The sequence below is a fragment of the Sapajus apella genome, unplaced genomic scaffold (genome assembly GCF_009761245.1).
Source record: "Sapajus apella isolate SASKATOON/1434 unplaced genomic scaffold, GSC_monkey_1.0 scaffold6, whole genome shotgun sequence".
Classification (NCBI taxonomy): Eukaryota; Metazoa; Chordata; class Mammalia; order Primates; family Cebidae; genus Sapajus; species Sapajus apella.
Window position 1 is genome coordinate 52,344,404 of NW_022436946.1, and position 60,948 is coordinate 52,405,351.

The window sequence follows — 60,948 nt, forward strand, 5'->3', positions numbered from 1 at the left end:
AACTCAAGATGGATTAAAGACAGTAAGACCTGAAACCATAAAAATTCTAGAAGACAGCAATGGAAAAACTCTTCTAGACATTGGCTTAGGCAATGAATTCATAACTAAAATCCCAATTAATTCATTACTAAGACTCCAAATGCAACAAAAACAAAAATAAATAAATGAGATATAATTAAACTAAAAAGCTTCTGCACAGCAAAATAAATAATCAGCAGAGTAAACAGACTCCCAGAGAGTGGGAGAAAATATGCATCTGACAAATGACTAATACCCATAATCTACAAGGAACTCAAATCAGCAAGAAAAAAACAAAAAAATCCCATCAAAAAGTGGACATAAACAGACGATTCTGAAAAAAAGATAAACAGCCAACAAGCATGAAAAAATTCTCAACACTACGAATTATGAGGAAAATGCACATTAAAGCCACAATGAGATACCACCTTACTCCTGCAAGAATGGCTATAATTAAAAATTAAAAAAAAAAAAGATGCTGCTGTGGATGTGGTGAAAAGAGAACACTTTTACATTGCTGGAATATAAACTAGTACAACCACTGTAGAAAACAGTATGGAGATTCCTTAAAGAACTAAAAGTATAATTATCATTCAATCCAGCAGTCCCACTTCTGTGTATCCATACAAAGGAAAATAAGTAATTATATGAAAAAGACAAACATGCACATGCATGTTTATAGCAGCACAATAGGCAACTGCAAAAGTATGGAATGAAACTTAATGCCCATTATCCAATGAGTGAATAAAGAAAATGTGGTGTATACATATGCTATGGAATACTACTAAGCCATAAAAAGAATGAAATAATGGTCTTTGCGGCAACTAAGATGGAGCTGGAGGCCATTATTGTAAGTAAAGTAACTCAGGAATGAAAAACCAAATATTGTACATTCTTACTTATAAGTGGGAGCTAAGCTATGAGGACACAAAGGCATAAGAATGATGTAATGGGCTTTGGGGACTTGGGAGGGAATGATGGAAGGGAGGTGAGGGATAAAAGACTACATATTGGGTACAGTATACATTGCTTGGGTGATGGATCCACCAAAATCTCAGAAATTGGCTGAGCCCCAAGCCCAGGGCCTGATTGGAAGTCCTTCAGAACTGGAATATCAATGAAAAGCCCCTTTCTACTAGATCTCTTATAGCAAATTAAAGGCATTGCTGGAAAGGAGTGGATGAAGATATTTGGGCATACATGTGTGAAGCTGAGAAATTTGATATCCCAAATGTTGAGGATCTCTTTTATCCAAAGATCCCTCTCCTGCTCTCAGGAAGTCAGCTTTCTTGTGAATTGAAGTCTTTCCATGAGTACTGTATACCTTGGACAGCCATCTCACAAGTGGATACTGATTCTTCTCAGGACCTATCTCCTCACTACCTTCTATTGCCCCCAGATTAATTTATGGTTTATATCCTAACAGGATATAAAATGTCAGGACATAGTCTTTACTCTAAAAGAGTTACAAAATGACACCAAATATTGTCAGAAGTGTGAGGAGCATGAATGGGAGAGAATTCTAAAGGTCTAATTCAAAGAGGATGAACTATAAAGCTTGATTGAATTAAATTTATGCCATGGGTGTACTCACATGGAATTTTGAATTTAATGTGTTGGTTCAAGTGCTTGTGATGGCATTGATAGTCTGCTATACTGGCTAATGAAAGCCTGGATTTAACAAAAGCCTACTATTAATGAAGTATAAATGATAGATCTTTCCCATCATACTGTGTAGTACTGGTTCTCAAACGTTGGCATGCAACAGAATCTTGGGAAAACTTTTTAAAATCCACTGGAATCTACCCTAGAGTTTCTGATTCAGTAGGTAAAACAGAAGTTCAATAAGTTGAATTTCTAACAAGTGCCCAGGTGATGCCAACATTGCTGGTCCTAGAACTACACTTTGAAAACTAGAGCTATGGAGGAAAGGCTTCTGAAGGCTAAGGGAGATGGAATTATTGAAATGCTTCTAATATATGTAATATTCTCAGCTATACCCTAAACAGATCCTTCCATGGGGCCTGGAGGATTTTTTTTTTCTGTAAGAAAAACACTTAAGCAGAATGTTTTATTGACTTTAGATCAGCTGGCAATAATTATGTGCATTCATGTCTTATTTTACCTTACTGGAAAAAAGATACATGTTATATTAGAGACTTCTGACTTTCACGTGTTGTTGCTTTGGGCTAAGAGAATGTTCAGCTCTTTCCTGTAATATGTACTTTAGTATAACAATTTATCAACAAAAGGGGTATGTCCCAAATTTCCACTTGCTGCCATTGACTTCTGGGTCTGGAGGATTTTTTTTTTTTTTTTTTTTTTTTTTTGTCACGATGGCATTAAGAAATGCATTGAGCAGGGTGTATCGTCATCCTTCATAAGCTCTCTGGTGGTTGTTCTTAGTAAGCCACAAATGATGGTAGAAGATGCTGTACTGGAACTGGGTTCCCTGATATCATTGACAAAAATGGAATCCCAGAGGGGTGGGAGCTGGATGATGGAATTTAAGCATTAGGGACAAGATGGAAACAAATATCACAATAATCTATAAGAACAGAATAGTGATTACAGTATTTTTACCTACGAAGATCACAGTGATGACTAATGGATCATGGATTTTCTAGAAATAAAATAAATGGACAAACTCTAAGGCACTGCTTGAAAAATATAGGTAAAAAGTTGCAGGCTGGGTGGCAGAGACCCGACTTCAGTTATTGTGTTAGAGATGTATGATCATTCCCAGTATCCAGGTTTAAGATAGTATATAGATCTTTTACCTTTAAAGTTGTTGAAGCTGGGTTCTAAAGATCCTGCACGGTGGCCACAATTATATGTTGATACTGTGAAGCTTCCTCAAAGCTTTCCCTAAGGGAACTTGTGCATTTAAAAGTGTGACTATACAATGAGGAAGTAAATATTCAGAGCTGCTGGGGGTGGTTCTTAATTCCTAGAGACTCCAGTGTCAGAGTGTCCCACCAATAAGAGGAGATGTTTTTAAAGATCATATAGTAGAAAAAAATTTGCATTTAGCGCATCTCATTTCAAGAGTGTACAGGACTGTGGATCCATTCTGTGTTTATTTTCCCAATCGTATTAAGTGTAGTGAGAACAGATATAGTAATTCCCTTTATCTGTAGGAGGTATGTTCCATGAACCCCGGTGGATGCTTGAAACTGTAGATAGTACTGAACCCTATATATACTAGGGTTTTTCCTACACATACCTGTGATAATGTTTAGTTTATAAATTAGGCACAGTAAGAGGTTAACAAAAGTAACTAATAATAATTATAACAATATACCAGCATCACTCCTCTTGACTATTTAGGGCCATTATTATTAATGGCCCCTATGTAAAATGCAATACCACCACAGTCGGTCTAATAACCGATATGGTTTCTAATTGACTAGTGGGCAGATAGTATAGATAGTATGGATCCACTGGACAAAGAAATTATTCACATCCTGGGTGGAATGGAGCAGATGGCACAAGATTTCATCACACTACTCAGAACATCTTGCAATTTAAGACTCATAAATTGTTTATTTCTGGAATTCTACATTTAATATTTTCAAACCACATTTGACCACAGGTAACCGAAACTACAGAAAGCAAAACTGCATAGAAGTGGGGGGCGGATGCTGTACACTCAGAAAATGGTAGCATCTTCACATTCATTCTCTGACTCATCAAATGATGTTTAATATGGCAGGAGAGACCCAAAGCAAGCCTCTAAAAGCACTCTGTGTAAAAAGTCTGGCCATCCTGATGTCACCATGCAGAATATACTATGGAGACAGACTACATAGAGAAAGATGCCTGTGGACCCCAAGTGGATCCGTTCCTTGTCTGTCAGTTATTTCTAATGTTTTTCATTTAACAGTACATTTTTATGTATTTATCACCATTGCATGGTAATTCATTATATGCATTCACTACATTTAACACATCCATTGGCCAAATGATGGTAATCTAGGTGGCCTTCAGCTCCCTGCTACCACAATGATCAGCATCCTCATATATGCCTTCCATGAACCTATGAAAATTTCTATAAAGGATCTATAGATGGAGAAAAACTCAAATTTCCATTTTTTATTTATAAGTAATGATCCTAGAGGGCAATGCTTTTCTGTCAGAAAGTCAATAGTCTCGATGCTTTCATACATGTGTGTGTGTGTGTGTGTGTGTATTTCACACATACACACATGTAAACATACTAGTGAAGTTACAAAATGAGGTCAGTAAAATCAGAGGTGATGAGTTAATTATCACAATGATGCTATGTACAATACAATTTTAGGAGAGTGAACTTAATTTACTACAGCTAAGGCAATACATTTAAACAAGTATATTTTTAGTGATTATGGTTGTAAATCCAACTTCCTGAAAAAATATGCTTCTCATCTCTTTTCTTAGGAACAGACCCTGGACCATGTGCCCAGTTGAACAAACTACATTTCCAGCCTATCTTGTTGATAGAGGTGACCAATGAGGTAAATTTTTATTACAACTGCTTTAAAATCACCCATTTTCTATACCTTCTCCAGTCTTGATATTCTTTATGTTTTCCAGTGTAAGGCAAAAAATAGTTTTAATCTGATTTTTTCAAATATAGTGAGGTAGAATCTCTTTTTGTATGTTGATTGCTTTTTTATATCAACTTCAGTGAAATGCATTATTATATTGTTTATTTTACTTGTATGTATGTACACATATATATATATATATGCATATATATATTTGCCTACTTTTTTCAATTTGTAGGTTTATGTATATTATTTGGGGCAGGTTATATTTTTCAAAAATGGTATGGCAATGTATTTCTGGACCCACATACTCATCCAGACACTTGCCACTCCCCTTGAACATATTTACCCTTCTCTTGCCTTGAAGACTGCCAAGAAGCATACAATGCAGGGGAATGATGCTGCATGATTTCAGGTTAGCTCATAAAGACAATAAGCTCATAGAAGGTAATTCTGGCCATCTAAATCTTGGGACATGTGCCTTTGGAGCTCTAACCTACCACATGGAAAGTCCAGTTCCCTTGAAGTTACAAGACTAGAGAGACTGAGTACAGGAAAAACAGAGAGCAGAGGAGATAAAAGAGATATGGAGAGAAACAGAGAGCTTTGCCTAGTGAGTCCCACATGTTCCAGCTCGCAGCTGGTTGAGGCCTCCTTGTCCATTCACCAGATAGGAGAGTGAGCCAAGCATGTGAGAGGCCCTGCAATGAGAACAACTAGCTGAGCTCAGTCTATGCTCATGGCTGTGAGATAAAGTAAAATTAAAATGTTGTTGTTTTAAGCCAGTACATTTTTGGGTGAGTTGTTACATAGCAAAGATAACTGGAACATTACTAATATCCAGATGTTTTCTTCATTTGTATTCAAATATTTTCTGTCAGATTCAAGTACTTTTTTTTCGTAATTTGACTTTGTGTGATGCTATGGTTTGATGGTGTCCCACAAAATTTCATGTGTTGGAAACTTAATCCTGATAGCAACAGTGTTGGGAGGTGGACACTAATAAGAGGTGATTAGGGCATGAAGTCTCTACTCTTGGGAATAGATTATTGCCATTAGTGTGGAAGTGGTTTAGTTACTTTGAGAATGAACTCCTGATAAGGGGAATGAGTTTGGCCCAATTTCCCCTTTATGTCTCAAATGCTCACTTGTACTTCTGCCTTTTTGCCATATTATGATGAAGCATGAAGGTCCTTGCCAGATACAAGCACTATATTCTTGGATTTCCAGCTTCTAGTGCTGTGAAAAATAACTGTCTTTTCTTTATAAATTTCCCTGTCTGTGGTATTCTGTTATAGCAACAGAAAATGAACTAAGACACTTACCATATAAAGGATATTTTTAATATGCTTTATTTTTAGAACAGTTTTATATTTACAGAAAAATTGAGATTATAAAAAAGTTTCCATATATCCCACACCTATTTCCCCTTTTTTAGCACTTTACATTAGTATAGTACCTTTGCCACACTCAATAACAAATATTGATTTTATATTAAGTTTATACTTTATTCAGATCTCCTTAGTTTTTTATCTAACATCCTTTTTCTATATGAAGGCCCTGTACAAATTACCTCATTACATGTAATCATCATGTCTCCTAGCATCTTCTTGAATGTGAGAGTTTCTCAGACTTTCCTTGCTTTTGATGACCTTGACAGTTTTGAAGAGTATTAGTCAGGTTTTTCCAAATTCTATTGGAATTTGTCTTTGTTTACCACAGAGATAAAGTGCATTCTTATCACATCCTATACACGGCACATATTATCAACATGACTTATCACTGTTGATTTTAACCTAGATCACCTGGCTGAAGTGGTGTTCGTCAGGTGTCTCTGATGTAAAGTCACTCTTTTTCTATCCTGTTACATCCTGTTTGCTTTGGAAGAAAGTGCTATGTGCAGCCCACACATAAGGAGTGGGGAGTGGTGCTCCCCATGGATTTTTATATTAGGTAAACAGCTATCAATCTTTTCTTTTAGAATTTCATATTTTCCTTCTTAAGAAAGCCTCTCCTACCAAAGCTATATGGACATTTTCCTAAAATTTCTTTTAATATGTCTGTAGTGTTTTTAACTTTAAGATTTTTAGTCCATTTGGAATTTATTTTTACATTTTTATTCATTTCATGGTTAGACTTTTTAAGAGCTTACTTTCTGAGTGGAATATCTATATATTCCAAATAGAGAATTCTCTCATTTATGTGTTTTATTAAGTGAAAAGCCTGATATTAAATGATTTTTGTACTGAATGTTCTAAAAGTCAAAAGTCTAGCAGGGGCTGACAAGAGGAAAGAGGCAGACGATTTACCTATGAATGCTTTCCAGGAGTTTTGAAAATTATACCCACTGGCTTCCAGTAATCTGCACAATGGTGCAAGCATCATAATTTCTGTGCATTTTGAGTGCTCAGTGCACATCATAGGAACATATTTTTGTTTTTAAATGTATGAACATATATGTAGGTGAACTTAAATATGATTCTTGATCTTACAAAAATACACATATTCATGAAACAGTTAATTTTTGAATAGATTTTTTTCACTTTAAAATTATGCATTTGCCTGCCTGCATCTATCTCTTTGTCTCTGTCACTGTCTTTCTCTATTATACAAACACACACACAGACACACACACCAGGACACACATACACACACAGAGTATCTAACAAAATTATAACCAGTATTAGTGTAAGCAATACTAAGTCTGCAGTTCTGAAATTGAGACTAATTTTATCAGAATGCAGAGATATAGATATATGATTATTATTAAAGTATAAATCTGAAAATGAAGAGTAATATAATAATGGTAAAGTTTTGTCAAAAATATGATCACATAGTCTGTTTTATTGTAGCAATTTTCTTACTTTGAAACTTTAGTGAATTTCTTTCCTCATCAATTGTTTTCAGCTTTCATTTTATAAACACTAAAATTCTTGAAATTTTTCTATTTGCCTGACAAATTTGAGTATATTCTCAACTGAAGAAGAGATATTAGAATCAAAAGTTAGATGTTCAAGAAAGAATTTGCAAAGGATTATGAGTCTGCTGTATCCTTGAGGAGCAGAAAAACAAAATTACAAAGGTAAATTTATTTTAGGGAAGATGAAAATTAAATAAGGTAGAATTTCTACCATTTAAATTATTTATTCTTTTTTTCTCAACTTCTTTTTATTCCTCATATTTTTAGTTTTGGGGTTGAAACAAACATGAGAATACTCATGTAAGTGATAATGTGTTAATATCTACGACATTTTCTACTGAAGTTTGTACTATTTGATGCTTTTCTTATAAGCTATGTATATATGACACCAACTGAAGAGTGCAGTTCCCTGTGGGAACATGTATTCCCTAGGTAGTCGACAATAGTATAATCTTAGTAAATAAATTACCAATTGTTAGTTAAGGAGCCATGGTCTAGTCCTAGATGCTTTTGAGAATGTTCATAGAGTTAATGGCTGTCTGTTTTAGTTTTGTGTTGCTATAACAGAATACATGAGACTAGGTAGTTTGTAAAGAAAAGAGGTTTATTTAGCTCACAGTTCCTTGGGCTGGGAAGTTCAAGGGGCATAGTGCCAGCATCTGTTAAGCTTCTGGTGAGAGCTTCTGTGCTGCCTCATGACACAGCAGAAGTTAAAAAGGAAGCAGGCACATGTGAAGAGGCAAAGCCTGAGGTGTGCCCTGGCTTTATAACAACCTACTTTCAACATACTCATTTATTCCTGAGAGAACAAATCCAGTCTTAACAGAGAAAGAACTTGCTACCTGGAGATTGGCATCAAGCCATTTATAAAATATCTGCTCCCATGAATCAAACACCTCCCACTAGGTCCCACCTCCCTACATTGGGGGTTCAAACTTCAACATGAGTTTTCATGGGGACAAACCATATCCAAGGCACAAAACTATCTTAACAAGAGATCATTCTTCAGGACTTATTATCTGTTATTTTATGATTTTGTTAAACATTCAGGAACAAATGCTGTGGTAGTATCTTTAGAAATAAAAACTACATATACTCCATAGGCCATTTGGCAACACTGCTTGTTTTATTATAAATTATTAATATTTAAAATGTAGATATCTTGTATATGTAAGTTAACTATTACCCATGTTTTAAGAGAAAGAATGAGGGATGACTGTTGTTTGTGTGAGGTTTTCCCAAGTTCCACTACTTATCCCTCTCACCTCTGGGGTTTCCTTGCTCATAGAGTGGTATATACACTGACTAAACCAAACAGATAATGATGACTAGACTCATTTATTAATAACTGGGGGCATGTATTATGCTTAAGGTTACGACTGCAGTAAAAACAGAATTGGCTAAGTGAGAGAAGAATCTGCTAAGTACTTAACTTAGTATATCCAGGCTGCTGGGCTTCCTAACTTACCCAGTACAGGACAGAGACATGAGCAGAGGAGAATGTCCAGGTTTACACAGAAGGCTGAAAGTGTACCCACTACCCACAGGAACAGGACCCTACAAGAAATAATTGGTTTGACTTCTTCTTTTAAGGTACAAGGATGTTGTGCATTAGATAATTGTGGCTTATTGAGGTTGATCCATTCCACAAGTATTTACTGAGAATATTTTTAACCAGATACAAAAAAAAAGTAAGACATTTGATCACCCTTCTAAGATTTAATAAGCCAGAAGCATCTTTCTGAAACTATGTATTCAAAAAAACAGATGCTTTGTGTATAAGAGATCTGTGGTCAGGAAAAATTGAGAAATGGTGGGATATCAACATGAAACAGGTTGCCTTTGACAGTATTTCTTAGAGAATTTAAAATGTGTGAATGATACTGTAATTCTCCAAGGGCAACAGAATATATCATTTCCCAAACTGAGAATGAGAATAAGATTCCACTGGAACTTACTTTAAGAAACAGTGCTCTCATATACTCCTCTTCCCCTTTCTCCAGCCACATGGGGCTCTCTGCTGTTCTCTAATTATTCCAGCTCGCAGCCCAGAGGCTTTGTCTTTGCTGTTCCTCCTGCTTGGGACACTTTTTCCCAGAAATGCATTTTCCTGACCACTGTGGTGATTTTATTGTTAAATTCTCCTCCAAAATTCTTGATCTTTTTTCCCTACTTTCTTTTTCTTCATAGTAATTATCACCCACATATATTTTACTTATTTATTTTGCATATCATTTGAAGATAAGCTCCTGAAGGTAGGAGTTTTAACTGCTGAATTCCAGTGACGCTTGCCCCTAAATATATGACTGAAGGAAGGATTGGTGCAGAAGACTCTTTAGTGATTAAGACAGATGTGCAATAACTTTGAAATTCTAAACCCAATTATAATATTGTTCTCATCTGTGAGTATTTCACATTGTCCCTTCTCCCTTGTGTTTGGAAATCTACTCCTTTTTTTCTGTTGCTGAAGTTTTATGCATGATTTTTTACAGTGTTAAAACTTTAGCTACAGATTTATAGGATATGAATATAATTTGGCTGTATGCCTGTCACAATCTTGTGAAGAAGGAAAGACATGTTCTCTGTTTTTTATAAGAGGAGAGAAATAGGAACAGAAAGGGTACATGTCAAAGCAGCCACTAAGATTACTTATAAAAGGAGGAATCTAAGATGCTGACTGCCAACACTTTGTCAAAAAGAATAAACTTTTGTTTACTTTTTTTCTTTTTTGCATTTTGAATCACTATTTTTTATTGTACTTTAAGTTATAGGGTACACGTACAGATCTTTAATGTTAATAATTTATGACTTAATTTTAAAAAGAAAAATTACTGTTTAATTCTAAAACTTACCTAACCAAGATTCTTCTTATTGATAATGGAGAGGTTGGTGTTAATGAAAAGAAGTAGACCTGGCTTTAAAGTTACTTTTCAAAGCTATATGGCACTAGTTCAAAAAGAAAAGATACATATAATGTATTAGAGAAAATTCTAAGAAGAACTTTTAGTTTTGGTCTGTTTTAAAAAAAACCTTATTTTAGATTCAGGGGTACATATGCAGGTTTGTTTCATGTTTAATTGTATCATGGGGGTTTGGTGTGCAGATAATTTCATCACACAGATGATAAGCATCGTACCTGACACATAGTTTTTTGATCCTCACTCTCCTCTCAACCTTCACCCTGAAGTAGGCCCCAGTTAATATTGTGCTCTACTTTGTGGGCATGTATACTCAATGGTTAGCTCCTACTTATAAGTGAAAACAATGTGGTATTTGATTTTCTCTTCCTATGTTAGTTCACTGAGGATAATGGCCTCCAGCTCCATCCATGGTTGCTGCAAAGAACATGATCTTATTCTTTTTCATGGCTGAATAGTATTCTATGGTTTATATACACCACCTTTTCTATATCCAGTCTATTGTTGATGGGTATTTAGATTGATTCCATGCCTTTGCTATCATGAATAGTGCTGTGATGAACATACATGTACATGTGTCTTTATGGTAGAATGATATATTTCTTTGGGTACATATTCAATAATGAGATTTCTCTGTTTTAAGTTCTTTGAGAAATATCCAAACTGCTTTCCACAGTGGCTGAACTAATTTACATTCCCACTAGCAGTGTATAAGCATTCCCTTTTCTCTGCAGTCTCACTAGCATCTGCTATTTTCTGACTTTTTAAAAATAGCCATTCTGACTGTATAAAATGGTACCTCCGACTGGTATAAAATGGTACCTCATTGTATTTCTCTACTAATCAGTAATGTTGAGCATTTTTTTTTTTTCTTTTTCTTTCTTCTACTTTTTTTTTTTTTTTTTTTTTTTTTTTTTTTGATACGGGAACTGGCTCTGCCACCCAGGCTACAGTGCAGTGGCATGATTTTGGCTAACTGCAACTTCTACTTCCTGGGCTCAGCTGATCCTTCCACTTCACCCCCCAAGTAGCTAGGACTACAGGTGTGCACACCATGACCAGTTAATTTTTGTATTTTTTTGTGGAGATGGAGTTTCATCATCTTTCCCAGGCTAGTCTTAAACTCCTGAGTTCAAGTGATCAGTCTGCTTTGGCCCCCCAAAGTGCTAGGATTATAGGCATGAGCCACTGCGCCTGGCCACATTTTTTTTCATATGCTTGTTGGCTGCATGCATGTCTTCTTTTGAAATGTTCATGTCTGTTCATGTCCTTTGCTCACAATTTAATGGGGTTGTTTGTGTTTTTGCTTGTTACTTTGTTTAAGTTTCTTATAGATTCTGGATATTAGACCTTTGTGGGATGCATAGTTTGAAAATATTTTCTCCCATTCTATAGATTATCTCTTTATTATGTTGATACTTTCTGTTGCTGTGCAGAAACACTTTAATTAGGTCCCATTTGCCAATTTTTGCTTTTGTTGCAATTGTATTTGACATCTTTGACATGAAATGTTTGCCAGAACCTATGTTTAGAATGGTAATTTTTAGGCTATCTTCCAGGGGTTTTATAGTTTTAGGTTTTACCTGTAAGTCTTGAAGCCATCTTGAGTTTATGTTCGTATATCATGTAAGGAAGGGGTCCAGTGTCAATCTTCGGCATGTGGTTAGCTAGTTATCCCAGCACCATTTATTGAATAAGGTTTTTTGTTTGTTTGTTTGCTTTTTTACCCCATTGCTTGTTTTTGTTAGCTTTGTCAAAGATTAAATGTTTGTAGATGTGTGGCATTATTTCTGGGCTTTCTATTCGGTTCCACTGGCCTATATGTCTGTTTCTTTACCAGTACCATGCTGTTTTGGTTACTGTAGCCTTGTAGCACAAAGTCATGTAATGTGATGCCTCCAGCTTTGTTCTTTTTTGCTTAGGATTGCTTTGGCTATTTAGGCCTTTTTTTCTTTCCATATGAGTTTTAGAATAATTTTTTTTATAATTCTCTACAAAATGTTATTGATAGTTTGATAGAAAGAGCATAAATTGCTTTGGAAAATATTGACTCTTCCTATCCATGAGCGTGGAATGTTTTTCCATTTGTTTGTTGTCTCTGCTTTCTTTCAGCAGTTTTGTAATTCTCATTGTAGGGATCTTTCACCTCCCTGGTTAGCTGTATTCCTAGGTGTTTTATTCTTTTTTGTGGCTTATGTGAATGGGATTGCATTCTTGATTTGGCTATCAGCTTGGGTGTTGTTGGCATATAGAAATGCTACTGAGTTTTGTACAATGATTTGCGTCCTGAACTGCTGAAGTTGTTTGCCAGATCTAGGAGCTTTTGGGCGAGATCATGTGGGGTTTTTTAGATATACAATAATATCCATTTGCAAACAAAGATAGTTTCACTTCTTTTCTTCCTATTTACATATATTTTATTTTTTTCTGTTGCTTGACTGCCCTGGCTAGGACTTCTCATACTTGGTTGAATAGGAGTGGTGAGAGTGGGCATCCATGTCTTGTTCCAGTTCTCAAGGGGAATGCTTCCAGTTTTTGTCCATTCAGCATGACGTTGGGTGTGGGTTTTTCATAGAGGGTAATTATTATTTTGAGGTATGTTCCTTCAGTGCTTAGCTTGTTGAGAGTTTTTAACATGAAGGAATGTTGAATTTTATTGAAATCCTTTTCTGCATCTATTAAGATGATCTTGTAGTTTTTGGTTTTGTTTTTCTTTATATGATAAATCACATTTATTGATTTGCATGTGTTGTTCCATACTTGCATCCCAGGGATAAAGCCTACTTGATTGTGGTGGATTACCATTTTGATGTGGTGCTAGATTTGGTTTGCTAGTATTTTGTTGAGGAATTTTGCATCTATGTTCATCAAGAATATTGGCCTGAAATTTTCTTTTTTGTGTTTCTACCAGGTTTTGGCATCAGAATGATGCTGGCTTCATAGAATGAGTTAGAGAGGAGTACCTCTTCCTCAATTTTTTGTAATAGTTTCAGTAGGAATTGTACCAGCTCTTCTTCATATATCTGGTAGAATTTGGCTGTGAATCTGCCTGGTCCCTAGGCTTTTTCTGGTTGGTAGGGTAGGCTTTTTATCACTACCAACCAGAAATACAAATTCTTGTCAAAACTTGCTTATTGGTCTGTTCAGGGTTTCAGTTTCTTCCTGGTTCAATCTTGGGCAGTTATATCTTTCCAGGAATTTATCAATTTCTTGTAGGTTTTTTAAGCTTTTTGTTGTTGTTGTTGTTCTGCACATAGAGGTGTTTGTAATAGTCTTTGAGAGCTTTCTTTATTTCTTTGGAGTCGGTGGGAATGTTTCCTTTGTCATGTCTCATTGTGTTTGTTTGGATCTTCTTTTTTCTTTACTAGACTAGCTAGCAGTCTATCAATCTTATTTACGCTTTCAAAGAACAAATCTTTACTTTTATTGATCTTTTGAATGGCTTTTCACATCTCTATATTTCATTCAGTTTAGCTCTGTTTTTGGTTATTTCTGGTCTTCTGCTAGTTTTGGGGTTGGTTTACTCTTGTTTTTCTAGTTCCTTTAGGTGGGATGTTTGATTGTTAATTTGAGATTTTTCTGTGTTTTTAATGTGGTCCTTTAGAGCTATAGACTTTTCTTTTAACACTGCTTTAGCTGTGTCCCTGAGATTCTGGTATTTTTTTTTTATTAGTTTCAAAGAATTTATTGATTTATGCTTTAATTTTCTTGTTTACCCCACAGTAATTCAGGAGTAGGTTGTTTAATTTCCATACAATTGTATTAAGTTATTTTCTCAATATTGATTCTATTTTTATGGTACTGTGGTCGAAAAGAATGGTTGGTATGATTTTGGATTTTTTGAATTTGTCAATCATTGTTTTATGGCTAATTGTGTGGTTGATTTTAGTATGTGCCATATGCACATGAGCAGAATATATATTCTGTTGTTTTTGGGGGGGTAGTTCTATAGATGTCTGTTAGGTTTATTTGGTAAAGTTCAAGTCCTAAATATCTTTGTTAATTTTCTACCTTGATGATCTAATGCTGTCAGTGGGTGCTGAAGTCTCCCACTATTATTGTGTAGTTATTTAATTTTTTACATAGGTCTCTAAGAACATGCTTTATAAATCTGCGTGCTCCTGTGTTGGGTGCATATATATTTATGATGACAAGATAGTTACATTTTCTTGTTAAACTGGACTCTGTAGCATTATGTAATTCATTTCTTGGTCTTTTTTGATTGTTGTGGATTAAAGCCTGTTTTGTCCTAAATGAGAAGAGTATCCCCTGCTTTTATTGTTTTCTGTTTGCTTGGTGGATTTTTCTCCATCCCTTTACTTTGAGCCTACGGGTGTCACTGCATGTGAGATAAGTCTCTTGAAGATAGCTTACAGTTAGGTCTTGCTTCTTTATCCAACTTGCCACTCTGTGCCTTTTTATTGGGGTCTTTTTCCCATTTACATCCAAAGTTGATACTGATATGTGTGGATTTGACCCTGTTATTGTGATGTTAGCTGGTTATTATGCAGACTTCACTGCCTAGTTGCTTTACAGTGTCAGTGGTCTATTTACTTAAGTATATTTTTGTGGTGGCTGCTAATGCTCTTTTGTTTCCATATTTACCACTCCCTTAAGGACCTCTTATAGGGCAGGTGTGGTGGTAACAAATTCCTATAGCATTTGCTTCTCTGAAGAGAATCTTATTTTTCCTTTATGTATGAAACTTAGTTTGGCTGAACATAAAATTCTTGGTTGGAGCTTCTTTTCTTTAAGAATGCTGAATATAGGCCTCCAATCTCTTCTGGTTTATAGAGTTTCTGCTGAAAGATCTGTTGTTAGCCTTTTGGGGTTCTCTTTGTAGGTAGTCAGCCTCTTCTCTGCTGCCTATAATATTTTTTCTTTCATGTTAACGTTGGGAAATCTGATGATGATATGTCTTAGGATGGTCATCTTATATAGTACCTGTCAGGGGTTCTCTGCATTTTGTGATTTTGATTCTTGGCCTCTCTTGCAAGGTTGGGGACATTTTTGTGGACAATATCTTCTAGTATGTATTTCCAAGTTTCTTGCTTTCTCTTTCTCAGGAATGACAATGGGTCATAGATTCAGTCTCTTTACATAATATCATATATTTTGGAGGTTTTGTTCATTATTCTTTTTTTGAGATGGAATATTGTTCTGTCATCCAGGCTGGGTTGCAGTGGTGTACTGTTGGCTCACTGCAAGCTCTGCCCCCTGGGTTCAAGCAATTCTCCGCCTCAGCCTCCTGAGGTAGCTGGGATTATATGCACCTGCCACCACGTCCGACTAATTTTTGTATTTTTAGTAGAGACAATATTTCACCATTTTGGCCAGGCTGGTATTGAACTCCTGACCTCATGATCACCCTCTTCTGCCTCCCAAAGTGCTGGGGTTACAGGTGTGAGCCACTGCACCCAACTTATTCTTTCTTCTTTCTTCTTTATTTTTGTCTGACTGAGTTGATTTAAAGAACCAGTCTTCAAGCTCTGAGATTACTAAGGCTTACAAAAAGAATAGAAGCAGCAACAAGTTAGTCCCTATGGATTTAACCATAGACTTTACCATGGACATCCTAAGGTGGGGGCAGCCAGAGCTAGTCATTGGACACCAGCCACCTGAGAAAGATGGAAGCCCAGAGATAACTAGAGAATAAGCAGCTGCAGTTCAGAGAGGTAGCTGTGTGGGATGGAGTGTGCTCTCCCCTACAGAGTCTCTCATTGGTCACCCTTTTGGTCCAATCATATGCCACTGAGGGTTCCCTTAGCAAAGAGACAGGCATTAGAGCCTTGTCCTCAGTGTACAGTGGGTTGAAAGACGCTTTGAATATAACCAGTAAATATTGGCTAAAAATATTACAATAGAAGATATCTGGAACTTAAAGCTTGTTTCTAAAGATACTTGACATGTAACCAGGCCTAGACCCACATATGTTTTTCACTGTTGTATTAGGAAAACCAAGAGAAAGATTTTAATAAAAGGTTAGCTCAACATCAAATAGAAATTTTTGAAAACTTCATTATGGAATTTTCCAAGTATATTCAATAATAATAAGTACAAGGTAATAAACCTCCATCCACCAGCTTCAAAAATTATTAGTCCTTTTTCTCACCTATTCCTCCTTCCATTGTTTTTGAAGGACTATAAAATTCTTCAATATACACCCCAATGACATATTGGTTTTATATGTAACTGTCATGCCATTATCACATCTAACACAATTAACAATAATTCATTTATAGTATCTAATACTTAGTCCATCATCTGATTTTCCTGATTATTTCAAGAGTTATCTTCACAGGTTGTTTGTGCCAAGCAGGACATACAGTCCACATATTGCATTTAATTATGATCCTTAAATCTCTTTTACTCTTTTATAGCCTGACCCCTGTTTTTTCATGTCATTGATTCTGTATAGAAATCAGGTCGTTTTGCTTATTGAATATTTGACATTCTGGATTTGATTGATTGCTTCCTTCAGATGATTTCTAACTTGATCCTCTGTTGCCTGTATTTCCTGTTATTTCTAGAGGCTTGTTTAGACTCAGATTCAGTTGCTTAGACAATAATACCGCTTAGTGGTTCTGGGTACTTCTGATTTTGTCACATAATGCACATGGTATCTGCTTATCACACTTGTAGTTTATAGTGTTTTTCCTCCTTCATCTTCGTTGCTATGTCTCTTTGGGGGAAATTCAAGTTTATGCTACCTTTATTATCTTTTTCCAGCCAAAGTTCAGAAAAGTCTGGATTTACATAGACAAAACAACCAGTGAAAATACCAGTGGTTTGGATTCTAAATTTCTTGGACAAGTTGTATTTCAAAATGTTTACTCCTTCATACACAAAGGGATTGACTAGCGAAAAAAGTGTATATGTTATGAACACTTAAGAGGGATTACTGAATGTAAAATTACAAAAAGCACATCAGTAATTACTATGTTTAGAAACTACACTATTGAAAGTTAGGATGAAAATAGCTGGAATTTAATGAGTCATTTGCTAATTATTCAGCTTATGGATTTCTAATGTCACTTACTTCTAGCCTTTCTTCTTTTCTTTAGGGAGTTTTTGGTGGTATTTTTACTGCCTTTTAACATTTCCAGAAATGACTGTATGCTGATAACTGACCATAAAATGTACATGTGGAGAGACATGTGAGAGATTATGACTCAGGATTCATGCTGTGTTACTGATTGAGATAAACCATGAGCAGTTTGTACCACAGTTGAAGATTTTTCAGGGGCGATGCAGGGTAGAAAGTAGTTAGAATTCTGCTGACTACCTGGTATGCTATCTTAGAAACATAAATTATTATGAAAGTCAGTATACTCACTGAAGGAAGAGACATGCTCCTCAGGTACTGGATGTATTCTGCTATGGGTCCAACCCATGGGTTCTCAGCCATGATTGCACATTGGAATCACTTGGGCAGCTTTAAATCTTGCTGATGTCCAGAGTCAATCCCGAAATTGAATCTGGGTCTCTGGGGATCAGCTCCAAGCATTGATATTTAAAACTCTCAGGTGATTCTACTGTGCAGTCAGGGTTGAAAATATCCAATCTACTCAATAAGAGGTGGCATTTACAAGTCTTACTGTGTGCAGAGGACTGTGCAGAAAATACTTTGTACATAAAGAAATTGATGCTTGGAGAGATGTTATTTGCTCAATGTCTTGCCTCAAAACAGTTTCACACCCAGTCCATTTAGCTTCAGAACTAAAGGCTTTTGAGCTTATTGTGAACATTAACTAAAGTAAGACATTGAATTCATGTCACAACTCAGAACACACATGATGATGAAAAACAAGTTTAACAAATAATTATTAAGTAGGATGCATGCTGATATTTTATTTTGTTTAATTAAAATAATAGTAGTCAAAACCCAGTAAAATGATTTCCTGACTTGCAGTTTGAAACACTCTTCTCAACCCTGACAGTGCAGGTTTCATTTCTGTTCCTGCAAGTGGCAAGATCTTTTCCCCATCTATGCCTTCTCATTTTGTTTGCTTTCTCACTTGGAAAGCCCTTTCCTTTTCTTCTCTGCATTTAAAAAAAGACCATCAAATTGCTTCCTTGCTAAAAAGCATTTCCAAGACTATTTGACTCCTTAGTGCCTCCTTTTCTGATGCCTATTTTTGACACAAAGAGATCATCACACATTTTTTACACTAAATTATATGATATATTGTGATGTTCTATAATTGTTTTATATCTTAGATGGTTATGTCTCTTGAAGGACAGTGACTACATTCTATGCTTTTGCTTCTATATCATTTGAAATGTCTAGCAAAAGCATGTGTGTGTTAGGGACATGGCAAATACTAAAAAACAGTTACGTGATCCTACACAAGTCAACCTCTGAGCTTTCATTTCTTCAGCTCTGAAATGAAGGGGATGTTTTAGGTTATTCTAAAGTCTCTTCCAGTTTATTAGTCTGTATTTCTATGACATATGAGGACTTCTGTAAAATGCACAAATGAAGAAAAATACAAAACTTTTTTTTATTAGCAACTACTATGCAAGAAAAGTTCTTACGTGAGACAAAAAATGTATGAAACTTTTTGTAATTTTCTGGTAAGCAAAATATAAACACCTTTTCAGAGATAAAGACAACATCTTCATCTCTGAAAAGGTAAAGTTACTGGAGTTTAAAAATGAAGTTGGGCTCTGTGGCACTTGGATACTGAAATGTGATTATACATACATACATATATATATTCATTTAACTTGGGGAATATATGTATCAGGGAATTCCTATGAACTCTTATCAAATTGAATTGATTACATAATTTAAAAAGGCCTAACAGTGATAATCAACGTGGGCTTGAGGTATATGGAGGTAGAGTTATAATTTAGGGAGAAAAATAATTGAATACATACAATGATGGTTTATATATTGTTTGCAGATGGTTTGTGAAATGTTACAAACGTCACTCAGGATCTTCTCAGTGGCTTTGGAGGCCAAAGGTTGTGGCTGGTTGGTTTAATTACTAGTACCTCCATGACCATCAGCATTCTCATTCTTCTGATCATGAGACTATTGGTAAGAGAGCGAGAAAGGTGGTGAGTCGCCTTGGTGATGGTGTAGGTGGTGGTGGTGGTGTGCGTACTGGGGAATGCGGATTGCAGTGGGCATTTGTAGTCTGTCTCTATTCAATATTTCCTTGACTTCTTTATTAATAACACTTTAACTTTCCTTTGGGAAACTTCTTTCTTTCTACTTGGTCCCTGTGGTTTGAGTATATATGAAAGTTACATACAGCTATTTCCCTTGATCTTTTTTTTTTTTTTCTTTCTTTTTGAGACAAGGTCTCACACTGTTCCCTGGGCTGGAGTGCAATGGTGCCATCTCAGCTCACTGCAACCTCTGCCTCCCAGGTTCACGCAATTCTCCGACCTCAGCCTCCCAAGTAGTTGGGATTACAGGTGCACACCACCACACCTGGCTAATTTTTTTTTTTTTTTTTTTGTATTTTTAGTAGAGATGAGGTTTCTCTATGTTGGCCAGACTGGTCTCGAACTCCTGACCTTGTGATCCACCTGCCTCAGCCTCCCAAAGTGCTGGGATTACAGGCATGAGCCACCATACCCAACCTCCTTTGATCTTTTTTCAGATACAGGCAAATGACGCCAGCCTGCTGTTGCATCCCATGGTTACAATGGTTTGTTCAGAGATGAGCGCAGGATCCATGTGGGTTTGATGAGACATTCTTTAGCTTGCTCTTTTTCTGATGAGACCAATTGCTAAGGAGGTTAGATGTGAAGACTGGAGATGTAGGTCTTGCCTCTGTTTAGAGAAAATAAAACCAGTGCAATGAACACGCAGTGAAGACAGGCAGAGAATTTGAGTCCTGACGCTGTTTGAGTATCTGGAGGAGAAAAAGGGATTTCTAAGAAGATATTTGTGTGTGTGTGTGTGTGTGTGTGTGTGTGTGTGCGCGCTTGCCAGCTCTACTTGTGGGATTTATAAACATATGAACCAATAAATTCCAATGCCTTTTGCTGTAGGTTTTGCTAACTCAGTCTCAGTTGTGTGCCAGTCACATCCAAATATCCTGACTTCACTCTTGCTCGCTGATAATCTCCTTTCCCATCTTAAAAGTTTGGTCAGACAAGACCATGTCTCCTGCTTTTATACAGTACAGGGCTCATTTCCTTTCCATCTGGTTACAGAAGTTTCTTCAACCTTTTGCATGTTCTCTCCTTGCCTTCTTCTTGTACAAGTTCAACACAAGTGCTTGTTTCACAGCTGTGGGCGGTAAGAGGCAAAGAACGGAGTGTTCTGGTCCAGTCTCCGGGTAGTGATGGCCCATGCAAGTGCCTTTGTGTGAATGAGGAGATGCCACTGTCTCTGAGCTTGGTGTTAGGACTGGAGCTTTGAAACCCAGGCTAGATCTTAAGTCCAGATTGCCTGCCCACCTCCTCAGCCAGAGGACACAGGGCAGAGTGCAAACGGGACAACACTATGCTGAAGCCCCATAGTTCCAAGAAGCAAGGGTTGGAACTATGAGGTACAAAAACAAGTCCGTGGACAGTAGCAACCCTCTGCTGCTCATGCCCACTCCTGCTGTGGTCTGTTCCTAGGGTGATGACAGCTGCTGATGCTGGCAGCCTCCCGGGCATCACCACTGGAGGCTGTGGCCCCAGTAATGATCACATATGTTGTTAGCTAGAAAAACAATATCATTTGTCACTGAAAGCAGCATTTCCCATTGTCTCAAGGTGATACTTTTTCTAGGGGGTCTTCCTGGTTGTTTGGCATCTTTACAGCCCATCTGTTGATGAAAGTCAATCGTTTTAGAAATCCAGTGAGGGGCCAGCTGGCAATTGGCCATTGGAAGAGAACAGAGCATCCGGTAAAGGAGGACACTAGGCAAGTCTCCCATGCCACACATCAGGGACATCTTCAGGGGTCAGTCTAGGGGCCTCTGCTGGTTTTTAGTTATTTCATTCTGTGTGAGACCCTCATCATTGTGTTGGAAAAGAGGAATAACAACCAGGAAAGAAACATGAACAGCCTCGGGGAACGCAATTCCACTGGGCAAATCGCCACTGGAGGTGCACTTTGGGGGACTTGGGAGCGGGAAACCAGGACCCTAAAAGGACTGCCAGCGACTAGGGGCGGGGCGACGCTCTGGGAATGGGGCGCGGGGTGCAGGGCGCGGGCTGCCCCACTGCCGCCGGGTGGGCGCATTTGCCGTACCCTAGGTGCCTTTGCCGTACCCTAGGTGCCTTTGCCCAGGCGGAGGAGCGACAAGACCTGAGTGCAGAGGGGTTCAGGGCGGGGAGCGGCCAGAAAGGGGCTGGTGATCCGCCCTGGGGAAGCTCGGGCGTGGCCTCCGGGGATCTCTCCGTCTCTACTTGCCTCCTCCCTCTTTACTTGCCTCCTCCCTCTCTCTCTCGTCTCCCCTCCCCTCACCTCCAGGTCTAAAAAGGGGGCCGGCGCCTTTAAGAGGGAGCGTTGGTTACCCTGGGGGCGGAAACCCCTCGGCGGCTCGCGAGGCGGCGGCGCTCGGCCGCGATGCTCCTCACTTTCTGCTCCAGCTCCCGCCACCGCCGCTTCTATCGTCGTCGTCGCCGCCGCCGCCGCCGCCACCACCGCCACCTCCTCGTCGTCGCTCTCCTTCCTCCTCCGCCTGGAAGCGTTGTTCTCTGCACCGGAGGAGAGAAGTGCTATGTCAGGAAAGTTCCGGGAGGGACTGCATGGGGCCATGCTCCCTGGGCTCTTCCGCGGGCGCCGGCGCGCCGCCCTTCGCGTGAGGTGAGGCTGGGGTCCCTGGCCCGCGGGACAGGTAGCCGCCCGGGGCGGGGAGCGCTAGCATCCGCGGCGCTGGGTAGGGCGTGCGGTTTGGCGGAGTGCGTGGGGGGAATCAGGCTGGAGAAACCGAAGTTGTGCCGGAGAAGCCTGGGTTTTCGGGAAGCTTTTTGCAGCTGGACTGGAGTGATTTCGGGCGGCGCCACACGGTGGGGGCCTGGCGGGGACTCGGTTTCTCTCGGGCCGCCCGCCCCCTCCCGTGCGCGCCGGAGCGGGTAGGCCTTCTAGGAAAACGGTCGGCTGCGGAGGAGCACCGTGCGCCGGCTCCTTGGTTGCCAGGCTGTTCTCATCGAGAATTCGGTGCTGGGAGTGAGAGGAAAGAGATGGGCTCCACTTGAACTTTTACATCACGGTCTGGCCGCTTGAGGGCTGAAATTTACCTTGTTTGTGGGAGCGAAAGGTCCCTTCGCGCTCCAACAGTTCCGAGAGGTTCCCTCTTCCATGTGGTTCATCTTGCGGCTCTGTGTGTGTTTCATCCTTGGCCGGTTTTCAACGTCTCCCAGATTTCTGTCTTCCCTCCTCTGCCCCTTTTCGCAAACGTTCTTTTTAATAAATAAAATATATCGTAGAGGCTCAGAGTGCTTAAAAGAAAAACCCCAACAATGGGGTTTTTTAAATGAAAATTTTTATGAAAAATTTTCCCAGGTCTTGCCCAAATTTTCAAAGTGGTCGTTTAGTCTTTGATGAAATGTTTAGACTCAGACTCGACACTTAGGGAATACAGGCATCCCTGTAGTAGCATGCAGGTTTTTAGTGAGGTAGGATGAAGTTTAAACCATATTTTTTCAAAATAGGATTTTTCTCTTTCCTTATTGGTGAGCTTGTTTTTCATTGTGTGTTAGATTAAGAAGGCATCAACCAGTTCTAGGAGTAGTATTTCTAAGAATCATGGATAAAACCTGATGTTTCTTGCCAAAGTTGATACTGCTTCAGACATTCTAATCCATGGATGACGTATGTAATATGTATTTCATTTGATGAAACCTAGTATGAAAGTACATTCATTGCAGACGTAAGTTTTTTTTTCCATTGTCCTGTGGGTAAAGGAAGCCCCATTTTCTCATACCCCCAGGTGTCTGCTACACCATGTCTATTCCTGTTTGCTTGATTCATTCACATTGCCAACTACAAATTGAAGGTGCTGATGAAAAGTCCCTATATTTCATAAAGTGTTGCATAGCCAAAATTTTAGTGACATAATTGATTACATCAATAAAAACAGAATGTGAGAGCTTATTTAAATAAAAGAGTGCCTTGAAGTATTTCTGGTATATGCGTTACATACAATTTTGTGTGTGAAAAATATACTACCAAGACAGGGGATAGTGTGGGAAACATCTTGTTTGCAGTGGGAAGTTTTCGAAGAAAATCATCCCAGAATAACCATTAATACTGAAAAATTTTGTTTGGGATATAGATTTTCTTCTCTAAGTGCAATTTTCTCACTTTGCTGTAAAACATACTAGTACCAAAACTGAAAAAAAGAACTCACCATCTCAAGCACTTTCTGAAAATTTTCAGCAACCAACCAACATTCTTGGAGAAAAATTTGTTTAGAAAAATTAACATAACTAAAACCCCAATGTGCTTACTATTTAACCTTAAATTTGCTGGGCTGAAGGCAAGAAAGTGAAAATTTAGTGTTCCAAGGTGGATGTGACTTAGTTCCCAGTTATTTGAGCACTTTGAGATTTTGTATACGTTTTATTTAATTTGGGATGATTGTTTTGTGAATGAGTCCTTTGGAAATGATACGCATACATGTGGACTTATATATGTATATATCCATATCACATATATTTATGTATCCATACTATATATAGTATAGCTATATATACCATATCTATAGATGCTATTGAATATATAAAAAACATGAAAACCATTTAGGGACTTGATAATACATGTGTACCAAGAATAGCAGGTCTAAAAGATGAGCTAAAAATAGTTATTGGTAGGGCTTGTCATCTTTTCAGCATTTTAGTCATTATCAGTTAAGTTAAAAAGCACTGTTTTCCAATGTGTTCTTGAACTCTTAACAAGGCTTGGATCAGGGATCCATATCCTAACCACATTTATCTATTAAGATGGATTGAATTTCTTCCGAATGGATGATTGAACCCGGCATTTCTTAAGCTTCAATAGGCAAATTCTAGGTAAAATTTAGCTTGTCAATATAGTGTTGTCTTCTTTTAACACTTCAAAACTAACCTTTAGGACATTCTTCATGGGTCTGGGATTTAGAGAGTAGACCTCAAAGGCATGAGAGGAAAACCTTGGGGAAGTTGCTGGTACTCCAATTTGTGAAATGATGTCTTAAGCACTTGATTTGAGAGAGGAGCCCATTAATGCTTGGAAAAACAATATGTATAAATACAGTGCTCCAGTTACTACACACAAAACTGTTTCATTCACCTTTGGAATATTTGTTACCATGTTTCGCAGCTGAAGCTGCTAGGTTGCAGCATATGTATGAAAATTAGAAATGAAATAATCTATTAGAGTGTTTTTTTCTTTAATTTGCTAGCTTTTTACCAGAAATGTGTTTATATTTGCTGCAAATGACCTTTACTTTGTTGCAGGTGGCAGTTTTTCCTTTTTTTGCAATTATAACGTGTATTTTTAGGATGAGTTCTTAGTGTTTACTTTGAAACATATTAATGAGTGTCGCAGAGTTTATGTTGTAGTTTTTCAACTTTCAAAGCATAACATTTGAGGTGTTTGACTATGAGCCTGAGATCATAGACCTTCAGAGCTGATGTGATCCTGGTCAATTATAGTTTCATTCCTGGGAATTTTCTGTTTAAGGTTAGATGTGCCCTTAATTTGAACTAGATGATCCACAAAATAGGTACTTTTGCAACCACAAAACATGAGAACATTCCAAATAATTTGCAGTGTGGGCAGCCCAACATGCTTTAGTATTTGGTTGGCTTGAGGCAGTATGCCATGCTTGTAAAAATGGTTTCTGAAGCTGACAGCAATCTGTTTCAGGCTTTGAGTTTGATACATAGGATAAAATGCCTTCTAGCCTATGCACCAGTGTTGGTAAAAGTAATTTGTGTCCATTTCTGTTTGTATGACAGAAGATTCAGAAAACTCAAGCATGAAACTAGCTTAATATACAGGAAAGCTCATTCATGTTCATTATAAACATAATGAAGAGTTAGAGAAGTTGGATTTTAACACGGCTCTCAGGTCTTGGGGCAAAAGATGGTATATTTGCAGGTATGGGGTTAATGTAGTGATCACCTATTGAAATTAATAATACGATTATTATTATCAGCGTTTCCTTTGAGTGATATGCTAAAGAATTACATCCTTCCAGATCCAATTTAGATTAAAAAATCCCCAGCCAGATACTGTACCAATCTCCAGGCATAGATGTTAATTGATTCTTAGGTCATTTTCAGTTTAAACCCTTAGGTGTTATTATATTTATAAGCTTTACATACCTTTTAGGGTTTTTGAGCAAAACTTCTTGGTTAACTTCTTTCTCTCAATTGACTTAGCTCGGTCTATGTTATCAAAGTGTTTGAAAAAGATTTTAGGCAAATTCTTTTTTGTGGAAACTTCTAAGGATCTGCCCTGGGGAGGCTGGTGCATAAGGGACATGATTCTGTATTCTAGCTGTTACCTTTCTCCCTCTTCCTACTTTAAAGAAAATAAAACAAAAACAAATGCATAGGTAACTTTACAGAAATAACATTTGTAGGCATTTAAAGAAGTCTGAAAGATCAGAGTAAGAGTTTCAACTGAAAATTATTTAAGAATCAATTAAATCTATCCCATGTGTTTGGTATGGTATTTGGCCAAGGCTGTTTGCTGCAGGATCTTTTGCTCTAAGTTGATCCTGGGAGGATGTGGATAGGGAGTTGAGATGTAGGCATAACATCCATTGTCTTCTAGAGGCAAAAATGTTCAGATAAGTATGTGCTTTTGTAATAATATCCATTCTTTTCATTTTTAACTTATTCCGTTTCCCTTGTATTTGAAGCACACAGTCTTCCTAACTCCATTTTGATTAACCCTGCATAAACCATGATGCCTTCTAAAGTTTCACACTGTCTAGCACTAGCAGAAAGTCCGTTCTCTCAGCTTGTTCCCACTCTCCTTCTTCAAATGTTTTTCGTTTTGCATTATTCATTTCTTTAATGATATGAGTTTTGAGTATAAGTTAAGTATCAGGTTTCTCCATTTTCTATAAATTGGATAAATGTGCTCCCGTTTACAGGTTTGGTGATGCTGGGAACCTCTCATTTTTGTTTCTAAAGTTCATGTATAGTTATTATTTCAAGGTTTCAAATACTTTTTTTTTTTTTAACTTTTATTTAAGTTCAGGGGTATAAGTGCAGGTTTGTTACATGGGTAAACTTGTGTCATGGGGCTTTGTTATACAGATTATTTCATCTCCCAAGTATTAAGCCTCATACCCATTAGTTATTTTTCCTGATCCTCTCCCTCCTCCTACCCACCACCCTCATGATATAATAGATTTTTTTCTTACTTTAGAAGTTATTCTTGTTCATTATAGGAAATTTAGAGGCCAGACGTGGTTGCACAGGCCTGTAATCCCAGAACTTTGGGAGGCTGAGGCAGGAGGATTCTTTGATCCCAGGAGTTCGAGACCAGCCTGGGAAATGCGGGGAGACCCTGTCTCTACAAAGAGTTTTAAAAAAAAGTTAGCCAGGTATGGTGGCACACAGTTGTGGTCCCAGCTACTCAGAAAACTAAGATGGGAGGATCACTTGAGTTCTGGAGGTTGAGGCTGCAGTGAACTGTGATGACACCATTTCACTGCAGCCAGGACAACAGAGAAAGACCCTGTCCTCAAAAAGAAAAGAAAGTTTAGAAAATTCAGACAAGCAAAAAGAAACGAAAAGAATAATTACACCCAGAGATATTGTTAGTATTTTTGTATCTATTTTTATAAACATATAGAAAAATACTATGATATTTTAATTTCTAAAAATGGCCCTTAGTGTATATAGATATTGCTTTGTAATTTTCACATTAGATAAACCACTTCGCTTGTCATGGAATGATCTGTAACATTTTGAATTCTGAATAGTATTATTTTATGGATGTATCAAAATTTATTGGTGATATATTTTTTTTCTTTAACTGTACAGCAGTGAATATCTTATGGCTCAATTTTTAAAAATTATTTTTATTTTTATTATTTTTTTTTGTGATGGAGTCTTGCTGGAGTGTAGTGGTGCAATTTTGGCTCACTGCAACCTCCACCTCCCAGGATCAAGCAATTTTCGGGCTCCAGCCTCCTGAGTAGCTGGGATTACAGGCACCCACCACCACGCCTGGCTAATTTTTGTATTTTTCGTAGAGACAGGGTTTCACGATGTTGGTCAGGCTGGTCTTGAACTGCTGACTTCAAATGATCCGCCTGCCTCAGCCTCTCAAAGTGCTGGGATCACAGGTGTTAGCCACTGCACCCAACTATCTAGCTCAATTTTTATACACATCTACGGTTTTTCCCTTTGGATAAAGCCCTAGATGTAGAATTTTTGGGGAGGAATAAAAGGGCATTGATGTTTTTCATTGCCCTCAAGGCACTCTATTTTTCCCAATATAAAATCTGTAGAGCTAATCATCATCTTCCTTGTTTGTCTTCTGCAGATTTTTTGGTAAGTGTCATGTGAAAGACTAGAGTCAGATAGGGTTTGAACCTGGACCTGATTGTCTAGTGCTTTTTCCAAATGAAATAACCCTAGTTGTTTATAGAGATTTTTGCCTCAATCCCAAGCCATTCATTAGTGCTCAGTTATAACTATACATGCTATTTCCAACTAAACAGGTATAGTAGTTGAGTGTGTCATGAGAATGTTGTCCCTTGTTCAATTTCAGTTTACTGTATTGCCATCTGCCCTCTTGCCCACACATATTGATAGATAATTGTGGAATGATAGAGTGAATGAATGTCATTTCCTGTATTTTTACATTTCTAAAAGGTAAAAATATTCTGTTTTCTGAATATTTAGCACTTGGACCAAGTGCTAAATAAGTTTTTTGTTTCGATAAGTATCATTTTCCTTTTTACTATCTCAAATAACAGGAACTATATTTTCAGTGTGGAATGTAACAGGCATGTAACAGTGTGGAATGTTTAACAGACAGGTTAAACAGAAAGTTTATAGGAAAATTCAGAATATCCTTTAGAAACTGATTTGTCATGTTATTTTAAAAGAATATTTATTGTGAAGTACATTGTACATTTGAAATTGCATAAAACATACCTATAAGTTTAAAAGAGTGAATGCTCATGGACCTACGAGTAAAGTTAAGAAATACACCTAGAATAATTCTGTCTACTCATTCCTTACATGGAGGCAACTCTTGCTTTATCAGTCCAAAGCAGTATATTCTTTTTTTTTTTTTTTGGCCTATACATAAAGATAATTATACTACTGTAAATATATATACTTTTATGCTTGCTTCATTTGCTCACTGTTATGTTTTTTAGATTCATCAGTGTTGTTTGTAGCTGTAATTTGTTTTTCGTTGTTTAGTTTATTGTATATGATACAAAATATGTAGTAGAGATGATCAGCAAAGCCAAAAGTTGGTTCTTTGAAAATATTTATGTATTTGTTTCTAACATGTTCATTTTTGCTCTTTTTTTCTTTCATGTTTCTAGTTTTATTTCTGCTTTTATTCTAATTTTTTATGTTGAGTGCTTAGCTCTATTGTGAGTCTTGCTTTGTTCAGAATATAAATTTCCCTAGAATCACCACTTTAGCTGCTTCTCAGAATTTTTTATGTTTTCATACAGTTCTAAGTATTTTCTTTGTTTTTAAGACAGGTTCTCATTCTGTTGTCCAGGCTGGAGTGCAGTGGTGTGATCATGGCTCACTGCAACTTTGACCTCTTGGGCTTAAATGATCCTCCCACCTCAGTTCCCTGAATAACCAGGACTACAGGTGCATGCCACCATGCCTGGCTATTTTTTTTATTTTTATTTTTTGTAGAGATGAAGTCTTGCTATGTTGCCCAAGCTGGTCTTGAACTCATGGGCTCAAGCCGTCTTCCCATCTTTGCTTCCCAAAGTGTGGGGATTCTAGGCATGAGCCACTGTGCCTGTCCTAAGTGTTTCCTATGATTTCTTAGATCCTCGTGTTACTGAGAGTGATGTTTTCTAATTTCTAAGCATATTTTGTTGTGGTTGTAGGTGATCTATAAACTATTTGTGACATGGTTAAAGGATGTGGTCTGTATCATACCAATTCTTTGATGCTTGTTAAGGTTAGTTCCATGGACAGTGCCAAGTGTTCTCTCCAAATGAATGTCCCATGTGTAGCTTTAAAACAATGTTTATTCTCTAGTTTCTGGATGCAGTTTCATGTGTTTCCATAAGATGAAAATTTTAATTGTGCTATTTAAATCTTTATCCTTCTTGATGTTTTTATCTACTTGATCATTTTATTACTGAGCGATTATAATGATGGATTTATTATTTTCATCTGGTTAATTCACCTTTTGCTTTATATGCTTTTGAGATTTATTATTAGATGCATACAAGTTTAGATTTTTAAATTTTTTTTTGTGGGAAATTAACTTTTTTGTTATATGTAATGACCTTCTGTATCTCTAATAGTGTTGTTTGAATTAAAGTCTCTTTTTCTTTGATGATAATAAAACAATATAGGGTTTCCTATAGATTATGATGGTCTTGACACACCTTTTCCTGCTTGTTGGCTTTAAAGTTGGTTCTATACCCTTATGATTTTAGATATGTCTTTTGTAAATAGCATATAGCTAGATCTTTGCTTTTAACTGGAGGGTTTAGTCTCTTTATATTTAGAATAAAAACTGACTTGAATTTGTTTATCATATTATTATGTATTTTCTATTATGCTTTTTCTTTGTCTTTTTTCCTTTCTTACCTTCTTTTGGATAGATTAACCCTCTGCCCCAAACTGACTTGAATTTATTTATCATATTATTATGTATTTTCTATTATGCCTTTTCTTTGTCTTTTTTCCTTTCTTGCCTTCTTTTGGAGAGAGTAACCTCTGCCCCCAACTTTTTTTCTTTTTAACTATATTTATTTAGGGGGTTAGGAGATTGGCTATAAGTTCTACATCTGTTATTTTAGTGGTTACCCTGACAATTTTAGTATGTATTCATCTTTAGTCTAAAGTTATTGAATTGTGTCCCCCAAAATTCATACGCTGAAGCCCTAATCCCCAATATGACTGTATTTGGAAATAGGGCCTATAAGGAGGTAATCAAGGTTAAATGAGATTATAAAGGCGGGGCCCTGATCCAATAAGATCTCTGTGGAGATACAGAGAGATCTCACTCCCCCTCTCAGCGTACACAGAGAGGCCATATAAGATCATACATGTCTACAAACCAGGAAGAGAGGCCTCACCAGAAATGCATCCCAATGGTAGCTTGATCTTGGACTTCTAGCCTCCAGAACTGTGAGAAAATAAATTTCCTTTGTTCAAGCCATGCAGTCTGTGGTATTTCATTTCTTTTAAATAATACATTCCTAAGAATTGTTTAACTCTTATGATACCTACCTCCAACTAGTATGTCATTGTTATTGAGTATTTTAGTTCTAGCCTGTTTTTTCTTTCGTAAGAAATTACTTTTATTGTTTTATACAGTGTCTGTTATATTTAGCCATTTAGTCATTAATATCTTTTCCTCCAGTTTCTTCTTGTCTATCAGACCTTCTATCTGGGATCATTTCTCTTTTGCCTGATATATATCCTTTAATTTTCCTGTATTGACTGAGTGTATGTATGTGTGAAAGAGAAAAGAAGAGTGAGAGAAAGAGAGAGAGAGAGATTTTTGTTTGTGACAATTCTTTTAATTTAGTTTGCTGAAAGAAGTATCAAAAATATAATTTTATTTTCTCCTCAATTTTATTATTGTCATTGAGAATTAAGCAGTCGAGCTTATTTTTTTCTTTGTCAGGGAACTCTGTTTCCTTCTAAGTTCTTTTAAAGATATTTTCTCTTCTTAAAGATATTATCTCTCTCTATTCTGAATTTTTGATCTGATGTTTTTGAGTATGAATTTTAACATATGTTTGGCATTAGATAGGCTTCGTTGAGGACTAGCATTTTTCAGGAATTTTGGAAACTTCTATTTACAGTCCTTTCAAATATTTCCTTTTATTAATTTTATGATCTCCTTCTAGAACTCCAGTTGCATGTAGAATTTATTTCTTGTTCACTTTTACCATAGCAAATATTGGCCCCATGAAGTCCCTGGTTGCCATTGAGGTCTTCTGTCAAACATTCTAATTCTGTAATCGCAACTCAAGTGATTTTAATTTGACAATACTAAAGACACTATTTTGTTTCTGGGATCATAAACATGTATAAAATAGAGTATCTTTGCTATTCAGGTGAATAAGCAATCTTACTGTAGAGTGTTTGCTTTTGAAAAGAAAAAGCAGACATTAATGTATTACAGTATAATATCAAAATACTTACCTTTCTCTTTTTAATTTGACATTTTTCTGTTAATAAATTTGAAATTTCTGTATATGATGTTGTTGTCAGCAATTTCTCTTATTCAGTCCCAAACTTCATTTTGTTTACAGTCATTTAGTATTTAGCTTTGTATTTTGTGTTTTAGAAAGTTATTGCTAACTCCTTGTTTTAAATTTGATTTCATCTTCCAGCTGGAAAGACACTGCCAGTCACATTTAGCTTTCTGTTGCTTCATATATCTGGGCTTTGCCTTTAAAATGGTAGTTGGTAAAGTTAAAAAGCCACCCATGGTTCACAGATTCCTAACTTATATTCTCAAAAGCAAGTTAAAGATGGCAAACTGCAAGATTGTTCTGGGTACTTCACTTTTAAAAAGGAACAGTTATTTTATGCTTATTTGAAATGGCTACATCTTGGTAAACATTTTAAAGAAATGTTTGTTTTTATTTTTTAAATTTTTTATAACATCCTCAAATTTTATTTTTAATTCTACATGTTATGGTGATGTGGATGCAGCCTTGGTTGTGATGAACAGTTAGTTACTAGAAAGAGTTGAAGAACTTCAGCATTATATCTCTCCATACTCAGTTACTGTAGGTTAACAATAATAGCAGGTATAGTGGTAAAGGAAGCTGAATAATAAAAAAGACTAAGTAATTAGTTTGATTGTCTTTGGATAATGATTCCATTCATCAGGTGATGATGGAATAAAATTAAGCCTCCATGTCATAAAATTAAGCTTTTACTATTTTCTGTGCTTTTTATATTTTCAGTTTTTTTTTTTTTAAATTTTATATATTTTCAGTTTTAAAGTCTTTTTGTCCTTTTAATTTTCCTCACCTTCTGTAAACAGGCACCAGAACAGAAATAATCTTTGAAGTATACATAATAGAATCTCACTTTGGTAAGATCTTTGCTCATATCTAGATTCCAGGTTGTAGTAAAGTTCTTGAAAACAGTCCCTCTAGTAGCTATTATTTTTTTAGTAGATAGGAGACACTCATATCAAAAGCCACATTTTATAAAGAATGCATTTAGTTCGTGGCCCTTGTAGGAGGGAGAATTTTCTTTTTTATCTAATACAAACTTGAGACTTGATCATTTCACTGAATGTTGTTTCTCCCAGAATCTACGTTCGAGTCTGATTTTTTTTTCCTGCTCAATTTCATTGTAATAAATTTTCTGCATATAAGAATTTTCACATTTGTTTCATCACCTATTATACAAACTCAGCATTTGGGCCACATTGTTGCAGTGGTTTTTGCCCTAATTGAATATATATTGAATATACACATACGTACACATATACACACCACTTTCTGGTGTTAGTCAATCTCTCATAGGCCGTATTTGCTAGAAGAAATAAAATGAGGAGTGAGCATGAGTGACGTATAATACAAATGGAAAAGCTTTACATAAGAATAAGCAGTGATATTTATAAGCCATATTCATACTTTTCTTTCTGTATCTTTGGTTTGAGAGAAAATCTAGGAACTGCATTTCTAACTATTGTGTGCACAGTTAACACTGAGCTAATGAATTTCCTGTGGGCCCTTGATCTTACAAGTCTTAATATAAGTTGCATCAGCTCTTTGTGAACTTGCAAAGCTTTTTCTGATGCTTTAATCTTTGAGCAGAGAACTAGAAGACTACTGGTAGGTGTCTTACTGTGTGGGGACAATCACTTGTGACACTATCAGTGGGAAACCCAGTAACAACCAAACGCCACAGCCTCCCGCTGGACCCTTTCTCCCATGTGACTGTGGTACATGATAAATTGTTCTTTGATTTTAAGAATACAGCCATTTTATCACTTTTTTTTTTTTCATTTTTAGAAGTTCAAAATGAATAGTGCGGATTTACCTTAAAACATTTTTTTTTGATAAGGCATATTTTTGGTGGGGAGTGACTGAGCAGGGTTTATGTTGGTAGGTTACATGCAGTACTTTGAATTTAGAATGACAATTATGTAGCCCTTTTACTTGGAGTAGTCCTTTCCCATTGGTTGTACAGAAAACTTGACTGAATATTAAAATTTAGAAATAGTAGAAATGGGATTATTTTAGAGGAGTTAGTCTGTTTTTTTTGGATGAATTCTGCTTTATAATAGGATTCAGCAGGGTCTTTCAGCTAATGAGGTTTCAAGAAACATTATTCTTGAATTTAAAATGGTTTTTCAACATTTTTATTTTAGAAGACTTTTTTCAGGACCACATGCATATTGTAAAATTTTATCTGTTCTTACAGTGAAAGACATCTGTGTCTGGTCTTTATTTATTTTCTTTCTTCTCTTATTCTGCATGACCTATTCTTTCCTACTCTTTCCCTACCAAACTATAACAAATAACCTATAACTTCAAAACTAAGATACACGATTCTTTAGCCTAGTACATTAGCTCAGTGTTAACTGTGCACACAATAGTTAGAAATGCAATTCCTAGATTTTCTCTCAAACCAAAGATACAGAAAGAAAAGTATGAATATGGCTTATAAATATCACTGCTTATTCTTATGTAAATTAATTAATTAATCTTAGTGAATAATATTGTGCTGTCATAGAGCATGAGATTTAGAGTGTTACAAGAAAACATGGACACATAAATGTTCTAAGAAATGAATCATTAGGCAATTTCTTCATCATGTTAACATCATAGAGTGCACTTACACAAGCCTAGATGGTAGAGCTTGCTCTGCACGTAGGCTATATAGTATAGGCTGTTGCCTCTGGGCTACAAACCCATAAAGCATGTTACTGTTGTATTGAATACTGTAGGCGAGGTACAGTAAAAAAAATGGTGTAAACGAGAAAAAATGGTACCCCATATAGAGCACTTACCATGAATGGCACTTATAGGTTGGAAGGTTACTTAGTGAATGAGTGGTAAGTGAATATAAAAGTCTGGAATCTTAATGTACACTACTGTAGACTTTATAAAAACAATATACTTAAGGCTACACTAAATTTATTTTTGAAATTTCTTCATTAATTTACTGTAAATTTTTTATGGTATACACTTTTAAATTTCCTAAAACTTCACTTTTTTGTAACAACAGCTTAAAACATGAAAGCATTGTACATTTGTATACAAATATTTTCTTTATATACTTATTCTATAAGCCTTTCTCTATTAAAAATTTTTTTTTGTTAACTTTTAACAAAAAAGTTAACTAAGTTAACACACACACACACACACACACACACACACACACACACACAATAACTGAGGCCTATACAGGGCCAGGATCAGTATGACTGTCTTCCACCTCCATAGCTTGTCCCGCTGGAAAGTCTTCAGAGGCAATAACATTTGGAGCTATCATCTCCTATGATAACAATGCCTTCTTCTGGAATACCTCCTGAAGGATGTGTCTAAGGCAGTTTTATGTTAATTTAAAAAAATCTTAAGTAGGTGTATACTCTAAAATAACAATAAAAAGTATAGAATAGTAAATATATAAACCAGTAACATCTTTTATTATGTTTACTCAGTATTATGTGCTGTACATGCTAGACTTTTATACAACTGGCAGCAAAGGAGGTTTGTTTATGCCAGCATCACTACAAACACATGAATATTGTGTTGTACTAGAAAGCCATGCTGGCTACGATGCCACTAGGTGATAGGAATTTTTCAGCTGCATTATAGTCTTATGAAAACACTGTCGTATAGTGGTCTGTCCTTAGCTAAAATATCATTAAATGGTAGATGACTATAAATGAGGAATTATGTTTTCATTGTTTTTCACTCTTGTAGCATCCTGAGTTTGTCTTTACGGCACGTACATCAATGCATAACCCAGTAGTTACCATGTATTTAGTATGAGTCTCCCCGATGGACTCACAAGTTACATAAGATCCGGAGATATACCCAGTTTGTTCCTCATTATAAGCACTGCTTAGTCAGAAGCTGGCTTAGAGCAGGTGCTTAGCAACTGTTTGTTTTAAGAGAAGGATGGAAATGTATTTAAAGAAATGTGTAAGTCAAGTTGAAAAGTATATGTCAAAGATTTTTATAGTATACATGGATAGCATGGTGGAAGACGGAGTATCAGGGGAAGATGTGCAAGTGAAAATAATTTCAGTTGGCACATGATGACGCTGACAACATTTCTTTTTATTGGTGGCCGTTTTGAATACTAAAACTGAAGTTATATTTAATAGATTTTTAAAACTCTAGGTATTTTAAGTATGACCTTTAGAACCTTTTTTCAGAACCTTCCCAAGTTAACCATAATTATTTTGATCATAGCAGTGAATCAAGGTCAAAACATCACCATTATTTTTGAGGATGAGTCAACATTGCTCTTCACCAATCCTGTTTTGAAGTGGTGTACTTTAGAGCAGAATAATCTTTATTTCAGTGATATTTCCCTTGTGTTATTTTCTGGTTTTCCACTCATGAAAAAATTTCATAAAATATTTTTCTTTGTTTTATTATTGGAATTTGTATGGTAATGTATTACATTTACATAGTGCAGGACCAAAGAACTGAGGATCCATCCTTTTTTTTTTTTTTTTAAAGTGTGTGTGTATGGTTGACTGTTGTATATATAATCATGAGTTTATTTGAGGTATCCGGTGGTGTTGTGAAGGTCTTCTGATTCTACATTCTATGAAATTTCTATGATGTCCTTAGAAACAGTGAACCTGGTTGATAGGGCAGTAGGGTAAGGAGTCTACCAGATGTGTCTGTTATGCCAAGAGATTATGCTTGAACCATCTCATACAGTGATGTTATCTGGACATGTGGGAAGAAAGAGGAAACCATGGTGTATGTATATGTGTCTTTCACTTGTTTTTAGTAGACATCATGCCATATGTGAATCTCTTAAACAGCTAGCACTGGGCTTGGTACATGATTGTTGCCTGAGACCTATTTGTTGAATTGATGTGGCTGGAGCTCTCAGGGATAGTCATAGACAGTAACAAAAAGTGTTGTTATGAAGAACAAGTAAGCTAGACTACAGTTGTATCTGGAGATAGAGAAATAATCTGGGCATGGTTGTAGTAAACTATTCCTACAAAGTTGAGTAAGAAATATATAGAATTCTGACACTGTCTAAAGTAGTAAAAATACAAAAGAAGCTGTACCTTTTTTTTTTTTCTGAAAAGAGATTTTTGAAAGTCACTTTTTTGAAATAAAAAGCTAAGTTAGAGGAAGAGAAACAAAGGTATCTTATCAGAATCACAGAGCAGTATCTTGAAGTGAGAAAGACATTTAAACTCAGCTTGAGGTGAGATGTGGAAAAAAATAGTCATTTGCAAGGATGAACTAGTAGAATCCTAAATGTCACCAAAGGGTTGCTGTTAGAGATGGTGTGAATTTCTTTTCTCACCTAAGTGAACCTGCTAGTGCATATTTATTGAGCACTACGTGTCAATACTTAACATTTGCTGTCTTGATTAATCCTTGCATAACTTCATGAGCTAAACTGCACCATGATCCTTTCCATTTTTCTGATGAGAAACCTGATGTTAAGTAACCTGACCAGTGACACAGTTTGTAAATAGCAACCAGGTACTCTGACCACTGCCGAGGTGGGCACAATGAGCTTCTGAAGGAAGAGCGTGGAGGTGCTAATAGATAGACTACTGTAACCCTGCCTGACTTTTCATTCCTTCCAAAGAACACACCAAAAGCACTTGCAGTGAGATGCAGTGGAGAAGAAAATACCAGCATTTTTAGAAGAAATACCACCAGTATGATGGTATAAACATTTAGTTTTGATTAGGTAAATTAATTTTAAATCCTTAGAAATTGGTGCTAACTTTGTGACTATTAAGAAAAAATTTAATGTCTAATCGTGAAGATAGGCATATGGGATCAGATGAGTACAGAGTTGCAAAGGGAACAGGTTAAAAAAGTGAGTGGCACGCTGAGGTCTACCCAGAAATTCAGTTCAACTCTAAAGCTGGATGGAAAAAAACATTTCTAGTGAATAGCATGAAAATAACAAAATAAGCAGACTTTTTTTTTGGCTTATTTTGCTTTTTTTAAAAAAATTGCATTGATTCTGAGGGAATATTTGTGGAAACCAGAAAGGTGACCTAGAGATTAATATGAAAAGATAAGGACTGTTTTTTAGATTACTCGGTAAATGATTGCAGGAAATATGGGGCACATGTAAAAGTAGTGACTAGGTAAAGTACCATATTTAAATTTTATTCTTTAGGGGATAGCAAAATCCTATGCTCATAAGAAATGTGTGCCCTTTACCGATGAGAGTACATTCCTTGCATAATAACAGTAACGCTTAGCTAACAAGGTACATTTGAGTAGTTCCTCCTGTCACTAGTTTCTAAATGTTTAAATATCTTATTTCATTTTACTCATGGGCAACAGGCATGATGAGATTGGCAGGAGAATGCTTATTTTGCTGTCTTAATGTATTTCCTAAGGAGTTTTTCTTTTTTTAAGGAATTTGTCTTATGAACATTGAAAGGAAATATTAACATATATAATTATATGAAATGTTCAAGAATTTTTTTTTTCTGACTATAAGAAAACTAAGTACTCATTTTACAAGATTTGGGAAATAAGGAAAAGCTGGAAAAAAATGTACCACAGACAGTCCTACTGATCAGAAATATATGTCATTTAAAAAAATTTTTTAAGGCAATTTAGTTGGGTTTTTCTTTTTCTTTATTTTATTTTGCTTTAAGTTCTGGGATATATGTGCAGAACATGCAGGTTTATTATACAGGTATACATGTGCCATGGTGGTTTGCTGGACCCATCAACCCATCATCTAGGTGTTAAGCCCTGCATGCATTAGGTATTTGTCCTAATGCTCTCCCTCTCATTGCCCCCAACCCACCCTGACAGGCCCCCATGTGTGATGTTCCCCTCCCTGTATCCATGTGTTCTCTTTGTTCAACTCCCACTTATGAATGAGAACATGCGGTTTTTGGTTTTCTGTTCCTGTATTAGTTTGCTGAGAATGATGGTTTCCAGCTTCATCCGTGTCCCTGCAAAGGACATGGACTCATTCATTTTTATGGCTACATAGTATTCCATAGTGTATATGTGCCACTTTTTTTTAATCTAGACTGTCGTTGATAGGCATTTGGGTTGGTCCCAAGTCTTTGCTATTGTAAATAGTGCTGCAGTAAACATATGCATGCATGTGTTTTTATAGTAGAATGATTTATAATCCTTTGGGTATATACCCAGTAATGGGATTGTTGGGTCAAATGGTATTTCTGGTGCTAGATCCTTGGGGAATCGGGACATTTTCTCCCACAATGGTTGGAAAGGCAAGTGTTACTGTTATTATGCAAGGAATGTACTCTCATCGGTAAAGGGCACACATTTCTTATGAGCATAGGATTTTGCTATCCCCTAAAGAATAAAATTTAAATATGGTACTTTACCTAGTCACTACTTTTACATGTGCCCCATATTTCCTGCAATCATTTACCGAGTAATCTAAAAAACAGTCCTTAATTTACACTCCCACCAACAGTGTAGAAGTGTTCCTGTTTCTCCATAGCCCTGCCAGCATCTGTTGTTTCCAGACTTTTTAATGATCACCATTCTAACTGGCATGAGATGGTATCTCATTGTGGTTTTGATTTGCATTTCTCTAATGACCAATGATGATGAGGTTTTTTTTCATATGTTTGTTGGCTGCATAAATGTCTTCTTTTTTTTTTTTTTTTGAAAGAGAATAGTCTTGCTCTGTTGCTTAGGCTAGAGTGCAATGGTGCAATCTTGGATCACTGCAACCTCCGCCTCCCGGGTTCATGTGATTCACCTGCCTCAGCCGCCCAAGTAGCTGGGATTATAGGCACCTGCCACCGCTCCCAGCTTATTTTTGTATCTTTAGTAGAGACCAGGGTTTCCGCATCTTGGCCAGGCTGGTCTCAAACTCCTGACCTCATGATCCACCCGCCTTGGCCTCCCAAAGTGTTGGGATTACAGGCATGAGCCACCACACCTGGCAGATGCCTTCATTTGAGAAGTGCCTGTTCATATCCTTTACCCACTTTTTGATGGGGTTGTTTGTGTTTTTCTTGTCAATTTTTAAAAGTTCCTTGTAGATTCTGGATATTAGACCTTGGTCAAATGGGTAGATTACAAAAATTTTTTCCCATTTTGTAGGTTGCCTGTTCACTCTGATGTATGCTAATAGTTTGATATGTTTTCTTCTAATTTCTTTAAAAATTTTTCAAAACATAGTGGGAACATACTATATATACAACTTTTCTTCACTCAACATGCTAGCATAATATTTTCATGTTATTAAATATTCTTCAAAAACAGTTTTAGTTTTTGAATCACATAATTCAATCTGTTTTTTAAATGTAAACCTTTTGATTGCTTCAAGTTTCTTACTGTGACATACATGAAATTTTTTTTTTTTTAGTGGAGTTTTGCCCTTTTGCCCAGGCTGGAGTGCAATAGTGCAATGTCGGCTCATTGCAACCTCTGCATCCCAGGTTCAGGCAATTCTCCTGCCTCAGCCTCCCAAGTAGCTGGGATTACAGGCATGAGCTACCACACCTGGCTAAAATTTGTATTTTAGTAAAGATGGGGTTTCACCACATTGGCCAGGCTGGTCTTGAACTCCTAACCTCAGGTGATCCACCCACCTCGGCCTCCTAAAGTGCTGGGATTACAGGCCTGAGCTGCTGCGCCCCGCCATGAAATTTTTTTGAACAACTTTTTGCTCAGGATTACTCTGGCTATAAGGGATCTTCTGTAGCTCCATATGAATTTTAGCATTAAAAAAAATATTTCTGTGAAGAATGTCATTGGCATTTTGATAGGGATTGCTTTGAATCTATAGATTGCTTTGGGTAGTATAAAATTATTTCTTAAGTGTGGATCCTGAGAAATAAAATTTCTAAAAAGTTTTAATATTTAATTTTCATAAACTTTTTGGTTTTACATATAAGCAGAAAGATGCACCAATCATGAGGGCACAGCTCAGTGATATTTGAAAAATAAATGAGTATATGAACCTCCCAGAAACTTTTTCTCAGTCATGACTCCTATTCTTCCTCAAAGGTAACCAATAAACTACTAACACCATAGATGAATTTTGCCTGTGTTTGAATTTTGTATAAATTGAATAGTATTGTATATACATATTTGTGTCTGTGTCTTTTGTTCAATGTTCTGTTTGTGAGATTCATCCATGTGTTGCGTTACAGTAGTTTTGCCTGTTTTCACTGCTGTGTAGTATTTGATTATATGAATATAATGACATTGATTTATCAGTTCTATTGCTGGACATTTTTGCTGTTCTAATATTTGGTTATTTCCAATAATGCTTCTACGAATATACTTGTATTTAGCTTTTGGTATACAAATGTAAGCATTTCTGTTCATTACTCAGAAGTGGGATTACTGGGTAACAGAGCAGGCATAACTACAAATTTGCCATAGACATCAAACTGTTCTCTAGTTACCCATTTCCACCTGCAATAGTAATTAATGAAAGTTTCATTTGCACCACATTCTGGTCAGTATTTGGTATATTGTATACATATTTTTAAAACTTTAGTCATTCTGTTGAATTTTTATTTTATTGTGATTCTTATTTGTGTTTCCCTGATGAGTGGTGAGGGAGAACACCTGTACGTATGTTATATTTTCTTTTGTAATGTTTTGACTGTTCGGATATGTTTGTGAAGCTTTGTTCAAATCCTTTGCTTATCTTTCAGCTGGGTTGTTTATCTTTTTCTTATAAATTTGTTGGCATTTAAATATATCTATTCAAAGGATGGGTTCTTTGTCAGTATGTGGTTGCAAATATCTTCTGTTTTTTGGCTTGGATTTCTGTTCTCATAATTTTGCCTTTTGGTGAGCTTACCAATCTTTATAGCCAGTGCTTTTGACATCCTGTTGGTGTCTTGAAAATATATTTGATTTGGAAATTTAATAAACATTAAGAAACTTGAGCAAACTAGAGGCTGCTATTGTGTTGTTATGAGGGCTCTTGAATTTTTTTGTTCATGCCTATTCCAATGGTGTCGTCTTTCAGATGTTGTTTCCCCCCACCTTTCCATGAACTCAGAACACCAGCTTCCAGTCCACTGAGACTCTGCTCTGCTCAGCTTCCCAGCCTTTCAGCTGCTTCTTTTACCAGACTTTAAAGCTTTTCAGCAGCTTTTAATCCTTTCAGCTGCCGCTTTGCAGGCTCTTCGTTTCTCAGCTGCCTTGAGAAAAAAAACCTCTAAGCTAGCATTTCAGAATTAGCTCATGCCTTCAGGTGAAAAATAAAACAAATTGCAGAGCACCTCACTTTTCTATACTTTTCTTCTCTCTGATAGCCTCTCAGGTTCTCCCTGCTTTGGTGATTCTTAGATGCCTTCAAAGAGGTTTAAAAATATTGTCCAGCTTTTTTGGTTGTTTTTGGTGGGAGTGTTGGTCTGCTACAGGCTTGACTTTATGTGTTAGAAGCGGAAGTCTCTGGGAATGTTTTATTATTTTTTTATTTTTTATTTTTTTAGAGATGGAATCTCACTCTGTAGCCCAGGCTGGAGTGCAGTGGCGCTATCTTGGCTCACGGCAACCTCCACCTCCCGGGTCCCAGTTCAAGCAATTCTCCTACCTCAGCCGCCCAAGTAGCTGGGGTTATAGGCACAAGCCACCATGCCCAGCTAGTTTTTGTATTTTTTTATACAAAATTAAATTTTGTATAAAAATTTCTTTTTTCACATAAAATTTCAAAAAAAATTGTATTTTTTATACAAAATTAAATTTTGTATAAAAAAATACACAAATTAGCTGGGCATGGTGTTGTGTTCTTACAAGAACACACACATATAAAACAACATGAGGAAAATTTTGGAAGTGATGAATATGTTTCACCATGTTGGTCAGTCTGGTCTTGAACTCCTGATCTCGTGATCCGCCCGCCTCAGCCTCCCAAAGTGCTGGGATTACAGGCATGAGCCATTGCTCCCGGCCTCTAGGAATGTTTTCAAGGCTGTTGAAATAGCTTCCTGTTACTGTAAGCTTACATTCCCATTGGTGGAGTATCAACTTGCTAGAATTATTTTCATCTTATTTAAACCTTTGAAAATCTAGGCAAACATTAACATTGCATTACATTTGAATTCTCATTTTTAGTTAAGACTGAACACTTTCAAACAATGGGGTTTTTTTTGCATCTTCTATTTGTGATTTACATACTAATACACATTAGTCATTGATTTTTAAGAATTTTTAATGTGTAATATTGCCTGTATTAACAAATAAGAATCCATACATTTGAAGATATATTAATAGACCAGAGTAATTAGCTTTATCATTAATCTTTATACTGTTTCAATATTTTTGAAGGCAAGGGTTGTGTCACCTTTTCTTTTGTATTCTTTCTTGGTATCTGGTATGTGGTACAGGTCATATTAACATGAAGTGGATTGCATTTAAAAAATATTGTAGAGATAGGAACAGGAAATCCTTTGGGTGTGTTTTCTTATGTCATGCTATGTTCGGTGATTTATCTCTATTAAACATTTGTCTAGTTATTGATTTATATATTTCATTTACGTGTATCACCTCAAGTCTAAGTTCATGAGGCATCTCAATTTTTAGCTTTATTGATATAGAAAAAAATATACACATTTAACATATACATCCTGAAGAGTTTGCACATATGCATACACCTGTGATACCTTCACCATAGCCAAGGCGCTGAACATATTCATCAATCCAAAATTTTCCTTATGTTGTTGTGTATGTGTGTGTTCTTGTAAGAACACAACATCAGATCTGTCCTTTTAAGATATATTAAAGTACACAATACTCTGTTGTTAATACAAGTGCTATGTTGTACAGCAGATTATTAGAACTTTTTATCCTGCATAACAAATTTTATAACTATTAAAGAACACTTCCCCATTTCTCTCCCTCCCCAGTCCCTGGCATCTACCATTCTATTCTCTGCTTCTATGAGTTTGACTGTTTTAGATAACGCCTATCAGTAGAATCAGAGCCATTCCAATTTTGAGTTGTTATCTTCTTTCTTACATCCATGCAAATCACTAACTTAAGATCAAATTCTCCTTTGGGATATATCAGAAAGTACCTGTTTTATAAATCTCCACAAATTTAAAAGGGGGATTATATGTCTTGGCTTCCTCACATGAAGTTAAATTAATCTCGCTCCTGGAAGCATCCATATAAATGCTGAGTGTCAACCTTACCAGTTGCATTTTGAAGGAGCTGTAGCCTACGACCACTTTAAGCTGATTTCAGAGTTCTAAAGCATGCACATAAAAATTTAGAAAATCTAAAACATTCTTCATTCCCATAGTTTATCCAACTCTTGTTTGGATTTCAAGAAATCATCCAAACAGTTTAATTTTTAGTCAGCAGTATGAAAATTTTGTCTGAGAATAAGGAATAATGGAATTTTCCTTATCCACATTTTGGCTATATTAATTGTGAAAGTATGATATAACTCACAGAAATGTCCTTGTTTTAGTCACTGCCCTACATTTTTTTTTGGTCATTTTGTAAAACACATTATTTGCTCTCATGCTGCCTCAGGCCCTCAGGGAATAATGTTCTGAAGAAAACTTGAAGCCTTTGGGGAAGGCTGGTCTAAAAATAAAACCCTCAAGGTGTTAGACCAGGGATGAGGGACAGCATTTTTAACATTGCAAACTGCTATATTAAGTGGAATAACAGTCCCATTCTCTTTCATAGGTGATATGAGAAGCAGCAAAACATTTGGAAAGAGCAGAAACTTTGAAGCCGGGCGCCCTGGGTTCTAATTCCAGCCCTCCCACCAGCTGTGTGATTGGCAGCACATTGCCCTCTGAGCCTTGGTTTACTTTTCTTGCAAATAGGCAACATAACTTCTGTCTTTGGCTGGTTTGTTAGGATTAGCAATAATATATGTTAAGGTCTGGTACATGGTGGGCATTTAGGAATTGGTAGCTGTAATTGTACATCTTAATTTTATTTTCTTTTTCTGGAATACGACTTTTATTCTGCCGCTAATATCATGATGACTCACAGACAAGAGGCAGTTAATCTGTGTTCTAATCCTCGCTCTACTGTTTACCAGCTGTGTGGCCTTGGGCAAGTTACATAGATTCCTTGTGGCTCAGCTTCCTCATCTATAATTTACATTTCCTCCTTTGCTTGAAAACTTACTAAGGTTTTATACGTATATAAAATTTATGTATTAGACATAAAGTTGGAGATTGAACAAGTCTATGGGTTATTTTCTGAGTACCTTTGAATGTCATTTACAAAAATTTTTTTCTTTTGCTTTGAAGTAACAAATAATACTTGAATTGTTCTCTTTTTTGTTGCATTTTTATAGTAATTTTTTAATATCTTACATTTCAAATAGTACCGCTCTTTACATAAGGTTTTGTATCCCAGTTTAGTATCTGGTAGTCTTATGCAGATATTCATATGATGCTATCTTTATGGCTCATGCTTATGTTAATAAATCATAGTTATTCCTCAGAGACAGAGAATGTATAATTGTAGTCATTGCTCAGAGATAAAGATCAAATAATAGAAGATATCTTAAAGGTAAAACAACGCCTGTAATCCCAGCACTTTGGGAGGCTGAGGCGGGTGGATCACGAGGTCAAGAGATCGAGACCATCCTGGTCAACATGGTGAAACCCCATCTCTACCAAAAATACAAAAAATCAGCTGGGCATGGTGGTGCGTGCCTGTAATCCCAGCTACTCAGGAGGCTGAGGCAGGGGAATTGCCTGAACCCAGGAGGCGAAGGTTGCGGTGAGCCGAGATTGCGCCACTGCACTCCAGCCTGGGTAACAAGAGCGAAACTCCATCTCAAAAAAAAAAAAAAAAAAAAAAAAAAAAGGTAAAACAGACTTGTGGGAAGACTCAAGAATATGTAGGGGACCTCAACACCCCATTCTCAGCATTATGTCATCTAGGCAGAAAATAAACAAATAAATCTTGGATTGGCCCTACCAGACATTTTCAGACTATTTCATACAACAGCTACAGAACACACATTCTTCTCATCAGCACATGGAACATTTTTCTAGGATAAACCATATGTTGGGATGCAAAACAAATCTCAACAGAATCGAAACCATATCAAGTATCTTTGCAGATGACAATAGAATAAAAGTAGAAATCAATAACAGGAGGAACTTTGGAAATTTTACAAATATATGGAAATTAAACATGCTCTTGAATGACCACTGGGTCAGTATCGAGTTTTCTCTAAAAACGAAGGGTAGAACTACCATACAATTCAGTAATTTCAGTACTGGGTATGCATTCAAAGGGAAAGGAATTTGTATATCCAAGGATACCTGTGATTGCATGTTTATCATAGCAGTATTCACAACAGCAAAGATATGTAATTAACGTAAATGTCCGTCAACAGACAGAGGGATAAAGAACATATATATGTACACAATGGAGTGCTAATTTAGCCATAAAAAATGAAAGCATGATATTTGCAGCAATGTGGATGGAACTGGAGGTCACTGTGGTAAGCTAAATAAGCCAGGTACAGAAAGACAAATACCACATCTCTAATTCATGTGGGAGCTAAAGAAGTTATGTCATGGAGGTAGAGAATAGAATGATAGATACCAGAAGCTAGGAAAATACCAGAAGAGGAAGGGGGGGATGAAGAGAGATTGGTTAATGGATACAAACATACAGTTAGATAGAAGATATAAGTTCTAATGTTCAGTAGCAGAGTAGGGTGACTATAGTTAGCAACAACGTTCTTTATATTTCAAACTGGCTAGAAAAGAGAACTTGAAATGTTGCCAACACATAGAAATGTTAAATACTTTAGATGATGGATACTCCAGATACCCTGACTTGATTATTATACAGTCTATACATGTAACAAATGCTCGCATGTACCCCATGAATAGGTAAAATATTATGCATCAATGAAATGTAAAAAAATTAAAAAGAAACAAATAGGAGACAAAGGAAATATGAACAAAATCTGTCACCCATAGGACTTATCACTTCTTTTGTTTTTTGCATTTCTCAAAAGGTTCTAGAAGGTTAATCTATTAGCCACTTAAAAGTAAATTTTAAAGTTTTCAATTAATTTGCACTTATATTAAATACTGACCTTTCCTACCACTTTTGTTTCAGTTTTAATTGTCATCAGAAGTCACTTAGCATATTCTCTGAAACAGAGCCTTTGCTGACATTTAGTTTAATTTCTTTTTAGCATTTATGGGGAAAAAGTAACAGGAAGGCAAATAAATCCTTGTGCTTAATAATCTAATTTTTAAAATGTCCATGGAAGAACTAAATGTTCCTTTGAACATTAGTAAGGAAATTCATCTCTTTTGTGGTGAATTCTGGTTGGAATTAGAAATATATTAGGAATGGAGCAGCGTTATAAATATAGAACACTACTTGTGGTTCATATGTAAATGTATACACAGCATTTTTTTTCCTTTAGCTTTATTGGATATAGGTTTTAAGTTAGATATACCTTGCAAACAAGTATAATTTTGATGCCATGATAATGTGCCCTATATAAAAAATAACATTAAATAAGCTCTTCCTTACCCTGTCCCACTCTGTGTGATTATTGTTTATTCTTTTTTGATTTGTTTGTTCAAAGCTTCCTTTGACTCTGTTTACAGATAAACCAGAGAATAACCGAATTCAACAACAAAAAAAGGTAGACGTTGTTATAGTGATCTAAATTTATTTATGGACTATTCTTTTAATTGCAAAGTAGGTTGCCCAGTGAAAGTGATTGCCTGGTTTTTTTTTTTTTTTTTTAATGAAATAAAGTTGAAAATTACATTGCTTCTGAGGTGGAATGGTTGGTTCTTTATTTCTGGTTCCACCTTTTTCGTAACAGAACTCAGGAGTGTACTTCCGTCCCGGTGTGTCCTTTGACTACCATTCCCCCTGTTTTAATTGGAATCTCTGGATATGTAGCAAGGACCTAACATAGGAAGGAATATACATTTATATGTGATACATTTTTTTCTTTCCTCTCTTAGTTTGTGGTTTCATTTCTTTCTTAGATGAGAGGAAAGATTGGGATGAAGAGAGGACTAAGTGAAATTCTTCTTGGCTAAGAGTGTTCCAAAAAGCAGAAGGACAATGATGTGACATCTGTTCCTTCAAGTGCAGCCACTGGTCCAGAATGAGACAGAGATGCTCCATAATGTCAAGATAAGAGCTCTCCTTTCTCTTAGGCATTCTTCTTTCTTTTAGACTTTCATTTTATTCAAGACAAAAGCAGGTGCTCTGAGTAAGCCAGTATTTCAAAGTCCTACCTGTTTTATTCTGCTGTCAGTAATGAGTTGGCTGGAACACGTGGCTTATTCCCTTAGTCCTCTCCTAGGCTTTACCGGCAGCCAGTTTCTGTTTATCTGTTATGGAGTAGAAGAGTTTTAGAGCAGCAGTTTTTTCAAAGTGGTGCCACTCGATTCTTCCCAGCATCCTGGGATCAGTGGAATTAAGGCCAACCTTTAGAGCGTATGCAGTGAGCACAGCATTTTAGAGGATTGGTCTGGGACCGGGGCTGGTGGGAAGTCTCTGCCCTGAGAAGCTTGAGCCAGGCCCTGCAGAATCTGTAGACTGTGTAGTCAGCATGTAATGGACAGCATGACATTCTGTGGAATAGAAGTACAACCAAGGTCCCTGTGGATTAGATTATGGTAGTGTGCTAAAGACTTGACAGATCCCTGAGGTAGGATAGTAGTGTAAGCAAATGCTTCAAGTAGTCTTTGCTAACACATATAGAGAAAACCAGAATTTGACAGATCAATAGCCATGTACCAGATGCCAGCAAATTGCCAGCAGATTGATTTGCTCCATCAGTAAAACCACATCTGGTACAGCATCTGCACTCTTTAAAATGCATTGTTTTCTACAAAGCCAAAGAGGCAACTTGAATAGAGATATGGCAGAAATTATCACTTTCATCTTCCAAGTCCTTGATGGTAACTCTAATCTTTGTTATCTCTACAGGAATAAAATGTTGCTTTTGATTTACTGTTTTCATAGGTAGAAATAGATTGTTCTAGGGGTTTGCAGTCAGCCTTTCCTACCATTATAGCCCTTGCTCCACAGGTTAGAGAAGCAGTGAGGGAATCTGCTAAGTTTGTCTGTTCTAACTCTGCATTTCAAAACTGGTACAATAACCATGGCATGAGTTCTGGGATGAGTGGGAGTTGGAACTGAGCCCAAAGTTCATTAATCATGTAATTTCCATAAATTCCTGCTCTGAAAAGAATCAGAATAGAATCCATACCATAGAATATGATACTGATGTGGTTTGGATGTTTGTCTCCTTCAAATTTCATGTGGAAATGTAATCCCCGATGTTGGAGGTTTGGGGCTGATGAGAGATATTTGAGTCATGGGGCAGATCCCTCAGAATGTCTTGACACTGTCCTCCCAACAGTGAGTGAGTTTTTGCTCTGAGTTACACAAGATCTGGTTTTTTAAAAGGGTGTGGCACCAACCCCTCTCACTCTCTTGTTCCTGCTCTCACCTTTCCCCTTCCACCATGATTTTGAGCTTCCTGAAACCTCATCAGGAGCAGATGCTGGCACCATACTTCTCACATAGCCTGCAGAATTGTAAGCCAAAATAAACCTCTGTTACTTAAAAATTACACAGCCGCTTCTTTGAGAAAAATATGTATGTGTGTGTGTGTGTGTGTGTGTGTATATATATATATATATTTAAATGCCAACAAATTTATAAGAAAAAGATAAACAACTCAGCTGAAAGGTTAGCAAAGGACTTGAACAAAAAACTTTACAAAAACATTCAAACAGCCAAAACAAAACAAAAAAAATGGAGAATAAATACATAAGTGAATTGTTAATTTTAGGATTTCTAAAAGTTAAGAAAGGAAAATATTCTGTTGATCAGTAAATATACTATTTACATAACTACATTAATACAAACACTACTGTAATTCAAAATTTTCAAATAAAGATTTTGATAGTACAAAGGGAAGAGAAATAAGTTGGGAAATGCTGTGACAGCTAACTCTACATTTGTGCTTACAGGAAATCAGGAGTTAATATCTATAATTGGTAAACCAAAAAGTGGTTTCTTCTATTTAGATGTATAAAGAATAAATATATGAAAAAAGCTTTTAAAATAATTAAGAATGATTACCTCTAAAAACAGGAATGAGGTAGTGAAGGTTGGGACAGGGTTTGATGATCACCTTAAAACTTATCTAATTATTTTTAAAATTATGTGCATATTTCATGAATATTAAAATAGGTAAACAAAAAATTGATCCCACAAAACATAATGCAAATGAATTTATCAAATATTTATTGGACTATGTGCAAAGCATAGTGGTTGTAGGGAACAATGGGATTAATAAAATCAATGGCTGCCTTCTAGGAGAATAAAGTCTTTGCAGAGAATAAAACAAGTATTGAAAACACTCCAAGAACCACCTGAGCTTGAGAGGTTGAGGCTGCAGTGAGCTGTGATTGTGCCACTGCACTCCAGCCTGGGTGACAGAGTGAGATCCTGTCTCAAAAAAATAAAATAAAGCACTCCAGAGGCAGGTAAAACTAAGGAAAGAGGACCAAGAGAATACTATAACCTCCACTTTCCATAATATTTACAAAAATGTTTTTGTTTAATCTTTTTGTTAAACTATTTCTTAGAGAAATTGATCATTTATATTTATTAGGCACTGAAAAGTTGATTAGAATCTCTGTGTTCGTGGGCTGGTTTGACAGTGGGTGGGCTTCCATATACAAGGTGATTGGAAAACCTCAGATGTTAGTATCTAGAGGTTTTTTTCTCTGTGGCTGTTTAGTCACAGCTCTTCAGTCTTCTGCATGGGCAACATGTGCCTGGCTTCTGGCAGTCTAAGAGCAGGATGACAAAAGGAGCTAGGTTCTCAAATTAAATATGCACTTGCTCAACCCTCTGTTTTCAGCCTTGCACTGATATTTTTGAGTGTAGTGCTTCTCAAGTTCAGTTGAGCCACAGAGTTGGGCTACTGAAATGGAGGTACGTGCCTTCACATGGTTGTTCAGAAAGGAGGAGAACTATGGGTGGAGTGGGGTTCCAGTGGCTCCGGTTTTCAGCCAGTTTTCCAGTTTTCAGCTCTATCTATACTTTCTGTGGTAACTGGCATCCAGAGATTCTCTAGGGATCTACAGGATTGTTTCAGTTTCTTCAAAGCCCATTTCCCTGAAAGTATTGAGAATAAATTGTTCTGTGGCAGTCTGCATTTTTAACCAGAAATTTAGAAACCATTTATTTGCTCGCCATTTTCTATTTAGTACCTGGCACAGAGTAGGTTCTTAAATAAATATTTGATGAAATATTGAATGAATTGTTAGAAGTTTTTATAGTTGTGGGAGGCTTTGATGGTAGAAAGATAATTGCGACTATGCAGATGTAACAAGTTAAAAGCCATCTTTTAAATTATGATTTTACTTTGGCTTCATTCTATTTTTTGTTTTGTTCCTCAACATGGTCAAGGAAATGAAATATTTTAAACTGTGTCATAGTGCAGGATGGGTATATGTTTGTTTACTTGGTCAAACACAATTTTAACTGTCACATTAGGCTTAAGATACACATTTGTCTGTTTATAATTTTTCTCTAGAGGTAGACTTGTATTGAGGTTAATTTATAATTAAGCACAGTCTTTATTCTTAATTATATCTACATTTAGGGTACTTCTGTAGAGGCTGATGGTGATTATGGTGTAATCTTCCAACCACCACTTCTCTCTTCCCCTTGGCACCTTTGTGGTTAATAAGATGCCACACTAAGCTGCTGCAAATTGAATATGTAAGGACAGATAAAATCTAGTAAGGGCAAATAAATTAAACTGTAAAATTGAAAGTAAGTAATAAAGTTGATATTTTGAATGAATAGATAAGGATTCTTCTTTTTATAAAGGCAGCCCTGGACAAAAAAGTTGGGACTGTAGAGATATAGGTATGGTAGGGAGTCCCTGATTTGGCTGCATTGCTGGATCTTGGGTCTTACAAATGTGATATCCCTACCCATATGCACCCGTAAATGAATGAATGAAATTTTGACAATGACCCTTAAAACCAATGACTAATTCTAAGTCAAAATCATGAGTAAATTGCAATTTTGTTTTAAACTTCTGTGCATTTACTTTCTTCCCCCCAGTCTTTAAAGAGCTTATTAAAGGAATCTAGGCAGAAATCCAGAGACCTCTTTCTAACCATAAAGAGGTTACCTCTCCAGTAAAGACCTACTGAAGGAAAAACCCATACCACAAAATGTGTGAATAAAACAGCAGATTAACAAAGTCCCTTACAGAAAACTCAAGAATTGCAGATACATGAGTAAGAAATTGGAGGTTAGGACAAGAGAAATGTGATAAGAAACTTTTTGGAGCAAGCTAACTAAATACGTTTCTAAGTTTTCTCAAATAGATTCTTCATACCTGAACATTTTTCTAGTCATTTCTCCTTTAACATCTTCATCTTTGTTATTTGCTTGACATATTCTGATCAAGTTGCTAACACAAAATAAGATTGGTTTTTTTAGGGAGAAGAAAATACAGAAGATACATGTGTACATATCAGAAAAGAAAGGATGAAAGTCGGTGGACTTGGGAGAGAAGACATGAGAAGCAAAGAGAGCTTTAGAAAAATAGAACTTTTGAAAATATGACCAAGACTTCTTACTTATAATTTTTCTTCTCCACTTGAGTAACTTCTCCAGTATGATTGGTGGTGGAGCTTCTAGTAAGAAATTAAAAATGAATGATTTTTTAATTCAAAATCTAAAAATGAAAAAATAGGTGAATTAATGGATAAATAAATAAGTAGACAGCAAGCCAAGAAAATGTTTCAGACCTTCATTGATAATTACCTAGTACTTACTTATAAGGTTGTTAGAATGTAAGTGTGTAATTGTTATGTGTGAAGTAGGAAACCTGCTTTAGGTTTCTTTGCCATCCAGTTTAGTGCTAATGTAAAAATAGAGTAAGAACCTGTACCAAAGAACTATTAATTAAAAAAAAAATAGTTCTCTCAGGAGAACCAGGTAAAAAAAAAATCTGTATTAACAGTAACTATAGAAAAGCCATGAAAATTAAAATTAACATTTCATTAAAGTGAAAACCACTGGATATATTTTTAAAATTAACAGTAAGATTATAACTTCGGTCTTTGGGGCAGTAACACATTTTGAGATTCCTTGCACTTTTGCTTTATGTATGAATGTCATGAAATTTCCACCATAGTTGGCTAAAGATAAAGTAACAGAACAATATTTTAGTGTTGACTACACTGGAGGTTAACATATTTTTAAAGGGTCAAAAAGAGCAAAACTGATCCTTCATGATGAAAGGCATCCCTGAAGTTAAATGTTATTTACAAATATCATTTCTCATTTACTTTTTATGTTTTGGTTTTGTTTTCAGGCAAAAGGACTCTTGTGGAAGATGGAACTCATTGTCCATTTTCCAGAATGTATTTCCAAGCCCATTAATGGAACCTGATACTGCTGTTCTGTGTTGAAATGCTTGAAGAACACCTGCATCTCTGCTAGCATCTTCCATCCTACTGAAACCATGGTCTTCTCAGCAGTGTTGACTGCGTTCCATACCGGGACATCCAACACAACATTTGTAGTCTATGAAAACACCTACACGAATATTACACTTCCTCCACCATTCCAGCATCCTGACATCAGTCCGCTGCTTAGATATAGTTTTGAAACCATGGCTCCCACTGGTTTGAGTTCCTTGACAGTGAATAATACAGCTGTGCCCACACCACCAGCAGCATTTAAGAGCCTAAACTTGCCTCTTCAGATCACCCTTTCTGCTATAATGATTTTCATTTTGTTTGTGTCTTTTCTTGGGAACTTGGTTGTTTGCCTCATGGTTTACCAAAAAGCTGCCATGAGATCTGCAATTAACATCCTCCTTGCCAGCCTGGCTTTTGCAGACATGCTGCTTGCAGTGCTTAACATGCCTTTTGCCCTGGTGACTATTCTTACTACCCGATGGATTTTTGGGAAATTCTTCTGTAGGGTATCTGCTATGTTTTTCTGGTTATTTGTGATAGAAGGAGTAGCGATCCTGCTCATCATTAGCATAGATAGATTCCTTATTATAGTCCAGAGGCAGGATAAGCTAAACCCTTATAGAGCTAAGGTTCTGATTGCAGTTTCTTGGGCAACTTCCTTTTGTGTAGCTTTTCCTTTAGCTATAGGAAACCCCGACCTGCAGATACCTTCCCGAGCTCCCCAGTGTGTGTTTGGATACACAACCAATCCAGGTTACCAGGCTTATGTGATTTTGATTTCTCTCATTTCTTTCTTCATACCTTTCCTGGTAATACTGTATTCATTTATGGGCATACTCAACACCCTTCGGCACAATGCCTTGAGAATCCATAGCTACCCTGAAGGTATATGCCTCAGCCAGGCCAGCAAACTGGGTCTTATGAGTCTACAGAGACCTTTCCAGATGAGCATTGACATGGGCTTTAAAACACGTGCCTTCACCACTATTTTGATTCTCTTTGCTGTCTTCATTGTCTGCTGGGCCCCGTTCACCACTTACAGCCTTGTGGCAACATTCAGTGAGCACTTTTACTATCAGCACAACTTTTTTGAGATTAGCACCGGGCTACTCTGGCTCTGCTACCTCAAGTCTGCATTGAATCCACTGATCTACTACTGGAGGATTAAGAAATTCCATGATGCTTGCCTGGACATGATGCCTAAGTCCTTCAAGTTTTTGCCTCAGCTCCCTGGTCACACAAGGCGACGGATACGTCCCAGTGCTGTCTACGTGTGTGGGGAACATCGGACAGTGGTGTGAATATTGGAACTGACTCACATTTTGGGTGATGGTTGTTCATTATTGACATTGAATTTTCTTTCGCATACCTTCTCCACTTTATTGTTTTTTTTTATAGGGTTTTTATATGTATGTGTGTGAGCAGTGTAAAGAAAGAATGGTAATTATAGTTGTTACCAAGAATAAACAATAGGAAAGTGATTACAAATATTACCTCCAGGTTTCAATAGAAACCCTCAATTTAGGCTGAGGAGATGGTTCTTTGGTTTTGGAGTTTTTCCTTGATTGATTTATTTTCATAGTAAGAATCAGGATTGTGCTTTATTGAGCCTGCAGTTACATTGAATTGTAGGCATTTTGTATGCTGCTAAGGTATGCTTAGTTGAGTTTATCAATACTTTTTTATTCTGGAAGACACTGCTGCATTTTGCCATCACATTGGAGCCATATGCCTCCATCAATATATATTTAGTTTTATTTTAAAAACTAACCCAAGAAGGTTAGTGACATTTGAAAGATCATTACTATTTACTTTGGTGCACTTTAAGAGACAATGTACAAATTAATTCAGTCTTATTTTTCAGAATTGTTTCTATACATGTGCTTTAGGAAACGTGCATTACCATTTATGGGAAGATAGTTTAATAAATGTTTTATCTGCATGTACAGCTGTAAAAGAGAGAATGTAAAATGTAGACAGTTTTCTAAGCACCATAGCAACTCTTCAGAGCAACAGGGAGAAATTGAGGAGATGGCATTCTTGCAAATTTAAAAGGGGAATGTAGTGAGAGGGATGGTGGGTGCTGGTGCAGGCTATGGTGATTCCTTTTACCCAAGGGTTTTTGTGGAGTATATGAAGAAGGGGTTGACATTTATGGGCACCTACTATGTGTCGGGAACTGTGCATCATTTTATCCTCACAGGTTGTGATGTAGGTATTATTATTTTTTTACATATGAAGAAAGCAGGTCTCAGAGGAATTAAAATCCTGCCCAAGGTTAGTGGTAGAGCTCAGATCCAAAAACCTCTAGAATCCCAGGGCTGCACTGTTCCACTGTGCCACGCAGACGCTTCATTCATTTAGATGTCTCATAGAGGGAATTCTATGCATCCTTTAATTTTTAGACTAAAATATTCTTTTTAAAAATTAGCCTTTATTTTCTTATTACCAAAAGAAATATGGAAGCATTACAGAAACACTGGAAAATAGAAAAAAAAAATCACTTACAACTACTTTTTTTGTTGTTTTTTGGAGACAGAGTCTCACTCTGCCGAATGCAGTGGTGTGGTCATGGCTCACTGCAGCCTCAACCTCCAAGGCTCAGGTGATCCTTCTGTCTCAGCCTCCTGAATAGCTGTGACCACTCACACGGGTGTGTGCCACCACACCCAGCTAATTTTTTGCATTTTCTTTTGTAGAGACAAGGTTTTGCCCTGTTGCCCAGGCTGGTCTCAGACTCCTAAGCTCAAATGATCTGCCTGCCTTGGCCTCCCAAAGTGTTGGTATTACAGGCGTGAGCCACCATACCTGGCCTACAACCACTTTTTAACTTTTTTTTTTTTTAATTTGCAAAACAAGTGACTGACAGTTATTGAAAAATTAAAGATAGCTATGTGTAGGTCTTGCCTCTGAGGGTTTAGAGGTTTCCAGTTGTCCACTTGTGTTAGTTCTAAGTGTTCTGGGCAGAATAGCATTGTTGCCCCAGTGCTTGCCCTAGCAGAGCTAGAGTTTGTGAACGTGCTCAGATGTTTGTTTCCTACAAAGAAGGGAAAATGAACCTGGTCTGAGCCTAGAACAAGTTTTAATAGGGCATGTATGGCATTTCAAATTATTTTTCTCTTGCTGACAGTCTGCCCCCAGGGTGCATCTAGGGCCTTGGTCAGCTTCTCTGTTACCAGTGGCTCACTTTATAAAACAGCCTACAGGGATAAGGGCTGAAAGTATAGCCACTTAGGTACATCATTGACTAATTAGGTAAGTTAACCATGGATTTATAGCATCTTTTCAGGATGTTAGTGCTTTGTGAGCCAGTGGAAAAAATAAGCTTCTATTTCTTCATTTGTAAAACCAGAGAATTGGATTAGATGAATCTCTAATGTCCTGTCAAATGTGCTTTCCTCCATACCAGGGTATAGATACTTGAAGAGCCTAGATGACTTCAGCATCACCCTTTGGTCTCCAGTATTACTTCATTACATTTTACTTCATTAGCTATTTCTAATATTAAATGTCTGAAGAGCTTGTGGCACCGTATCAGGAGCTAGGGTATTGAAAGATTGATGACATCACGAAAGACCTGGGAAACCCTGCTCTTAAGGAAATTGTAACGGTATTGGAACTCATTGTCCAGCTAAATAGCTCTTTGGGGACTCAAGCATATTATTCAACATGTTGTTATTGGGATCATCTTCAAATGATAGTCACCTACCTCTTTAATTTCTAATTTTTATTCACAGGTAAAATTATTTTTGTTCATAGGGAATTTATAGGACATAAGCACTGTAGTAGATACTAGTAGCATGTTGAAGTGTATTATGCTTTCCATTTTCAATATAAACTGGATTTCAAGCAGATATCGATAAGGACATTTTTGATTAGACTTTCTCGGAGGAAAGTCAGCATGATCTGTATTCATCTTACATATTGGTAGGTCATGAAGACTCCTTTGTGGCTGGAGTTGAAACTGAGCTTTGTTTTCTTTGTTCTTATTTTATGGGCAGTCTCTAGGTACTTTCATGCTGCTTAATAGGCAGTACCTCATTTGGTGAGAGCTCTGGAGTGCCTGCTGTGATGCTCCCTGTTTGTGAACAAAGATTATGAAGGGGTCTTTGTGAGAATTCAGCAACAACACTGAACAGCAGTTCTTTTTACACTGGATAATCTTGATCTGATGAGAGTTTACAAACCGTTTTGAACATTTTTTATTATGTATACATTTTGAAAGCTTTAAAGAATAGGTACTACGGAGCACCTTAAAGAAATGTAGGTGCAAAATCATATGTTGTCTATTGCCCCATATTTTCTTGAGGTGGGAAAAGATACCACTACTAATTCTCACTGCTGACAGGCATAATCAGAAATGGTTTTCAGCTTGCCTGTTTTTCCTTCTGGATAGTCAGAAGCATGAAAAAAGATAATAAAATATTTGTGGTCAAAAGAAAGATGCGAGAGAAATTCCAGATAGTATGGAGTAATGTTATTTCAACTTTAATACGTGTTTAAGCATCCCAAAGGGAGCTTGTTAACAGTCCAGATTTTTGGGTCCCCAGAGGGTCTGTGGTTGAGTCCAGGAATGTGCATTTTTGTTTTTTGAGCACTCTGCCTGACTGGCTCAGGTGGTCCCTGGGAAACACTTTAGGAAACATCCCTATAGAAACTATATCTATTTGAATATCATCTGTTTTATCCCACAATGTTTGTTTTGCATTGCAAGCCATTATCTCCTAGGCATGGGTAATCCACATTGAGAGGAAAATCTACACATCACTGTGCCTAATTTGCTGCCACCTGTGTTTGTGCTGGATCTTGCAGTGTTAGCTTTATTTTCTCTCAACTGGCAAAATTCTGATAAAGTGTATAGCTTTACAGTAGAGCAAAAAGAGTGACTTAATTGAAAGGCACGACTTTCAGGAGTCTAATTATGCTAATATTTTATTTTCTTCTAGAGAGATGTCTTTATTACATGTAATTCCCTGAAGAAATGTAAAGATTTATCTAATTCCTATTGCTCTGCCAGTTGTGTTCAATGGAAGCATTGAAGTAAAATTTAAAAAAAAACTTTTTAATCTGTGTATTTCTGTTGCCCATAAAGATACTTAATTTTTTTCTTGATCTTTGTTTTTGTTTATGTGAAAATATTTACATATATATCATTTCTGTATATATCACAGAAAAGTTTTCACTTGCTTGACATTTTATTCTACAATAACTTTAAGTTTAAAGAATGGCTACGTTCAGATTTATTTTCAAAACTATAGTCCTGCTAAACTGCCTTCATTGAAAACTCAGTTTTTATAATAAATAAAAAATATCAAAGCACAAGTTTGTTATTGGAGGTAAGTTATATCTGTTGGTAGTAGACCTTTGTAATGAAAATTAATTAATTTTACAATAGTAACTGACCTATATGGGAAAAAGAAAACCACCTTGAATTATGGGTTCTAGTATTTAAATATCAAAAAATATGGTTCTTTGTGCAACCAAGAAAAGAGTTCCTGATAAGAAAATAAATAAATGTTTAACATTTCTAAAGTGGAGTTTTTTTTTTTTTTGTTTTTTGTTTTTTTTTTTAGGACTACTGCATCTCATTTAGAAAAGTTTGTCATGGATAATGAAAAGCTGAATTTAGCTTCAAATTCTGCTGCCTTGGTGTTATTTTCAAATTAGCTCTCAAGGCCTGTGTGCATATAACTGTAGTCTAGTTTGAGTTCTCAGAGTGGTTCAAGATGAAATGGTAAAAAAAAAACTAGTAGTGTAGGGCCAGGCACGGTGGCTCATGCCTGTATTCCTACCACTTTGGGAGGCTGAAGTGAGTGGATCATGAGGTCAGGAGTTGAAGACCAGCCTGGCCAACATAGTGAAACCCCATCTCAATACAAAAAATTAGCCAGGCGTGGAGGTGGGCACCTGTAATCCCAGCTGCTTGAGAGGCTGAGGCAGGAGAATCTCTTGAACCTGGGAGGTGGAGGTTGCAGTGAGCTGAGATCAAGGCATTGCACTCCAACCTGGGTGACAGAGTAAGACTCCATCTCAAAAACAAACAAACAAAAAAAACTAGTAGTAAAGTCAGCACCTGTTAGTAGAGTTATAAAGCTGTTAAACAGTTTTAAGAAATTATGTCTAGGGAAGTGATGAAAATTTTCTGCTGAATTATTTAAAATTAGATTGTCAGTTTGGCAAAGCAGTGATAATGTCTGCTTCTATTTTGATGAAATTATTTCATACTGCATTTCCACTTACAAATCCATAGGAAACATTATTTGTATATGAGTTTCAATTTTGTGCCAGTTAAACATGAAGTTTTAAGTCACAGTCACAAAAGAAGATTGATTTACAAAAGCAGATTGTTATTGAATCTACATTTGATGTTTCCTTCTGACACAAAAAGGTAAGAAAGCTACAGCAAAATAGATAATAAAGCAACATGTTGAATTAAAACCATATTCACATCTGCTATGAGAATAATGAGCCCCACTCAATCCGTCCATAATAAAGAGAACCTTTATAGAGCCATTTCTACCTTCACATCAAGGTACAGTTAATTAGATTTAATATAAAAAAGAAAATAACAGTTGCATGGCTATATCAGTTAAGATTTAACCAGAGAAGCAGAACTAGTAGAAGAGATTAAGATTTATTGCAGAGAATTAGCTTACATGATTGTAGGTCTGGCTAGCACGTCCAAAATATGAAAGGCAGGCTTTCAGGAAGGGAAGACTGGAACTCTAAGGCACAGACTGAAGGTGCTGTCCACAGATGGAGTTTCTTAGGGAAACCTCAGCTCTACTCTTTGGGCCTTTAAACTGCTTGAATCAGTTCATCCAGATTATCTAGGTTAGTCTTTAGTTAATGTGGACTGATTATAGACTTTAATCACATCTACAAAATATCTTAATAGCAACACCTAGATTAGTATTTGATGGAATAATGGAACTATAGCCTAGCTAAATTAACCCATCGGAAGACCATCACAATGGCGATCTTCAAATTTAAAGTACTGTATGAAATAAAATCCTGTGATGCTGGAGGTGATGGTCCAAAAATACAGTCACATAAACCTGTGTTGCATAAGTGGGAGTTTAATAATAAAATGACAAAGTTAAACTTGTTGCAGAGGATGGTATACACATTCTAACTACATTTAATGTGCATAATCACAGGGTACCATTTATTTGCTCTGATTTTCACTTGATTTTGAAACTTCCTTAGAATGGAGTAATAATCAGATGATTAGGTAAACTAATGTCCTTTCTGTATAAGCTTTCATTCTCTGTGATACTTATTAAAGGCAATACTTTTAAGGAATTTGAAAACATTTATAGTTACAACAATATTCTAAGTGTGAAAGTACAAGAATAGTACTAATAATAACGGATGCCCTATTTTGGCCACTAATTGTGGTCAAAATACACTTTCAATCTATTTTAATGCACAATATTTTCCCTTTTCTAGCTGAGGTAACTGTTCCCAAGAAGTTAAGTATATTTTTCAGGAATAGCTAGGATTCATATCTAGGTCACCTTCCCCTATTATTCTCTGAAAACGGAATCAAGCCCCTTGTGAGAATAGCTTACTAAATGTCATACTGAATGAATATTACACTTTATGCATCAGATAATCAGCATTAATATCCACATCTGTATTCCAAGATGTGGATATTAATGCTAAACTGAGATTGGTGCAGTCTTGGTTTTAAGTCATGGACTGTATTTGGCTAAGTCATAAATAAGACTATTAGGCTGACTGGGGCCCTGGGAGCCTGGGATACACCATCTCTAACGTCAGAGAGCCTTCACAGAACCT

The 60,948-nt window shown here is 36.5% G+C and overlaps 1 protein-coding gene across 1 annotated transcript; it reads left to right on the plus strand.

Annotated features, from left to right (window-relative positions):
- The first annotated feature begins 21,918 nt into the window (after positions 1-21,918).
- GPR63 (G protein-coupled receptor 63) lies at positions 21,919-55,648 on the plus strand. Its single transcript, XM_032275216.1, has 2 exons — positions 21,919-22,149; positions 53,037-55,648. Exon 2 carries the CDS (start codon positions 53,187-53,189, stop codon positions 54,444-54,446), a length of 1,260 nt encoding a protein of 419 aa, XP_032131107.1. The 5' UTR covers positions 21,919-22,149; positions 53,037-53,186; the 3' UTR covers positions 54,447-55,648.
- The last annotated feature ends 5,300 nt before the right edge of the window (positions 55,649-60,948 follow it).

Coding starts and splice junctions, on each gene's coding strand:
- GPR63 (XM_032275216.1), top strand. CDS start 53,187: ATGGTCTTCTCAGCAGTGTTGACTGCGTTCCATACCGGGACATCCAAC.